Source organism: Canis lupus, chromosome 12, assembly GCF_003254725.2.
Source record: "Canis lupus dingo isolate Sandy chromosome 12, ASM325472v2, whole genome shotgun sequence".
In the NCBI taxonomy this organism is placed as follows: domain Eukaryota; kingdom Metazoa; phylum Chordata; class Mammalia; order Carnivora; family Canidae; genus Canis; species Canis lupus.
In genome coordinates this window covers 51,715,273-51,787,361 of record NC_064254.1, presented here as the reverse complement: position 1 = coordinate 51,787,361, position 72,089 = coordinate 51,715,273, and the positions used below count along the sequence as shown (strand labels likewise).

At 34.4% G+C, this 72,089-nt stretch overlaps 1 long non-coding RNA gene across 1 annotated transcript; it reads left to right on the top strand.

Moving 5' to 3' along the window:
- The first annotated feature begins 33,231 nt into the window (after nt 1-33,231).
- LOC112658633 (uncharacterized) lies at nt 33,232-46,604 on the top strand. Its single transcript, XR_003135838.2, has 3 exons — nt 33,232-33,432; nt 38,351-38,439; nt 44,483-46,604. It is a non-coding gene; the product is annotated as an uncharacterized LOC112658633 (long non-coding RNA).
- Nucleotides 46,605-72,089: the final 25,485 nt, after the last annotated feature.

Genomic DNA, 72,089 nt, shown 5'->3' with positions numbered 1-72,089 from the left:
TTTGGAGAAATGTCTGTTAATGTCTTCTGCCCGTTTCTTGACTAAATTGTTTGTTTCTTGGGTGTTGAGGAAAAACCAGACTCTTAACTATAGAGAGCAACCAGAAGGGATGTGGGAGCTGATAAGTGAAATAAGTGAGGGAGATTAAGAGTACACTTATCATAATGATCACTGAGTAGTGTATAGAATTGTTGAATCATATATGGTACACCTAAAACTAATATCACACTGTATGTTAACTATACTGGGGTTAAAAAATTATCTTTTGTTGACTACATGTGTGTTAAGTAAAACAGAATAAAAGAACTGATACAAACCAAAAATATTCCTTTTGATCTTGCTTATAGTTTACCTTACATAACAAAAAATCATTACTTCTGGGTTGACAAGATTCTAAAACTAAATTCCACAAGTTTTTCAACTAAGGAAAATACTAAAAATAATGTTATTTAAAAAGAGAAGACTAAAATGTAAATAATTAGCTTCTTTGTAGTCTTGTTTTAGCCAAAATACATTTCAATTATTTTTAAAATTAATTTAAATCAATAATCAAATTTGTGAGAATAATATTAATTTTGTTCATTCTAAAAAGAGTCAAATTTAGTAATTCTGTCTTTTTCTAACTAGAAAGTTATCTCAGTATAAAACTCTCCAATTTTAACCTTTCACTTCTTTTCCATATATATATACAGTCAGTTGAACCTACTTTGATATTTGCATATTAGTACATACGGAGAAAAAAATAGCATTCTCATCATTCTCATTTAAGATTGTTTTTTTATATATATAGTAACTAATGCACAAATCGCTAGATGTGCTTTTTTCGCTATCAAATTTCAGGAACTTCATGGAAAGGCACAAAGAGAAGGTGTTTTCAAATTACAGAAAAACTACCATATTGATGATAATAGCAGCAAGAATTTGTTTAGATTTCCTATATCATAGAACCTCTTCTATTTGCTATGTACATATATTACAGCATTTGACACTCCAGGAAACCATATAGGGTATTGTCATTTTCTGCATCTTGTTCATGGTCACATAACTACTAAATAGTGCATCCTAGATTTGCATGCATGTTTACCTGATTTCAAAGTATATGCCTTTTCTCATCCATGTCATTCCTTAATTCTAAGTTGTCCATTCACATTAGCATTTTCTAGAAAACTGATGGTGATGATGTCAGGTATATAAGAGAAAATCATATATTCCATCAGAGATTTGGGTTGAGAGGAATTGGTGAATAGTGCTGATTATGGCAATAAATTTTTATCATTCTTAGTCCTTCTACAGATGGCAATAAGTGTCTAGACTTCAGATTGCTATCTTTCGGAAAGGGGGAATCGAGTTTCGAATTAGAGGAATCACTACACTCATTATTCTCCAAAAAGATACTTTTTTAGATTAGCTCAATAGAACCATAGAGAATCAGAATACAACTCTAAAGCTACTACCTAAGGTGATTTGCTAGGGACTGTGGTCAGGGCAACCTGCATCCACTTCGCCACCAATAGAACTGACTTGTGTCATGTTGCTTTAAACTACCAAACAATGACAACATTTCAAAATATTTTTATTGTAATCTTCTTGCTATGAAAGTGAGAGGTTATCCCTATGATATTATTCCATGATACCATCAATATATACATTTATGTTATACTCATAAGGTCCAAAGAAAAATGCTCCTTAAATATGAACAATGTGATACTTCTCAAATTGATATTCTATTAATCAAAATGATATGTCCCAGTACCTGAAAAATCTGAACTGAAACACGGGTCGTGTATGTATGCACATCAAGACTTAGACAAAACAATGAATAAAAAAATCCAGCATCCAAAACAGCAAACGATGTTTCATGAAAAATCAGGACAGCAGAAAACTAGCAGTTAAACATCTAAATAGAAGGTAAAATTTAATAGCCAATAGTAAATAAAGAATGGCATATCTAGTTGTGCAATACTATTTACAGATAGACCTCTAAACACAAGGTTCCAAATTTGTATAAATTGATTCTAATAATGCATTTTAAGTGAGTAACTAGAGATGAAAATATTAATTCCGTTTTAGACTTACATTGCCATTTGTTTTAAAGTATAGATATTTAAGAAAATACTACATACCCTTTAGTGAAAAACAGTAAAATTAAGACAAATAAAAACTGCAAATGTTGATTATGATATAACATATTTACATAATCAGAAAAGACAATAAAGAGATTTTATCTAAGTATACTTGCAAGGAGGAAAGTTAGTCACATGTTGTACTATCAGTAATGCTGCTGAATATAAATACCCAAACCATTATTTAGTTTTGGAAACTGTTAGAATCTCCATACTGTTTTACAAAATCAAATCATTTAAAGAAGAAAAATTACCACTAGCTGAGCACCCTTAAATGCTATCAGTTTATGAAATAGTCTCTGAAGTCACTGACAATGACAAATCTTATTTATGTACTTTCACAACATAGTTCAGTTCCTTTCTGAATGTAGGATCTTCATAATGGATTTCAATATTGATTAAACACACAATTAATAAATCAATTTAATTCTAAGGCATTGATATTTTTGTTTGTTTTTTTTCAGTGAGATATCTTTTCTCAATTGAGAAATGTGAATATAAGAGTGCCTGTCATTTTTTCTTAGAAAAATTGGTAAGTGATTTGTAGCTTGTTGTTAAAATTTGAGTTTTCTTTCTAACAGATGGATTCCTTTCCCTTCATTGAAAATATATCTGTTTTAAAATTATATGTACATTACATACATTATATATAACATGTGAATTATCTATGTGTAATATATATAGGCATATAGGTACCTACATACACAAATAGTTTTTTTTAAAAGATTTCATTTTTTAGAGCATTCTTAGTTTTACACCAAAATGGAGAGAGGAGTACAGAGACTCCCCCATTATCTCCTGCCTCAACACATACATAGCCTCCCTCATTATAAACATCACTCACCAAAGTGGTCCATTTGTGCAATTGATGGAACTACACTGACACATCATAATCACTTAAAGTCCATAGTTTACCTTAGGTTTCATTTTTGGTGTTGGACATTCTATGAGTTTGGACAAATATATAATGACACCCATCCATCATTATACTAACATACAGAGTATTTTCACAGCCCTAACAATCCTGCCTATTCATCTCCCCACTCCCATCCTTATTCCTGGCAATCACTGATCTTTTTGTTATCGACAGTATTGCCTTTACTGGAATGTCATACAATTAGATTCATACAAAATGTAGCCTTTTCACATTGACCTCTCTCATTTAGTAATACGCACTAAGGTTTCTCCTTGTCTTTTCACAGCTTGTCTGCTCTTCCCGTTTTTCTTTTTCTCTTTCTCCTCCTTCCCCTTCCCTCCCTCTTCCCCACTACTCTTCTCCTCCTCTTCTCTCTCTCCCACCCCTCTTTCTTTGAGCACTGAATAATAATCCATTGCCTGGGTGAATCACAATTTATTTATATATCCGTTCACCTACTGAAGGACATCTTCATTGCTTCCATGTTTTGGCGAATATGAATAAAGCTGCCACAAACATCTGTGTGCAGATTTTTGTATGGACATAAGTTTTCAAATCCTTTGGATAAATACCAAAGTGTACAATTGCTGGGTTGTATGATAAGAGTACATTTAGTTTGGCAAAAAAGTACCAATCTCTCTCCCAAAGTGGCTTCAATATTATGCATTCTCACCAGGAATGAATGAGAGTTCCTGTTGCTCCACAGCTTCACCAGCATTTGGTGTTGTCAGTATTTCAATTTCGGTAATTTGAATAGATGCGTAATGGTATCCTGTTGTTGTAATTTGTATTTCCCTGATGATATATGATGTGGATTATCTTTCCATATGCTTATTAGTCATCTGTATATGTTCTTTGTGAAGTGTCTGTTAAGCTCTTTGGAGCATTTTTTAAGTTGAGTTCTTTTGTTTTCTTATTACTGAGTTTTAAGAGTTCTTTGTATATCTTAGATAACAGTCCTTTATTGGATGTGACTTTTGCAAATATTTTCTCCCAATCTTGGGCTCATCTTCTAATTGTCTTGGCATTGTCTTTTAGTTTTGATTGATAAGTATAGCTTATTAATTCTTTCATGTCTTTCATGGGTCATATCTGTGGTGTTGTGTCTAAAAGGAATCACCACACCTATGATTTTCTCCTATGTTACCTTTTAAGAGTTTTAGTTTTGCGTTGTACATTTAGAACTATAGTCCATTTTGAGTTAATTTTTGTGAAAAGTGTAAGGTCTGTGTCTAGTCTTTTCTTTTCTTTTTCTTCTTCTTCTTTCTTTTTTTCTTTTTGGTGCATAGATATCCAGGTTTTCTAGCACTGTTTCTTGAAGAGACTGTCATTGATCTATCACACATACTTTTTTTTTATAAAGTAATTTATTTCAGCCTTACCAAGTAAGAGTGTCCATAAAGACATCTAAAAATACCTTTATCTATTATAATAACAATGTTCAGGAAGACTACTTGATTTTAGTGTTCAGCCTTCTTATTTTTCTCCATCAATAGTAGATAATCAATTCGAACCGATTTTCTTCTTTTCTAATGCATTTATTTTCCAGTGATTTATGTGCTCATTCCAAACAATTGGACCAAAGAAACCTCCACCCCTGAGCATTAAAGATTTGATCAATATAAGAGTTTCATTGTAGAAAGTACTGTTAAAAGTTTATTCATTCAGTGCACTCTTTAGAGATGATTAACTGTCTTTATTATATTAAAGCAAACCCAAAGCCATCTGCCAAAGGCGATTGTGTCCAAGCACTGAAACCATTTCATGTGAAAACTCATTTTCAGGCTCCTAATTATTTTTCATTATAGTGGCAGTGTGGAATAGATTGGAATTGGACAGTAATTGCCAGGTCTGAGCAGTGTGGACCATTGCAATGTATCAGTTTAGATGAAGTGTGACAAGGATACATCTAGCTACTATATAACTTCCATTAACCAACTTCCCTGTCCCTGATCATGTAACACTTCATAGAATGTGGTCAGCACAAGGTCATAATAATGGCTTTCTGACTGACTTCAAGTATTTTGTATAAGTGCGAGCTGTTAACCCCCTGTGTTAGCATTGTTCCAGGAATGTCCAGTTATTACAGTTGTCAAAAATAGCTATTTCCTCAAGAGGGACAAGTAAACTTTTTTAAGTACAAATTTCAAACTCAAGTTTGACTTCTTTCATATGTAATGTCCCTAAAGGGAAAGCATGACTAAAATTGCAATAATTTCAAATAATGTAATTTTAAGTGATCAATATTTTCAGTCAGTCCAGTATACTGATCATAAAAATTTTACCCAAGCAGAAAACGGTCTCAAATTATTTCTAAATATGCAACCAAGTATATCATTTTTAAGCAAACTGACTAGTAAAGTAAAACAACCATACCTACAGATAAACCCTTTCCATAAACAACTTTTCTCTATGGCAGTAACACTAATGGAGTAGATGAGTGACTTTCAACCAGTCACTCTCAACCAGGTGATCTTGCCTCCTCCCCACCACCAGACATTTTTTTGCTCATTGCAGCTGGGGGCAGGAGTCCTACTGGCATCTATTGGATTGAGTCTAGGCATGTAATTAAACAGCCTACAATGCACAGGATAGCCTTCCCACAACACAGACAACGAAGAATTATCTGGCCTAAAATGTCAATAGTGTCAAAATGGAAAACCCTAGAATATATGTGTTAATGTCCTATTTGTTTCCCTCTTCCCCAAAATATAAAAATTATTTTTTGTTTAATGATTGACTTTTCCCTCCATAGAACATCAAGTTATTAATATCATTTAGTAATAAATTTTCCCTCTATCTTATATTTTATTTTATTTAATGCAAGTTCACACAAACTACAGATTGGGATTTTTAAGCCATAGTCCTTTTTTGCCCTCAGTTTTATTTCAAGATAATTAACCTGATTCACTGCGTAAGTTTAAGGCATACTATTTCACATATATTGTGAAACGTTTACCAGGATAGATTTAGCTAACATGTGTCTTCTTATATGGATACAATGAAAAAAAGGAAAACAAAATTTCTTTGTGATGAGATCTCTTAGGATTTACTCTCTTAGCAACTTTCCTATATATCGCACAACAATTTTAGCTAGAGTCATCAAATTGTACATCATATTATTATTTCATCTTGTAGCTGGAAGTTTGTACTTCTTGACTACTTTTACCCTCACCCATTCTTTGCCTCTGGTGGCCTGAAGTCTGATATCTTTCTATATGAGGTTGGGTTTTTTGTTTTGTTTTTTAGATTCCACATTTAAGTGAAATCAAACAGTATTTGTGTTTCTCTGATTTATTTTGCTTCGCATAATGCCTTCAATGTCCATCCATGTCATTACAAAAGGTAGGATTTCATTTTTATGGCTGAATAATATTTCATTATGTATATACACCATAACTTTTGGATCCATTCATCCATAGATGGACACTTAATTTATTTCTATGTCTTGGCTATTGTAAATAATGCCACCATAAACATGAAAGTGCAAATACCTTTTCAAGTTATTATTTTCACTTCCTTTAGATTCCAGAAGTGGAATTGCTGGATCATATGGTAGTTCTAGTTTTCCTTTGTGAGGTCACTACATACAGATCTCCTTTTTTGGCCGTAATAATTTACTATCCCATGAACAGTGTACCAACCGACAGGATTTCTGTTTTTCCATATCCCCACCAGCACGTGTTATCTCTTTTTGATAATGGCCATTTTGACAGGTGTGAGGTGATATCTCGTGGTTTTTCATTTGCATCTTCCTAATGACTAGTGATGTTAAGCATCTTTTCATGTCCTTGTTGATCTACTGTGTATCTTCTTTAGAGAGTTTTAATTTTAATTGAATTGAATCTTTTAATTGAATCTTTTTTCTTTTTCTTTTCTTTTCTCTCTCTCTCTCTCTTTTTTTTTTTTTTTTGCTATCAAGTTGTATGAGTTCTTTGAGTTCTTTATATATCTTGGTTATTAATTCCTTATCAGAAACATGGATTGCCAATATTTTTTCCCATTTCATAGTTTTTCTTTTCACTTTATTGTTATTTATTTATTTATTATTATTTATTTATTTATTGAAGCTTTTTAGTTTGAGGTATTTCCACTTGTTTATATTTGATTTTGTTGCTTATGCTTTGTCATATCCAAAAATCATTACTGATACTTTTATGTTTTCTTCTAAAATCTTTATGGTTTTATGTCTTACATTTAAGTCTTTAATCCATATTGAGCTAATTTTTGTAGGTGGTGTAAGATATCGGTCCAATTTCATTCCTGTACATGTGAAAATCCAATTATCCCAGCACCATCTGTTGAAGTGTCTTTTCTCTATTGAGTATTCTTGGCTCTCTTGTCAAATATTAGTTGATCATATATGGTTGAGTTTATTTCTGAGTTTTTGATCCTGTTCTGTTGGCTTATTTGTCTGTTTTCATGCCAGCATCATACTCTTTTGATGACTATCAATTTATGGTATAGATTGAAATTTGAAAAACAATGCCTCCTGCTTTGTTTTTCTTTCCCTGAATTTCTTTCACTGTTCGGGATCTTTTGGGATTCCGTATAAATATTAAGAGCATTTTTAGTTTACTACTGTATAAAATACCACTGGAATCTTGATAGACATTGCATTGGATCTGTAGATAGCTTTTGGTTATATTGACACTTACTTGTGTCTTCTTCAGTTCTTTCATCAATGTCTTATAGTTTTCAGTGTACACGTCTTTCATCTCCTTGGTTAAACTTATTCCTAGCCATTTAACCTTTCTGATGCCATTGAAATGAGATTTTTCTTGATTTCTTTTTCTGATAGTTTATTATTGGTGGATAGAAATGCATGAGATTTTTGTATATTAATTTTGTATCTTATTGCTTTACTGAATTCATTTATTCATTCTAACAGTTTTTTGATGGAGCCTTTAGGATTTTCTCTTATAGGGATGCCTGGGTGGCCCAGCAGTTTAGCACCTGCCTTCAGGCCCAGGGCATGATCCTGGAGTCCTGGGATGGAGTCCTGCATTGGGCTCTCTCCATGGAGCCTGCTTCTCCCTCTGCCTTGAGACTACTTCCCCCTCTGCCTATGTCTCTGCCTCTCTCTTTGTGGGTCTTGTGAATAAATAAATAAAAACTTAAAAAAAAACACACACAACAAGATTTCTCTTATAGTATCAAGTCATCTGCATACAATGACAATTTCACTTCTTCCTTTTAAATTAGTTTTTTTTTTTTTTTTTTTTGGTCTAATTGCTATGCCAAGGATTTCCAATACTATGATGAATAAAAGGGACAAGAGTGGGCATTATTTTCTTAGGGTAGTTGATAAAAGCTGCCAGTGAAGCTGTCTGGTATTGAGCTTTCCTTTATTGGGAGATTATTGATTCTTGATTCAATCGCCTTCCTCGTAATTGACCTATTCAGATTTTCTATTTCTTCTTGATTCAGTCTTAGTAAGTTGTATTTTTCTAAGAATTTTCCATTTCATCTGGGTTGTCAAGTTTGTTGGTATATAGTTGTTCAAATAGGTCCTTATGATTTTATGAATTTCTGTCATACCTGTAGTAATGTCTACTTTTCATATACAATTTTGTTGATGTAGGTCCTTTCTGTTTTCCTTAGTCTTTGATGATTTGTCAATTTTATCTTTTTTCTAGAACCAACACTTAGTTTTTCCTATTGTTTTTCTATTCTGTACTTCATTTATTTCTGCTCTAATTTTTATTGACTTTCTTCTGCTAACTTTGACCCAGTCTGTTCCTTTTTTTTTTTTTTCTTTTTCTTTACTTATTTAAGGCTTAGTTAGGTTATTTGAGATTTTTTGTTGTTGTTGTTTCTTAATACAGATATTTATTGCTATAAGCTTCTCTCTTAGAACTACTTTTTTTTTCCTGTGTCCCTGAAGATCTGGTGTTTCCAATTTTGTTTGTCTCATGAAACTTTTTAATTTCCCTTCAATTACTTCTTTGATAACTTGATTGTTTAGGAGACTGCTGTTTAATTGCCATGTATTCATGAATTTTCCTTGTGTTACTGATTTCTATTTTCATGCCATTGTGGTCAGTGAAGATACTAGGTATGATTGCAATTTTCTTGAATTTTAAGGCTTGCTTTGAGATCTAACATGTGGTTTTAGAAAATGTTCCATGTGCTTGAAAAGAAAGTGCACACTGTTGTTGATTAGAATGTTCTGTATATGTCTGATAGGTCCACTAGGTTTCTACTGTTGTGTAACTGTGCTGTTGCCTTAGTAATTCTCTGTCTGAATGGTCTTTCCATTGCTAAGACTATCTGATGGTAATGAACTTCCTCAGCTGTTGTTTGTTCAGGAAAGTCTTTCCCCCTTGCTCATTTCTAGCTTCACAGTATTCAGAATTCTTAGTCAATAGTTTATTATGTTTCAGTATTTTGAATATGTTATCACATTCTCTCCTGGCCCAAAAACTTTCTGTTGAAAATCCACTGATAGTCTTCTGGAGGTTCCCTTATATATAATTTCTCTCTTTCCTCTTGCTGTTCTTAGAATTCTTTCTTTGTCCTTGGACTATTTATAATGTGTCTCAGTGTAGTCCTAAATAGGTTCAATCTTTTTGGAATCCTTTGGGCATCATAGATCTAGATGCCTATTTCTTTCTCCAGGTTTGAAAAGTCCTCAGCCATTATTGTTTTAAATATAGTTTCTATCCCTTCCACTTTCTCTCTCTCTTCTGGAATTCCCAAAATGTGGATATTGTTTTTTTTTTTTTTTTCCCATTGTTACCCATGATTTGCATAGGCTTTTTTTTAAATATTTTTTTTAATTTTTTTTATTTATTTATGATAGTCACAGAGAGAGAGAGAGGCAGAGACACAGGCAGAGGGAGAAGCAGGCTCCATGCACCGGGAGCCTGATGTGGGATTCAATCCCGGGTCTCCAGGATCGCGCCCTGGGCCAAAGGTAGGCGCCAAACCGCTGCGCCACCCAGGGATCCCTGCATAGGCTTTCTTTACTCTTTTTCTTTCTTTCTTTTTTTTTTTTTTTTTAATCTTTTTGCTCTGCTGACTGGGTAATTTCCAAAGTATTATCTTCCAGGTCACTGATTATTTCTTTTGCATGTCTGAGTCAACTTTTGAAACTCTATTGAATTACTCAGTTCAGTTATTAAAGTATTCAACTTTGGGACTTCTGTTTTTCCAAGGACAGGACCTGGGACCTATATAGCTTATTGTATGGAGACTCAAATCAGGTCAGTGAGTGCACTGAATTCTCTGGTCAGGTGCAGCCAGGTTTTGCTCTAAAGATATGAAAAGCCACAGGCTCCACTTTCAGTTCAAGTACAACTGTAGGTACTGCTGATTGGGCTCCGCAGCTTCCTGTGGGTACTGGTTAGGTTCTCTACTCAGACAGGCTGCAGGCTGTACTCATTGATGAACAAGGCTACAAATTAGATTCCCTCCCAGGCACAGCAGGAAAAGCAGCTCTAAAGCTAGTAAAGTTCTTTCTTAACTCCAGCTGACTCACATCCCAAGTTCCTAACTGAACAGGGCCACTGGCTTTGCTCTGCCATCTATTAATTCTGCCTCCCATCTCTCAGCTGAAGAACCACTGGGCTGCATTTTTTTCCAAGTGTTGTGGCCAGCCCTTCTGGTCAGATGGGGGCAGAAAGAGACTCTCTGCAGCACAGAGAGCTCTGCCATCACCTCCTTGTCTTGGGAGAATGGGCAGGGGCCACTTCAAGCTACTCTCAATTTTCCAAATAGGCTTTCTAGTTGGAAGTGCCTTGAAGCTGCCCTTAGCTTTGTTCTGAATTAACTTTCCCACCTATGTGTAATATGGGAAGGATCCACACCCAGTACTGGATTTTATCTGAGAGAGGGCATTTGGTTCTGCCACCTGTCTCTTAGCCTGAGTGCTGCTGGGCTACACTGCTTCCAGGACTTGTCACCAGCCCTTTGTGATCAAATGGTGCTGGAAGACACCTTCCATGGTGGGTGAGGCTATGCTTCAGCATCTTCCATGGGCATGGGCAAATTGAGCTCTAGGGCCAGGAAAGCTCTTTGAGGATTCGAATCAGGCAGATCTGCAACCCCTCAAGTTTCATGGTGACAGTGCAACACTGAGTTGATTCTGTGTGTGAGTAGAGACACTGGGTGGGGTTAATATTTAGGCAATTTGGCCTGCCAATATCTCTGTGCTGGTTGTTGCCAGTCCCTCCCCATTTCTCTGTCACAGTCAGATTCCCAGGGGTTGAGCCCTGCAGGTATCTCTGCAATCTCCACGGTGTGAAATCTCAATAGGGATTGCCACAACGAAGTCCACAATTATGAGGGGAATCCTGGTTGTCCCACTCAGGTTCTCTTTCTCTACTGGAGGAACTGCAGGCTTGGTGAGACTTCTCTGCATGGTACTGTGCTGGCCTGGGACAAGAGCAATACAGTTAATGTGTAGCCTCTTCTTTTTTTCTCTTCCCCTACTCATGCAAATTGTCTTGGTCTCTGTGGCACAAGGTGGGAGGATTCAGCCTCACTCTTGTGTTCTAGGATTCTCTCAACCGTGTCCTATTATTTTTTAATATTTTATTTATTTATTCATGAGAGACAGAGAGAGAGAGAGACAGAGAGAGGCAGAGACACAGGCAGAGGGAGAAGCAGGCTCCATGCAGGGGGCCCGACGTGGGACTCAATTCCCCGGTCTCCAATATCAGGCCCTGGGCTCAAGGTAGGACTAAACCACTGAGCTACCTGGGCTGTCCCATGTCCTATTCTTAAATAGTTGTTTGTGGTTCTTGTGTGGGAGAACAAAGTCAGGAACAGCTTATGTCAATGTCTTGGTGACATAACTTTCATCATGGTCCTTTAATTCCCTTTCTGGGCTAATCATTTTACATGATACTGTATGTGTACCAGCAAGAGACTCCTAATGAAAGGCTTTCTTTTCCAAACAGAGTTGAATTATACCCATCTGAGAAAAGCAGCCTTTCTAATTTCATGTGTGTCTTTAAGATGCTTTATAAGTAGTGGAGTGGAATAATCTACATTTAGGTTCTGGATGTGGCCATGGAAACAATCTTGTAACTTAGGTATTTTTTAAACAATTTTTCTTTGTATGTATTTCTGTAATAGTCAAATAGCCAAACACAGTTATCCAGCATTATAAATATTTCTTTTATGTGCTTGGTGTCTTAGAATAGTTATTTTTTAAGCAGAAAAAAATATCTTGTCAGTTATTCTGTACCTTTTAGAATGACCAACATCTTTGTAAGTATTTCACAGGGTGTTTACATTTATAGTCTCCTCCATCATGCTTCAAATTATTTTAAAATGTTCAAGGCATCTAGATATAATTATCTTAAAATCTATTTAAAAGCTAGCTTGTCCCATATAGGTTTAAAACTTAAAACATGCTAAACTTTGAGAAATGTCTTCACAAATTTATAAATGAAACATTTTTTTTCCTTTGCAAATAAGCTTAACAAAATGCTGGAATTTACGTAATTGCAACTATTTGAATAACTCAGTGAGAAATGAACTATTTGAACCACTAATTGAGGAGACTAGTTTTGATGAATAGAACTGCCCAAGTTTGAGACCCATAAATCCCCACTTTCATTTAGTATTTCCAACTCTCTTCTTGACCTTATGCTCTGTTCTGGGCAGTCTATTATGAGTTTAATCATAGGTTATAAATATATGTCACAACTGAGCTTATTAACACGTAGATCTACCAATGTATAGCAGAAAGGAACATGACCACATGACCTAGCTGGAGTGCTGTAGTCTACAAAATGCACATTATAGACCCTGTACACTATTCAGTCACTTTTAATTCAATTTTATTCAAATAAATCTAGTCATGTTTCTTACTTGATGTAAATTATATTTGTCTTATTAATGTATAGCTTATGGATTCATCATCATTTTCATACAGACACGTGTACCTACACACACACACATCAAGTAACTATTTGTACTTGGTAGTATGCTAAGCAGTTTAAAAAGACATAATTTCTAACCTCTAAAATTCCCAATCTATAAGATAGAAGCAATGTTTTTAAGAAGGATATGCCTAAATACAATAAAAAAGGGAGTAAAGGGTATAACTTAAGACAATAAAGGAGTTAATATATTTAATCAACTTATTTACTCTAACATATAAACAGAAAAGACAAATGGTAAATAGAAAAATTGGTGTGTAAGATGAACAATGATTTTTAAGTCAAATAGATAGACATGACAAATAGAAACATGAAAGTAATTCATATCATACTAGTAACCAGTAAATTGCAAATTATAATTAAGAAATCATCATTTTTATTCATTAGAGTGAGATTATTGAAAAGATAAATACTAACTAAAAAAACTAAAAAAAAAATAAATACTAACTAGTGTTTGATAGACTATAGGGGTATAAACTAGTAAAACAGTAGAAGTAAAGTAACTTGACAATGTATCTATCAAGCTTGAGATACATATAATATTTGATGTAGATAATGTAGTCTAATAGTATATTTTCAAGAATATTTACCCATTTTCAGAGAGATTCTTATCAAATGATATTTAATGCAGCATTATCTTAGTAGCAAAATAACAACATAAAAACTGGAAACAACCCAACATGTCTTTCAGTTAGATAAAGTCAAATAAATTACAGTATATTTATTTAATGGAATGCTGTATAGAAATTTTTAAATAAGTATATGTTTCAGCAAAACTGTTAGTGTTTTTTATGGCAAGGAGAAAAATATAGTGAGAAAATAATGATAGAAAAGAATGTTCACTTTTTTATTAGCTCTCATTTTTAGTTTCTTTTTTTTTCACAATGAATTTGTTTCATCTAAAATGATAGATGAAAAGGGAAGAATGATGTGATTCTTATACTTGCAAATGTGACTTTAATGATCATATCCAAGTAAAAAGACAAGAGTCACTTGTTCCCTGGCAGGTCTTTTGGCTTCCTTTAAGCCTTTAGAGAACAGGGCCTTGATGGAAGAGTAATTCACCTGCCTGCTTCCTATAGCAGACATTTCTTACTGGCAGAGAGGTCAGCCTGTATTTTTATCCTAATATTTCTTTGTTTTATCAGTTCAACATAACTCTTCACATGTAAAACCACAAAGTAATATTGAAAGACGATATATATCCAGATATACAACTCATCCCCCCCCCCCACTTTAACTATTATTAACAAAGTTAAAATTCATCCTGGTTTTATCTAGACTTGAGTAGAATGCTTCTTTGTAATTTATCCCAACACTTAATTTAAGATTAAAAACTGTCTGGATTTACAGCTTCACTTATGCATAAAGCAGCCTTTGACCATGGTATTAAATCAGAACACAATGTCCCCTTGGCAATAGTACTTTGATGGCAGTGTTATGGTACACTTTGGCTTTTTTTTAAGGAATCATTTTCTTTTTGGTAAAAAACACTAAAAAAACACCCTAAAAGGAGAGAAGAAGTGACTAAAAAGGAATGCATTATTATAAGGAATATCTCTTAACTCTCAATGTTTCAGAAATAGAAAATACATGGAATTGCAGGGAATGGTTTGGTACTGAGTTGAGCTGCTGAGGAGGATGTCATAAACATGGTGCACGTATGTAAGTAATTCTCCAATGCCTGAAAACGGAGTTTTAAGTTCAGTGAGTTCCTGTGTCAGAACCTTGGTTCACAGATTGCCCCTTTCTGGGATGATTGGTTGATCTTGACCAAGAAAGTGTCTAAGACTCACTTCATCAATTGTCATAAGTAGGTAATGCCAGTGGGTGCTTCTGGGAGTATTACATTTAGGGAATTGTGAGAAAAATTGAATAAACATTTTTACCATTACAATGATTACTCGAAAAAAGTTTAAAGCAGAGTAAATACATTTTCAAATGCAAATCTCCCTTAAAGCAATGGGGGGAAAGTCTGGAAAAATATATTCTGCTTTCAGGGTACTATCCTAGAAATAAATGGTTTTTCACCATAAAATAAGTCATATGAGAGAACTACAAATGTTTTGCCAATTTTTCAGTTTCTGTAGTTACTTTAGCTACTTGACAAAAGTTATATTTTAGAATAAATAAAACTCATGATGAAATGTCCATTTTTCTAATATTTACAAACTTCCTAGAAAGCTTTGCAATCACTGGATTAAAAATAATCTTGGGCAGCCGGGATGGCTCAGTGGTTTAGCACCACCTTCAGCCCAGGGCCTGACCCTGGAGACCCAGGATCGAGTTCCACGTTGGGTTCCCTGCTTGGAGTCTGCCTCTCCCTCTGCCTGTGTCTCTGCCTCTTTCTCTCTCTGTGTCTCTCATGAATAAATAAATAAAATCTTTAAAAAAATAATCTCAAAATTGAGTTATACTGCATTTTTGGGGATCACAACAATAACAACAAACTACTATCACCAACAATAATAGCAGCAAATCTTAGGCCCTACCAGTACTCATTTCCTCAGTGTGGACTTGAAACATGTAATAGTATTTGATGCCAATGTAATTATAAACAGGTGTTAGTGTACTTCTGAATTCACGTAACTACTTAATCAGAAGGCAGCTCTCCTGATGTTAGCCATGTATATTAGGTTTTTAGATATTTAAGAAATGGACTATACATTTTAAAGTTTCTTACAGCTTATCAATTGTTCTTGGAAATACTAGTCTTCAGCAGAGCTGCAATGGGTTATCACACCAAAGTCTGTCTCCGTATAGTTTTTTATAAAAGTTATTCTCCTCCTAATAGGAATATTACATATGCTGTCTGTAAATAATCCTACAGACCCAAGCCATCTCTTTAGTGACATGGTTAAGGAGGGGAGCCAGAGTAGAGCCTGAAAGTAATGCTCAGTATCTAGAAGACCTTTTTCAGGGTAGAAATGGATCTCTGAGAGGAGGGGAAAAAGAGAAAAGGAAATGTTTGAAGGTAGAATGGGGGCAGTGAGAGAACAGAGCTAAAAAAGGACTGTCAGAAGCTCTTTCTAGATTTATATGCATTAAAAGGTGATTTGTGGAATCAGTGAAGAAATAATTTGGATCATTTTCTGGATTTCTTGTTTGCTCATGACTGTCTTTCTAGAAATAGATTTTTAACTGTAGGGTCTTTAAGACATTGAGGCATAATAAAGAGATTAGGTAGTTTAAGTGAGCCAGTAGAATATTTGTTAACTAAAACATCCTAGAATTTTAGTCCTGAGAGGACCCAATTATTGAATAACTCTTTTTCTTAAAAACAAAAACAAAAACAAAACAAAATAAAAAAAAACATCAACAACAAAAAACAATAAACTTTACTCTTTTTGGAATTATGCAAATCAATAGATTGGGTAGATTAATTTAAATAAGTAAGTTTTACAGAGAGAAGCTATTTTCACAGAAATTAAAAAAAAAAAAAGAAGGTATACTACACTATTAGTATGATCCCCTCTGTTGTGTAGCACATAATACAACAAAAGCAACTGGTGATAAAGAGAGCAGACTACTGGATATTTGGACCTAGTTTATTCCATTCTCTAAATCTTAGTTCCCTGTCCATAAAACAAGATGAAGATACAATTTATAGGCTTGTTACAAAGAAAGAGAAAAAATACTGTGTATGTGTACCTATATATATGTGTATATACATAAACTCATGTACCTATAACTATATATAACTATATATATATATATATATATATATATATATATATAATTTTTGATATACAGTATGCTGCTGAGCCACCTGGCAGATAAAATAACTTCAGTAAACTTTATTCCTAATTCCTCTTCTACAACAATGATCAATTTGTTCTTAACTACCTGACATTACATAGTATTCTCCTTTGGAAATGATCTCTATGAGCATCAAAATGTGCAGTCTTATCTTGTCCTTATTTGAAGAAAGAATACTTTTAAAAAGAATTTTCCTTTAATTCTGTTATAATAAGAGTTGAAAAAACATAGATTTGAAATTCAATTGCCAATATATACATTTTCTTTAATGTTGAAGAATGCAAAAACTGATCCCAAAATGCAGTTAATGAAATAATCAGTCATCAATGATCCTGCAAATTGGAAATATTCACAGATATGCAAGATAGCTTGTGAATTCATTAAGATATTTTAAATCTATGGTCAGTCAATTTTCTCAATAGTTTAACCACAGTAGCATTTTCAGAAAGACTTTTCTAAATAGATAATTTCATTAGTAAGCATTTACAAAAAAAAAGTTATCTAAATGAATCAGAACACAATTATAGTGTAGTTATTACCAAATCATTTCTGAAAAGTAGTATTTTCTAACTTATCCAATATGAGAATCTGAGAAATATCATTTTAACCTGTTTAAAGCTTATTAATGATTACATTATTCACTAGAAGAATATAGTTTAGTATATCCTGTATCCTCAATATGATAATTAATGCAACATCATTCTTGAAAAATGCATTTCTTTTGCAGAGATGTCTGCTGCAAAAATTAAAACTTAGACAACAATTAATATAGGAAGAAGTAATATTTTTCTATTCCTCATAATAAATCCACATTTACAAAACTGACCAAAAAATGTTTCCAAAGTTTCTAAGAAGTTACTGATTTAGCCACTAATATTTTCCATAAAATTCCAAACCCATTATATAATTTTAGGGTTCCAATTAATTCAAACATAAATATAGAGAAGAAAAATATGTTCTATGGTGACCTTTATGCTCAAGGGGCTTATTCAGCCCCCAAATAACCTAGACTTAGAATATTGTTATTCTTTAATACACTCACACCTAACTAAATGAATGCAATGGTATAGAATGCAATCTTGTAATAATTACAGTTCCAGAGTGCTGAATAATGGTAATAGTTGTCACCACCACCACCTTTGCCTGAGAAAGTCAACCACTGAGGGCATTCCATCTCTGTTTTTAACCTTGGAAGAAAAAATATTATTTTGGGTCAGCATTTAGACTTTTTATTCCTGACTAGCTTCTCTTAGAAGTTATTCTGTATTTTTTCATCAAAACTATTGGTATAGCAAAGGTCAGTGCAAAATTTATACAGAGAGAAATAGTAATTTTTATCATTTTATTCTACCCAAAGTATTATCAGCTGACTCTTTCATTTTCCTGTGACCTAATTGTTCTATAACCTTGAAAATTCCCGTATGTTCTTGGCTATATTAAAATTGATTATATGTGCACATCAACAAGGTATCAAGGTTTACATGCAAAATAAAATCCAGTTTCTTCCTTTTAAAATTGGCTTTAAGAAAAATTAAGTTAAAATATGTGTATGTATATATATGTATATATCATTTATCATTATGTGTGTGTATACATATATACACATATATATGTATATATCATTTATCAAAGTCAATAAATCTGGTCTCCATAGAGATTTGCTAGTCATAATCCAGACAGCTGTATATACAATGTATATGTTGAAATTTCTATTAATTGTTATTCTCAGCATGTATTGAGAGCTAAATGTTTTTCCTACAGCAGTTCTTCAAAGTCCTGCAAATTTTCCAAATGAAAAATGAAGACCACATATTTGAGTTGATTGAATTCTATATCTGTATAAACAGGGCAAGCCAAAACAAATATTGATCTTCCAAAACCAAAAACTTAACTTCTTGATAATGAAAATGATCATTTTCATAAAAGACTGACTTTAAATGGAAACATAACATCAAAAGTCACAATAAAACATTAAGAGAAAAGTTTATGAAAATGGGAAGGAAAATATAATTACATTTTATTTTATTTTTTTTTAAAGATTTTATTTGTTCATGAGAGACAGAGAGAGAAGTAGGCTTCCCCCAGGGAGCCCCATGTGGGACTAGATCCCCAGACTGGGATCACACCCTGAGCCAAAGGTAGACGCTCAACCGTTGAGCAACCCAGGAGTCCCAAAGGCTATAATTGCATTTGAAAATAATTTCCTAGGCATCCCTGGGTGGGTCAGCGATTTAGTGCCTGCCTTCAGCCCAGGGCGTGATCCTGGAGTCCTGGGGTCGAGTCCCGCATCAGGGTCCCTGCATGGAGGCTGCTTTTCCCTCTGCCAGTGTCTCTGCCTCTTTCTCTCTGTGTCTGTCATGAATAAATAAATAAAATCTAAAGAAAAAAAAAAAAGAAGAAAAGAATTTCCTATGTAAGAAAATCATTTCATTTTTAAAACTTACCATTTTCCATAAAAATCTTTCTGAAGCAAAAGTAGTGCTGCTGATTAGAACTTAACATAAAATTTTAATTTTTGTTTCATAAGCACATGCATGTCAAATTTATTTGAAAACCTCAAATTCATGAAATCTCTAGTGTTTTTAATTATTAAATATAAAATACAGCATATTTTAGTAACAAATTTCTATTTGTTTACACTTACCTTTAAAATGATTGGAAAAGTACTAGATATGTTTGTTTTAAACTGAGCCCTGAGTTTCATTATTGGAATGTATTGTAATATCTTTTCAATTTATCTATTTTAGTGAATCTTCGTGGCTATAATGACCACCACTTCTACACTTATTTCAAATGATCTCCCAATTGACACTGTATTCCTATGATCTGCATTAATTTTTTGCATTATTTTTTTAACATGGTTTGAACTACTCCAACTGAACACCTTGCCTCCACCTCCAAGTCAGCAGTCTGTCACCATTCTTACCAAATTCCTCTTAAAACTAGTTACTAACTTCTTTATTTTTGTGATTGCACTGCTTCTCTAAATCACAAAGTTTTAATTACTTAATTAATATGTAAGTAAATACATGAATAAATAAGTTCTAGTTCATTTTAATATGACCTTGTCAAGCAGTCCATTGGAATTCAAGAGTAGATCTCTATTTATATTATTTTTGAGTATGTTACATCTTAATGTGTTGGAAGCATAAGTATGCACAACATACGTAGTGTCTGCTAGGTCTTCATATAGTGTCAATTTAATCTGGATCCGAATACTAGGGAGACAGACTTAAACTGTTTAACCAACCAGAAACGTCTCCAGCAAGCCTAGAATTATCTTCCCTGAATGGTGCTCAGTTAAAGTTGGTTGCAAGAAATATTTGCACAGGATTTGGAAAATGGAACTACAGTAGACAACATATTTATGCTGAGAAGGTCTTTGTCAGCTCAGGCATTGTTGCAGTTCACCCACACGGTGATGAATGTGCTGATTCACTCAACCAGCAGGCACCAGTCACGTCTGCAGGTCCTACAGCTCCAGTCAATTTATCTCCTTCGGCCCCACTGGATCACAGTTCCAGAGCAGTTAGAGCTCTGTAAGGAATATATTAGCCTATTTGCAGCCATCTGCATCACCCAAGATGGAGGCTTCGAAGATGGGGCAGGTGGTTATAGGCATCAATGTGTCCTCCTGAGTTCCAGTTTGTCCTTAGAGGTTCTGATGTGTCCACACTGTCCTCCACTTCATATTTAGGTACATGGGGCAAATGATTTCAATAAATGGTCTAACCAGCTCCCAGGATCTTCAAAATGAATCCCAATGAAAAATCTTTTGTATCATGTATGATACACTTGCTTCTCTGATTGGATTATAACTGATGCAATTGCTCAAAAAAGTTAGTAATGAATGTAGACAATTGGATTTTAAAACCATTCTTCTATGTAATTTTGTAGTCTATTCCTTCCCAGTCATTCCCATGAGCAACCACCTTAGAGTCTGATCATCTTTTCACCTGGATGACTGTGGCAGTTTCTTAACAGATATTTCTGCTTTCACTTCTGAAAATTAGGGATAAATAAACAGAATCTCATTAGATATTCTTGGAGGATTAGAGGTCACATATGGGCTTAAAGCCACAATATTTGGATGATCACAATGGACTAACCATGAGTGAGTGGGTAATGAGACTTATCTGTTGAAAAATTAACCATCTTTTTGTTTTCTACCATGCTTTAGCAAAAGAAGCAGGAAGACTGATGTTTTAGTAGTAATACAAACGTGCTGCTTGAGGCCAAGAACAAATCAGATGTTTTATCCTCTCAGGATATCATCAAGAGCTTTGTGTATTTGCCTAACCATTTCATACCTATATTGTGTGATGGCCATGCTTTCCTCTTTCTGGTTAAGTGCTCAATAAACTGTTCTTCCATTGCCAAATATCCATAAATATCCATGTTCTTTTCTATCACCTATCCTCAGACTAATCTAAAAACTTTTGTTAGAGGGGAGAGGGGTGGAGGGATGGATGAAGTAGGTGAAACGGATTAAAAGGTATAAACTCTGAGTTATAAAATAAATTAGTCACAGGGATGTATAGTATGTGAAATATAGTCGGTACTATTTTAATAATTTTGTAGGTGGCAAATGGTAACAATATCATGGCGATAATTTTGTAATATATATAAATGTTGAATCACTATGTGGTACACATGAAACTAATAGGTCAGGTATACTTCAATTTAAAAAAATGTAAGGGCAGCCTGGGTGGCTCAGTGGTTTAGCACTGTCTTTGGCCCAGGGCGTGATCTTGGAGTCCCGGGTTAGAGTCCCATGTCAGGCTCCCTGCATGAAGTCTGCTTCTGCCTCTGCTTCTGCCTCTGCCTCTGCCTCTGCCTGTGTCTCTGCCTCTCTGTCTCTCTCTGTCATAAATAAATAAATAAATAAATAAATAAATAAATAAATAAATAAAATATTAAAAATATATATATAAAGCAAAACAAATATTATTTTCCTCTATTTTTAAAATATTTTAACACCAACAAACCTCTTTACCAAGGTAGATTAATGTGTTTGCTTTCTTTCCATTCACTTGCATAGGCCATGTCCTCTGCTCTTTCCCTGCCAAAACATAGCTCAAAACCTTCATCATAAATCATTGGTGATTGACCCAAATGTGAGCAATATCTGACACAAATCAATGGGCACATGAGTTTATGTTGGAGAATATGAAGAGAGGTGAGAAAATAGAGGAATTAGTTATGTTATGTCCTACTTCTTTAGTCTTTATTTCATCTAAGTTTATAATCTTTGTGATGTGCATTTAAGTGAAAAATTACACAGATTTTAAATTAAGGAACTAGCACTAGGAAATAAATTTTAATAAAAATAATTTTAAAAATATGCAGAGATGAAAATCATAGAAAATGTGTACTAAAGAAGTAATTTCTTGGGAAAATATTAATGTTCAGATGTACATTTATTTTTTTCTGTATAACTCCCTCTCCCAGGATGGATTGTGACAAAAGATATATGTTCAATAAACACAGGCCGACTGAATGACTGAATGGGTAAATCATGTAGAGCTAAGTATAAATTAATCTTGTAACTGAAATTAATGATATAACAATTACTTAAATTTGGGCTGCAAATAAAAACATCAAGAATTCCTTTGTATGATGACTTTTCCACTGCCTGTAAAATAAATCCAATGCCTTACCCTGGCATCCAAAGCCTCTCATACCATGGATCTAATTTTATGCAAAGCTTGCATTACTATCGTGGCTAGTATTATGGGCAATTTCCTTGCACTTGGTCATGTCTTGTGTTATTCAGCCTTCAAGCATGCACTGCTTTACTTTCATCCTCCTACGACTCCTACTCATTAAATTATATATGTGTGTATGTGCATGTGTGTACACACACAAATGTGTAGTTATATGTTGATGTATATATAGGCTTGATTGTATTTACATGGTATATTTAAGGAAATCAATAGTCAGAAGACAATTGAGTACATATGGGAGAAAGAGAAGGAAACAACTAGTGAATAGTTTTTGAGGATTTAGGAGAAAATGAGCTCAAAAGTATAAGAGGGATAATTAGCTTTGAAGGGTGGAAGTATTCCATTCAACTGAGACTAATAGGCAATGATGGGGATTGGGGAAGATATGAAGATCATTAGCTTGAGAATAGGACTTTCACTATATTAACTCTGAGAAAATGAGTTTGTGTTTTCTCTATGAGTTATGGGGAATGTCCTCTTTAGAGTGAGGGAAGCATAGATGGGCTTAGATATTATGTTGTCATTGAGAAATATCTGGAAAATATTAATGTCCTAAAGGCACTAGGAACTACATATATTAGAAATGAATTAGAAATTTCCCCTAAAATTTTTATATTCTGATTAATAACCCCAGTTTCCATTCAATCAAGTGAGAAAATTATCACAGCCCATTTCTTTTTTCTTATCTCCATATTGAAAAAAAAATAGCATCTATTTTCATGGATTTGTAGATTGGCTTAAGGGGGCTGAACTAGGCAGGACATGCATGGGTAGTTTTGCTGATCTTAGCTATGATCACTCATGTGTTTGCAACATGATAGCCCTGGCTGGTGGATTTGTTTCATGTATTTTTCATCCTCCACTAAACCAGCAAGTCATTCTCATGGTGCTGACAGAGGTGCGTGAGGATAAGCATAGCCATGCGAGTGTTTTCAAGTTCATGCCTATTAATATTGCATTTGCCAATGCAAGTTCTATGGCTAAGACCAGAGTTGAGATAGGGAGCCCTAAAAAGTTACATGGCAAAAGGCATACATGCAAGAAACAGTAAAGAATTGGGAGCTGCATGACAAAGGACAAAGACTTTGTCAAAAACAAGGCAAAGACAAGAAGCAATAAAGAATTGGGAGTATTAATACAATTTATCACTAAGAAATAGATCATACTTTCATTCAACATGTGTACCACGGTACATAAAGCTGAAAAGATCAATGCTTTTGGAATTTAAACAAACCTGGTTTCATATCTTGGCTCTTCTCTTTATCTGCTCACTTTTGATAACTATAAAATGAGGATAAGTAATAATACCTACCCTGTTATTCTCCTACAACTTTATTGAGATATAATTGACATGTACAATTGTATAAGTTTAAGGTGTACTACTTGTTCATTTAATACACTTATATGTTGGAAAATCATTGACATCATAGCTCTAGCTAACACTTCCATCATGTCACAGAATTATCATATTTTTAAAAAAAATATTTATTTATTAGAGAGAGAGAGAGAAAGCATGAGCAGGAGTGGGGGCACAGACAGAGGAAGAGGGAGAAGCAGACTTCCTGCTGAACAGGGAGGCCAACACGGGGCTCAATTCCAGGACCCCGAGATCATGACTTAAGCTGAAGGCAGATGCTTATCTGACTAAGCCACTCAGGCACCCTTTTTTATGAGAACATTTATCTACTTTCAAGACTATAATACAATATTATTAGCTAAAATTACCATACTAAAGCTTCAATCCCCAGGACTGGAAGTTTGTACTCTTTGACCAGTAGTATCTCCCCATCTTCCCCACCCCTTAACCCCTGATAACTACCACTCTTCTTCCTGTTGCTATGAGATCAGCTTTACAGATTTCACATATAAGTATCATACAGTATTTTTCACTCTCTGTCTCATTTATTTCACTTAGCATATTGTCCTCGAGATTCATTCAAGTTGTCACAAATGATAGGATTCCCTCCTTTCTTATGACTAAATGAAACCCTTTGCCTCATACCATAAAGCTCAATACATACATCTCAACCTCTTTATTTATTCATTTATTGATAGACTTGAATGTTGTTTCCATATCTTGGGTATTCTGAATAAAGCTGCAATAAATATGGGAATGTAGATTAAAACTGTAATAAATGTGGGAATATCTCTTTGAGATACTATTTTCATTTCCTTTGAATAAATACCCAGAAGTAGAATTGCCAGATCATATAGTAGCTCTATTTTTAATTTTTGGAGGAACCTCTATACTATTTTCTATGGTGGCAATACCAATTTATATTCCCACCAATAATGCACAAGTGCTCCCTTTCTCCACATTCTCTCCATCACTTGTTTATCTCTTGACTTTTTGATGATATCTATTTATCAAGTGTGAGATTATCTTTCTTTGTGGATTTTATTTGTGCTTCTCTGATGATTAGTGACATTGAGAATCTTTTCATGTACCTGTTGGCCATTTATATGTCTTCTCTAAAAAAAAAATCAGTTCTTCTGCCCACTTTTAACTATTTGTTTGTGTGGTTTTTGCTACTGAGTTGTGTGAGGTATTTATATATTCTGAATTAACTCCTTATCAGATATATGGTTTGCAAATACTTTTCTTTTTGTTGATCATTTCTTTTGCTATGTAGAAGCATTTGGTTTGATGTAGCTCCACTTATTTATTTTTTTCTTTTATTGCTTGTGCTTTTCATGTAATATCCAAAATAATCATTGACAATGCCAATGTCAAGGAGATTTTTGTCTATGTTTTCTTCTAGGAATTATATAGATTCAGATCTTAGGTTTAAATCTTTAAACCATTTTGAGTTATCTTTTGTAAATGGTGTAAAAAAAGTGTTGAATTTCATCTTTCTACATCTGGTTATTCAGTTTTCCTACTTATTGAAGAGACTATCCTTTCACACTGTATATTCTTGGTTTCTTTGTTATAAATTAATTGAGTATATATGCATGGGTTGATTTTTCTTTCTCTATTCTGTTCTCTTGGCCTATATGTCTATTTTTAAACCAGTAGCAGGCAATTTTGATTACAATAGCTTGTAATATAGTTCAAAATCAAGAAGTATGATGCTTTCAGCTTTGTTCTTTCTCAGAGTTTCTTTGGCCGTTAAGGGTCTTTTGTGGCTCCATATAAATGTTAGAATTGTTTTTCTATTTCTGTGAAAAATGACAACTGAATTGTATTGAATCTATAGATGGCTTTGGGTAGTGTGGACGTTTTAACAATATTCCTTCCTCCAATTCCTGAACATATCTTTCTATTTGTGTTTTCTTCAATTTCTCTCATCAAAGTCTTGGTCTTAAAGTTTTCATTGTGCAGATCTTTCACCTCTTGGTTAGATTTATTCCTCAGTATTTTACTGTTCTTGATGCTATTGTGAATGAGATTGTTTCCTTTGTTTTTCTATTATTTTGCTGTTAGTGTATAGAAATGCAAATGACTTATGCTTGCTGATTTTGTATTCTGCAGCTTCACTGAATTTGGCAATTAGCACTAATAATTTTTTAGTGGAGTCTTTAGGATTTCCTATATATAAGATCATGTCATCTAAAGGGCACAAGAGTGGCTTAGTCAGTTAAGTGTCTGCCTTTGGCTCATGTCATGATCTTGGGCTCCTGAGATGGAGCCCCGAATTGGACTTCCTGCTTAGTGGGGAGTCTGCTTCTTCCTCTCCCTCTGCCCTCCCCCTGCTATCTATCTATCTATCTATCTATCTATCTATCTATCTATCTATCTATCATCTCTCTCAAATAAAAAATAAAATCTTAAAAAAAGATTGTGTCATTTACAAATAAAAAGTTTTCCTTCTTCCTTTTCAATTTTGGTGTCTTCTATTTCTTTGTCTTCCTGATTGCTCTAACTAAGACTTCCAGTGCTGCGTTGAATAGGACTGGTGGAGTGGTCACCCTTATCTTGTTCCTGATCCTAGAGGAAAACTTCCAACCTTTCAGTATTGAGCATAAGATTGTCTGTGGCCTTGTCATATAAGACTTTTATCATATAGTCTAACTCAATTTGTTGAGCATTTTTTATCATTAAAGGATGCTATATTGTGTCGGATTTTTGTGCATCTATTGAGATAATTGTATGTTTTTTAAAAGTTTTATTTTATGAATATGGCATATCATACATATTGATTGTCATATGTTGAACCATTCTTGCATTCTGGGGGTAAGTTACACTGAATCGTGGTGTATAACTTTTTTAATACACTGTTGAATTTGGTTTGCTAACACGTTGTTGGGAATTTTTGCATCTATATTCACTTAAGATATTCATCTGTGATTTTGTTTTCTTGTAGTATCCTTATCTGGCTTTGGTATCAGGATAATGCTGGCCTCAGGAAATTTTATCTCCACGACTAGACTAATTCATATTTGGATATTCTTAAGTCTTTGCTAACTTGGCCTATTCCTACTATCTATCTGCTCACTGCTTTCTGTGCTCTCAAACAGGCTTGCATGGATACATAATTCCTGCCTAGAGTATTGCTGCTAGTCCCTATTTCATCATTGTCTCATTTTCTATCCCAGACTCCTTATCTGGGGTAGAACTGAATATTCTTTCCAAGAGGAATTCTGCTAACAATGGTTGAGATAAGACATTTTTGACCTTCGATACATTTGTCTATGTGCCTATCACCTCCATTTGAGCTTGTCTTCCTTAAGAGGTGTTTTTCATGTCATATATTTAGCATCAAGTACATGGTAGATAGTAAAAAAAAAATGTTAAATAAACAAAAATATGCATTTTTCAGGTCTCGTATTTCAGGTCTAATTATGTTGCAGAAATATATTACAAGACTACAGCTAAAGTAAAAAAAAAAAAAACTGACCTCATGCTGGTGAAGTATAAGCAAGAAGCTACTTTCTTTTAATATCTTTTCTGGATTGAAATACCTTATCTTGCTGAATAGTGGACTCTATTAATGATCGAGTCCCATAATTTTTAAGTCTTATCAAGTCTATTTTAAAACTTTAATTTCTACCTCCAGGATAGGCTAGACCTTTAAAAGAGAAGTGGAGAGACGGCTTTTATTGTTCTCCAAACACTGTCTTCTTCTTTTTGCCTATGCCTCTCCAAAGATGTTTCCTTTTGTTATTGCCCTTGGCAAGTAAGCTGTTCATTTCTTTTTAATTATTCCTCACTTTAACTCACTTATTTTAAAAATCCCAAATGAGCAACTGTGAAGCTGCTGGGCCCTTTTTGTGTGTTATCACTGTCTATTTAGATGAGTAAGCATCAGACATAAGAGAGTCAATTCTGAACAGCTTCTTTGGGCATCTGTAGTCTCCACAAAGATTCGTTGGGACTTAGCTACCTTCTAGCTGACAGCATCAATCCTCCTTTTCCTAATATCCAAATAGATTCCCTCCATTCTTCAGTGATGTCCACTAATCCTGTATCCTTATTTTCATTGACTTTTTGGGAACTAAAAATCCAAGACAGTGATCCTTACTCTCTTTCCCTGGACTCACCACTATTTCCTCAGAAATCTTAAAACATAAGAAAGCCCAAAATTAAATTGTCTAACAAAATGAAGAGAGAAATTATAGCTACTTTGAGATATTTTCCAAATGAAATTCTCTTATGGTCAATATAATGAACAATAATATATCAGTTATGTATTAAATAAGACAGCATGTCACATATTTAATATTGCTAAGATTTATTCTTTTAGGGTTTAAGGCTATGCAGACAGATGTCAAAGGAAAAAAGCTTGACTTTGTGAACCTCTCCTTTTTAATGTTTAATTCCATCCCTATTTTAAAGGAAATTTAATTTAAGAGAATTATATCCATATGATTCAAGTTCATTTGTATTTAACTGATCAATGTGTTGTTTTACAAGGCCTGTTTGATGTCAAGAAAGCAAAGTGAGTCCCTCTTCCCCCTAGGCTTTGAAATGCATTTTTTCCCCTTAGAAGTATTTGGCAGTTTATAAATCCCAACTACCAAAGACTGAACTTGGGTTTAAAATTCAGAGCATTAAAACATGGAACAACATCCAAAAGGGCAGTAAATTTCAATTGAGAAAATAGTCTTTAACTTAATGATTTTTCATGTCTTTCTGCTTATTTTAATTTTTAATTACAAAACTAATTTCTTAAGCAAAAAAAATTCTTAGTGAAAGCATTAGAGAAAAGAGAGCTCTATCATATTAGAAAAAGAAGAGTAATAAATAATTCATTAGATAAGAGAACTTTGAAAAGTTGGTGTCTTTCCCTGTTTTAATTATCTCCTTCTATGAAGAGGAAACATGTTATATTGAGAAAAACATGGACTTTGAAGTGGGACAGTTTATGTTCCTCTGACTTAAAAGACACAGGACTTCAGAAGAGTTTCAACCTTAGTTTCATCATTTAAAAAATGTGATAATATCACTAATATCTGAATATATTCAATATGAATTCATGACTTTCCTTATTCCTAAATTTTCCTTTACTTACGTGTTTTTGTTATGTACTATAAAGACTATCAGTCTTAAAGCTGATTGTGTGTTCTTCATTGATTTTAGTGCAGGGATGTTCAAAAGTATACTTCAAAACAATTTTTAACAACTCTAAAGGAACACATCATTTTATTTTTATGTACTGATTTTAACTTTTTCTAGTCTTGATTTTCTTTGATTCCTGTAACAATTTATCATTGTTTTGAATCAGAAATATTTTTTAAGGTTTTTTGATTAGTCAGGTTGAAAACATATGGACAGATGCACACATACATACATAAACAGTTCTGAAGCTATACCTATACTGTGCAGAGGAGCTACAACTTACCTTGAGAATTCAGACTATATAATGGAGCAAGGACAGAATATCTGAACAAAAGTGATCGAGGCCATGTTCATATTTAAAGATAATATTAATCTCTCCCATCCATGATTTACCAAAACATTTTTAAACTTACCTTAAAAATTCTTTTTCTTTCTAATATATATCCATGTTGCCACAGTTTTACATGGTAACTGACTAACCCCCAAATTCACATAGTTCAAGTTATATAAGCAATCAGTGAGTACTATATAAGACGTTTTTGCAGGCTTATAGGGAAACAAATATCTCAGATACCATGTTTGTAACAATTCTACTTGGGTTGGGACAAGAAGAGAGAAGCAGCTGTCTCTCTTCAAGATTTCTTTTTTCTTATATTTTTCTCCTTGGCCTCAATTTATTATGGTTATCATATTGCCAAGTCAGCAAGAGGAAGAGAATCAACATTGATCAAATAAAAAGAAATGGTTACCAATGAGAGTATTCCTACTGTCAATATGGCTAGAGTTTCAAGAATCTAGGCCCCAGGAAAATAAAAACATTTGACTCATTGGTCAATATTCTAGTCCAGAAAACCATGAAGTTTAATGTAGGAGGAGATACAGGTTAAAATTAGATCAAATTTAGGAATTCTGGAAGCAGAAGATCCATTTCCTAAACCACTTTTTATGTTCTAGCAGATTTTTCTTCTCTTCAATTACCTTTCTTTGTCTTATTCCCTCATGGAATAAGCCCTTCTGACCTTTCAGTGACTATATTGCTAGTGCTGATGTGTTTGAAGTAAGGAAATAGGATATTTAGGAGCTGTAATTATGTTATTTACAGCTGTCACTGTATACTACGACATATCCTAGAATGTGTAAATACAGTAGGATCTCTTATCCCAATTCCGTTTAAACAACCTGCCAGATTAATCAGTGCTCTCATTTCCTAACTTAAAACATAGTAACCAAGACCAATAATCCAGTTAGCAGGCAACTTGTTAGTATAGCTACACATTTCTCTTAGCCATTAAGTTGTACTTAAAAAAAGACAGTGCCGATACCAGATATAGTTAGTATTATAATTAGCTAAATAGTTAATGAATGAATGAATGAATGAATAAATAAACAAACAATGTAAATAAACCAATGGGATATAAGTATGACAAGAAAGGCTATTTCAATTAATTGGAATGATTTGGAAATATCTCAAAGGTGAGTCACTAAAACAAAACAAAATAAAACAAATAGCATTGAATTAGATGTGGGTGAGAGAACTAGAAAAATACATTAAGATTGCATCATCTTTCTTTGTAAAAATCCCCTGTGTTAACTAACTTGTTTGCTTAACTGACCAACCAGTGGTCCCAACTGTGCTGTTTAAGATACGTACTCTAAGTATTTGGTGATGGAATGAAAATAATTGATTCAATTCATTCATCCAAACCAATGGAACAGACGCTCAGTAAGCAGTTGATTGTATCAGGGCACATTTGCTCTCTTTCCAGTCTTAGACAGTGTCTGATTAGGCACAGCTCAACTGTACCCAGCCATGCATTTCTGAAGCCATAAAAATGAGCATTATGCATAAATATTACTCTTTTCAAGAGATATTTTTAAATAGAAGATTTTTGAAATTTAGCTCAGATTTTGGAGTGTTTTCTTTTTAGTCTCAAAGCAAGTAACGGTTTTATATTCCTTCACTCTCATATAGTGACCCCTTTTGATTTCCTTCTTGCTGTCAAAGGCATCCCAGTAATACACACTGGATATCTAGAGATCCTTGGAACCCTCCTTCCATTGCACACATAACACTTGTGCATAGTTGGATTCTCTGGGTTTAGACTCCTTATCTGATACCACTCACATCTTTCTGTTTCTTTCTATTCTTAAATCTTGTTAGGCTCTTGATTTTCTATGGAAGACACAAAAATATCAATTGGTTTATATGTGTAAATAGGCATAGAGATGGTAGAAATATGTCCAGAAATAATCCAACAAGGAAAACATGTATGAGAAAACACTATCTAATTTCAGCCCTGTTATATTTGAGCATGTTCTTTTTTTTCTGTTCGCCTAACCAAGTCAATCCTCCCAATAGCATGTTTCCTACCCAAGGCCTTGCACATGGCTCCTTGTGATGGGGCCAAGGGAAGCTTTATTCCAACGTCTCATAACATCTTTTCAGCTCTAGCTCACCACTGAATCACTTAAGTTCCCATTCTGCTTAAAGCTCCATAGCCATAAGCTAGCTTGCCCAATTTCCCTTCCCTAAGTTTATCTTCTAAAATCCTGATGAGTATGGTTCTCTTCATCCAGCTTTCCTAAGGTAAGTAATAAGAACAAGCTTTCTGAAGGAAATGGTATCCAAAGTAAATTTAACAAGTAAAAGTCAAACACGATCTTTAAGGAAAAAGGAAAGATAGATATCTCTGTCAACTCAGTCGTATTGACAGACTTTCATGTGAACACGGTGCTTCTGTTAACATTAAAATTCTCTTCTTTCTCTCCAGTTTGGCTCTGTGAGATCACATTTATTTCATAGCATTAAATACCATCTATAGGATGAACACTCTCCTTTGAGTATATAACTTTATTCTAAATTCCTCTTTAAGATTTTCATTTGGATGTCTCACGGATCTCACACTTAATACATCCCATACTGAACCCTTAATTTCCCTGAAAGTTTATGTTTCACTGATAACTTTCCTTTCTCAGTAAATGACATGACCATCCACACTATAGGCACGATCCGATCCCAAATCTAGGAGTCATCTTTGATTATTATCATCCAAACCAATATGCCAACAAATACCAAAATTAGGTCTCCAGGGTAGATCTCAAATCTATCCACTTCCTTCTATTTTTTTAAAAGATTTTATTTATTTATTCATGACAAACACAGAGAGAGAGAGAGAGAGAGAGAGAGGCAGAGACACAGGCAGAGGGAGAAGGAGGCCACACAGAGAGCCTGACGTGGGACTCGATCCCGGGTCTCCAGGATCACACCTTGGGCCTATGGTGGCGCTAAACTGCTGAGCCACCGGGGCCGCCCTATCCACTTCTTTCTAATCCACTGTCACATTTTATATTCTTCATAGGAATTATTCTTATGAGAATTATTATCATCATCATTATTATTATTTTGCTTTATTGTCCATTTGCCCCAACTAGAATGCAAACTCCTAGAGAGCAAGGCTTCAATCTGTACTGTCCATTTGCAAATTGTAAGGGCTTTAAAAAAATGGCATACAATAGATGTTCATTAATAACTATCGACTGATTGGGTATTGCTATCCAAGGCAAAGTTGCCATCATCCTCCCCTGGATTTCTGCATTGGCCATTCCATATTCTTACTCTTATACTTTCAAAGCCATTCTCCACACAGCGAACAAAATGAACTTTCTATGGTAACAGAATGTTTAACAGGAACATTTACTGTTACCTTAGAAAAAGCATAATGGCCTTGGGCCAGAGGCCACAAACTAAATAATAAACAAAAAGCAGGCACCAAAATCCAAAAAGAGTACCCCTAAACCGAGTCTGACTAATTAGGTGCTTATGGTGAACTACCAGGACCGTCCTGACCAACATTAGTTCCTTCATCAGCCTCCTGCTACCAGATATTTCGAGCCAAGAGTTGTTGGCCTAATAGGAATTACAGTGACTTTGGTGTGGAAAGAGAAAAAGTATGTTCCCAGCATCATAGAGCCAAGTTGGTCTGTATCCTACCCAAAGATGCTTGTTCAGCTTAAGGGAATACAACTGTAAGTGGGAGTTTAGGAGTCTGAGGGGCAGGATGAAAGTGGATTCCTCATGTGTCTGGACATAGCCATGGACAAACTCCTCTAGAGCCCTTTGAAGGGTTCACAATACCTCTGAAAATGCCAGCACTGGAAGTTCTGCCCTGAAGAGGGCATCGAGGCCCAGTTCCTGGTGACCAGTGAAGCAGCAAAAACTACTGATAGGCGAAGCAAAATAGACCGTGGAAAGAAAGGTCTGGAGTTTGTCCCACAACCACTGAACCACTCCCCTCGCCCCCAACTGACTCTGTGCCTTCAGGGAGCTGGTTCCAGCCCACTCTCAAATCAAGGGAGAAGATGCAGGCTACAAATCTGAGAACAAAGATTTAAACTGGCCTAGACTTTAGAATCTGAAAGTGAGGGGTTTGATCAGGGTTTTTGTTTGTTTTCAAAGGAACACAAAAGAAGGAGGTACCAGACTATGATCAAAGAATAGACCAAACTCAAGGTAAAGTTATATGATCAATCAATAAATTAGAAAATAAAATCAGGTTATTCCATGCTTTTGCTCAAAACTCTAAGGCTTTCTATTACTTTTAGAAAAAGTCAATTTCCTGGTCTGGCAGTGCTGGGTCATCTGGACCCTGGCAATTTGTACATTTAGCCTAAACTCTGTTTTCTAGCCAGACTGGCATTCTGGCTTCCAGTTCCTACCACCTTCTTTTTCATCTCAGTGGGCTTTTGTCATACTTTTCCACTAACTGCATTGTCCTCCTCTGAAGCTTTTTAAGACCTACTCCACTAGGATTTAAAAGGATCTTTTCAACTGCTTTATGTGACATCTTTCACCCCTGCTTGCACCACCACCGATCTTCCCATTCCCCAAATACATCCTCATTTCCTAACATAGTACCCAACACGAAGTACACAGTGCAATGAATAGGCAATAAATAAAAGACTTCTATACTTACCACCGTGAACAAAAAATGACCAGAAACTTCATGTCTCCTATAACTTTTTAATAGAATCTACTTTTCAAACCTCTTTCTTGGAAGAGATTGGCATTTCTGATAAAATATTTTATTTTCTGATGGAGCTAAATGACATTATGACCAAATAAGAAGTTAACAACTCACCCATCCAGCTGACTCTCAGCTGACCATGACCTTTTACCTTATTTGTTTTTCCTTATCTTTCACCTAACTATTATTATCTAACTATTCCCTTGTCCCCAAAAGAACATCTTTTTGGAGAAGAAATTTTGAAACAGACCTGCATGATGCTCTCATTTTGCAGCAGGCTGGAAATAAACATTGAAATGTACAAATAATAATTTGTCAAAAAATATTTTTGAATTATTGGAAGTATTTCACAAATGTTTGCTTGCCTCATGGGGACCCATTCAAGTAAAGCTAGTGCCATGACTGAATTGAAGTTTTAAAAAGACCCAACAAATTTGATGTTACGATGATTTGTGTCTCTCCAATTTTCTTTTTTTTTTTTTTTTTTTTTTTTTGATGCTGTGATCAATTAGTGAAGTTTTGCTGCTACTCAGCAAACGGAGCTCATTTTCAGAGTCCTTGTTTATTAAAGTTTTGTAGCTTTCTTAAGGATGTTTGTTCTGTTGAATTTGGGATCAGTCCAAACTCAGGATTTGAATTATGGTTTTGGTCAGGAGGTAAACAAACTTCAGAGTGAGAGTCTACAGAAGTGGTTTGATATTGGGGGGGGGGGGGTCTCCATGGGGAGCCAGGGCTTTACAAACGGTTTCTTGTCAGTGCTTTATGTCTGAAGAATTCCTGGATCTTTGAAGAATCACATGACTAATTATAGTTGACCACTGTTTTATATTTGAGAAATCTCATGATTGTTTTTGAAGAATCCCATGGCGGGGATTATATTGTGAGTGAAAAATGACCAACTCTTTAGAAAGGCTGGGATGGTTGTGTAATTAATTCAGAAATGTTTTAGCTGTGGGAAGTTATTTTGTGTTTTGCCTGCAGGGCTTTTGTTTGTGTATGTGTTTATGTCTGTTTTTGCAATTATCTTTAGCTAATTGTATAATTGCTTCAGCAGTTTTTTGTATATTTGCCTGTCTCTGAAAGTAGTTATTTAGAGCCCTTTATTTTGATGGTCAATGAGATTCTTTGGGCAGTCTTATACTTAGAAGTTAGATCCTCACCTAACAAATTGCATAGAGAACTAGAATAAGGAATTCTAAGGGTTTTTAGACTTTCCTTTTTTTCATATACACTTTAACAATGATTAGCTAACCATTCTCTTCTATGGAAAAATGTCCCTACTAAAGAACATTTTGATTTGGCCTCTTTAGCCTTTTCTTCTTGTCGCATTCTTGAAATGAAGCATTTATATATCCACTGGTTTCTCTATGTAGCTAAAATGTATTGTTGTTTGACATTTATTTTGTTCTGTTTCATTCTCATTTGTATGTCCACTTACTGAAATGAGTTTTGCAACTCTATTTTCTCAATAGAGTATAAACTCCTTAATGTCAGAGACTTTATTCATCATTTACCTCTGACACATAGTAGATACTCAGTAAATATTTATCATATAATTTAGGTCTACCTTTTTCACATTGTATCCAATGTTCAGCGCAAAGCTTACAATACGGAGAATAACTCGTTTTTGAATGAAAGATCTAAAATGAATTCTTGTAATCTACATAAATCTCATCTAGTGCCTACATAAATTTGTCTACCTACATAAATGTCTTTGCTGATACATTAACATGAACTGGAAACAATTTTCTACATCACCTTTCTTCACTTTCTTTTCTGACTACAGTCAACCACTCATCAACAAACTATCTGGAGTCCTAATGTTTACTCTAGTTTTAATATCAGCTTCTGGTCCCTTTAGTTTGCAGAATTCTTGAATTATCCTCTTTCCTTTTTGGACTTGGCTCTAGCTCAGCTCTTGGTTCTGTTTACCTGTCTGGCTTTGCTGCCTTAGGTGTTTTCTCCTCCAAACCATAATCTAAGCCTTGAATCTGTGGGAATCCACAGCCTAACATACTGATACTATTTCCAGAAATTAGGTACTAGGGAATAAAAAAAGTAGACTTGGTTGTCAACTGATGACACAAAATCCCAAAAAATTTTCCATGTAATGACAGGACATAAATCCTACACTTTTTAATGAAAATGACCTTCTATAAAAATTCATAGCTTTAAAATTTCAAAAAGTTTTAGTACCTTACAAAAAATAAGTCTTAATTTACCTTCAAGATAAACTAATTTTCTTACTCCACAATTACCCAGAAACAAAATAAATAAGTCTTTATTTATAAAAATATGATGCAAATATTTTTTAGAATAAGGACAAAAACAACTTTTATTTTAAAGTATGATATTCAAAATAACTAAAATGTGTGTTTATCAATTGATAAGCCTTAGAACGTGCATTGTCCTATGTATCATTGTCCTATTTGTTACTTTATTGAAAATCCAGGAATTTTTCTTAATGTTTCAAGTCTTTATTTAAATCCTAGTTGGTTAACGTCCAGTATAAGATAGATGAAGGTAAGGGACTTTGGGCCTATGATTTCAAGGACAAATTGTACTATATAGTAATATAAAAAAAGTTTTTTCATTAAGGACAGACTTGCAACCCTGAAAAACAAATTGTCCTTAGTAAAACATTTATTTTATAAATTTGTCTATGGAGTTGACAGTCTTTAAAATTATTTTGTTTATAAGAAAAAATATAAATATATATTTGCGATTATTTCTTTGCCTCACATTGTAGCCACAGTACTTGTTGCATCTCTCATCCTCTCATTTTTTCTTAGAATATTTCTGCTACTCCATCAAAACTGCTCTTGTCAAAGTCAACAGTGACCTCTGTGCCTCTAAACCTGATACTAATTTGTCATTACACAAATTATTTGACTTCTCAACAGCATTGGCACAGTTTATCATTCCCTAGTCCCTGATAAACTTTCTTCTCTTAACTTGAGGATATCATTCTCTTTTCTGATTTTATTCCTATATCCCTTGTCTCTCCTCAGTCACCTATTTCTTTCAAATCTCTTTTTCATCTACTTTCTTGTCCCTCTTATCCCTTGATGGTCTTGTCCAGCATTATGAAATTTAGTGTCCAGATATGTCTCTCCAGACCTCTTTTCCAAGCTTCAACTTCATTTCTCCATCCAACTTTCTGGGCTCTTACCCTATTGTAAAATAGATATTTCACATTTTTCATGTCCCAAACTAAACTCCATTCAACTTCACTGTCTCCAGCTTTTCCCACCTCTATTGATGATAATCATGCTTCCTGGTTGCTCTTTCTCACTCTCACTCTGGCTCACCATGGATTCTTTCTCTCATAACTCACATGTAATTTGTCCTAGCCTTGGAAATAGTCATTCACTGCTGCTATTCTGGCCCCGGGTTTTGTAATTTCTGGCTCAGATTACTGCAATGTCTTCCTAGCTCCTCCGGATGCCTCTACCCTTCTTCTGCTAGAGTGTAATCTCAAAAACAATCAGAGTTATTCATGAAAAATGTATGCCAGGTTATGCCAACCCTCTTCACAAAATTCAACTATTTCACTCAGAATAGAAATCTAAGTTCTTAAAATAGCTTATGAACCCCATATAGGTGTTTTCCATTACATCATTGAATTTATTTCCTTGTGCACTCCCTCTTGTTTGTCGTTAGAGTTAATTTCAACTCCTTTTTATTTTCCAGACACATCAGGCATGCTCTCACTTTAGGGTGTTTGCATTGCCTGAACAGTAGTTTTCCTTTATCTGAGGTTTCAGTTACCTGGGGTCAACTGCGGTTCAGGCAGATGGTCCTCCTCTGACTTATTGTCAGAAGATCAATAGTAGCCTAACGCTATGAAACAATGCCTATGTCATTCACCTCATTTCATCTCATTACAAGGCATTTTATCACCTTACAGCATCACAAGAAGAAGGATGAGTAGAATATAGTAAGATATTTTGAGAAAGATATAACTTTTATTACAGAATATTGTTATAACTTCTATTTTATTAGTAGTTATTGTTGTTAATCTCTTACTGTGACTAGTTTATAAGTTAAACTTTATCATAGCATGTATAGGAAAAAACAGTATACATGAGGCTCAGTACTATCGTGGCTTCAGTCATTCACTGAGTTCTTGGAACATGTCCTTTATGGATAAGGGGGACTGCTGTATCTATGTTTTACAGTGCTCTGTCTCCAAGTATTCACTATGTTAACTCCCTCAGCTCTTTCAAATCCTCTTCAAAAACTACTTTCTCAAATAGAGCCTGACGATCTTCTTTAACATGTATCTTTTTCAAATGCTCCTTAGTGCCTTACTTGGCTCCATTCCCTCCACCTTCTTCCCCATATCACTTAATACCTTCTGAAAAGCTAAAAAATTATGTATGTTTATTGTCTGCCTCCTAGCATCAGAATATGAACTCCACAGGAAGTTGTTATCTTCATTGATTGTGTTGCTGTTACATTTCAAGAGCTAGCAAACGTTCTCACAACAAGTAAGTACTTCATAAATATTTTTTACATGACTGCATGAATGATGTATTCAAACACTTTTTCACAAGAGCCATATCCCCAGCAGGCAGCCAAAACTTTATCTTTGAGTGGGAGGAGAAACTGTTAAAAAAATGGAAACATACTGATCTTTGATGTCCTATGTGTAGTGGTATTTGAGACTGAATCCCTTAGATCTTTGTGGAGGACAGTGATATATTGGCTTTCTCTTATTTATTGTATTGACTGATTGAAGCAAAGTAACACCTCAGGGTAATGGCTGGAGTTTCCTCAGGAAAAAGCAGATACTTGTATGAAGAGGTATATCTTGAGAGACATAAGTAATAAGGCTCTGGCCCTACTTACTGGTTCTGACAGAGATAAGAACTTAGATGGTAACTAGATTCTGAGTAGAAGCATGCTGAAAATTGCTTCCATTTTCAGGTAAACAAGTCACTTCCAAGAGCAGGTTCATGAGCTTAAAGTATAGTCATAAAATGAGAGCAGGTAGAGAACTGATCTGATCAGAGGTAGGCACGCTAGGAGCTGGACATAGAAGCACCTATTAGTGGAGCCCTATAAAGGGCTTGCACTTTCAGAATAGAAAAGTAGCACTTTTAGTGCTTAATTATAAATGTATTTATAGTGTCATTAAATTTTTAAAATCTTTCAGCTTTCAGGTAGGTTTTGTTAACTCTTGTGTAGCCTAGATTTTGTTTTCACTATGTAAATTGGAGAAAATAATTTTTTGCCTACATATAAGCCAAAGAAATATAGGGGAGGCAACTACAGCCTGAGTAAATCCAAATTAAGATGGTGGAGATATCACACTGTAAAAAAGGATAAGCAGAACGTAAGTCTACAACCAGATAGGAGGCTGTGAATGCAAATATGAGCCAGGACAGGTTAGTGGAACATGTTAACACTACCTTGGGATTTCCAGGAAGATTTTTGGAGAAGACTGATGATCCATTAAGCTTTTTATAGAACAATGATAAGGAAGTTCAGGTTTTTATGCTTAGGCAATGAAAAGAAATATGGATGACGAGCTGATTTTTTGAGAAATTAGTATTATATTTAGAATGAAAAACCTTAAATATATGTGTAGGCAGAGTATAAGCATCAAGTTAGAAGTGACAAAATTGATGACCTGAGAGAAAATGTCATTGTACGATGGGTAAAAAATAAACAAACAAACGAAACTTAATCAAAGAAAATAATAGAAACAAAGCAAATCTACTTTTGAAACTGTTCAAAGAAAAACAAAAGCTACTATAAGTATGAATGTTAGAATGTAGAGAGATGAGATTTAAGGTAAATCCGAGCCTGGTAACCTCCATTCTCTCAAAAAAGGAGGTAACATTAGCAGAATAAAGAAAGGGAGACAAGATAATTCGTGGAAAATTAGATGAGCTGCTAAAATAAAAAAAATAAAAAGAAAAAATATAATCGGATTGAGGAAGAAAAAAATATAATCAGATTGAGGATTTAAACTTGAAAAAAAAAAAAACTTCTCAAGATACTGTAGTGAGGAATAACTTCCTTATCTAATATCCCCAAATGCTTTGCCATCTATCTATGTATAAAGATATATGTAAAACCACAGGTAATAACAATAGTGTATATAAGCAGTTACGGAGACTAATATTCTATTATACCAACAATTTTATAATGTGGCAAATGCTTACAAATATTTTTACACAAAAATATATAAAATTTGGCAAGATATAACTACTCTCCCAGTTTTTTATAACTTGTTCCCTTTATTATAAAACTGTATAAATGAGTCAGAGGCACCTTAATGTTGATACCAATACCTTTGTAAAGACAATGGAAGAAATCAAAGTAAATATGCTACAAGCACTCCTTACTTAGGGTTCTGCATAATCCCTGGGTGAGGGGAGGTAAGAATGATTCACAGTTTACTGGTGGTGGATGTTGAAGTGAATATTTCTGGATCCCTGTGAGCCATTCTGTCTTTTTTATTGGACTTGCTTACATAAGATATTGTTTCAAAGGCTGTCTTAAGGAAGGATGATAACCATGCTATAAAAATAGAGCAATACAAATTCATAGAAAGTCTGAATATATTTGGCATCTATTAAGACATTAATGATGCATTAATGCAACTTTTTAATTTAAAAATATACATGTTGGGCAGCCCAGGTGGCTTAGCGGTTTAGTGCCACCTTCATCCCAGGGAGTGATCCTGGAGACCCAGGATCGAGTCCCACATTGGGTTCCCTGTATGGAGGCTGCTTCTCCTTCTGCCTGTGTCTCTGCCTCTCTCTCTGTGTGTCTCTAATAAATAAATTTAAAAAAATATTTTAAATAAATAAATAATATACATGTTAATTTTACATTAAATTTTTTATCAGGGATCCCTGGGTGGCGCAGCGGTTTGGCGCCTGCCTTTGGCCCAGGGCGCGATCCTGGAGACCCGGGATCGAATCCCATATCAGGCTCCCGATGCATGGAGCCTGCTTCTCCCTCTGCCTGTGTCTCTGTGCCTCTCTCTCTCTCTCTCTGTGACTATCATAAGTAAATAAATAAAAGTTAAAAAAAAAAAAAAAAGAAAAAAAAAATAAATTTTTTATCAGCCATTTCTATATGGATTTAAGTCACTTCTAAACTTCCTTCTTTTTCTTCCAAAATTAGTGATTAAGCTCATATGTTTGGACTGGCAACTAACTTAATTATCCCTCAAATGACTTCAGGTAGATTTAGCTGAGTAGACTCAGGAACAGAACTTAAACAATTATTTTGAACTCTAGGTAGTCATATCCATACAAAGTACTTGCTTTTCCCATTTAATGGTAAATAATTTCTTGCTGGGATCCCTGGGTGGCGCAGCGGTTTGGCGCCTGCCTTTGGCCCAGGGCGCGATCCTGGAGACCCGGGATCGAATCCCACATCGGGCTCCCGGTGCATGGAGCCTGCTTCTCCCTCTGCCTATGTCTCTGCCTCTCTCTCTCTCTCTGTGACTATCATAAATTAAAAAAAAAAAAAAAAAAAAAAAAAAAAAAAATTTCTTGCTAAAATTTTATAATTGAATTTAACATGTAAACATATAAATTATTTGGATATGACATTTGTAAAATGATTTTAAAAGTCAACAAGCATCAAGTGAGTAGTCCACAAATGTTAGCTCATTATTTTTAATTCATTATTAGGATTTTTGAAATTCAGACTTGGTACAATTCATTTATTATTTTCAAATTCACATGAATTTCTTCTCTCATTGAGTTTATCATTTTTATGAAGGACTACTTCTAATTTTCACTTTCACTGAATCAATTTCATTTAAATATCAATAAAGATTGCATTGTAATATTTTAACATTTATATGAATAAATACATTTTATAATCATATGCACTCATTTAAAGGACCACAGGAAATGTTTTTCCATCGTGCCTTCTGCATTATGCTTAATGTAATGTGTGCCCTGCAGAAAGACTTCTTGGGAGCCTGTAGGTCACTGATCTGAGAAACAAATGAGACAGAGGTTGAAAGCAATAAAAATGATGTGCATTATTTATTATTTATTTTATATTTATTTTTAATATTTGCAAATATGCACTGATGGGAGAATCTCTGAGTTTATTTGCAAAAATTAAATGAGAATAATATCAAACACAGATGCTATATAGCTACGATAAATAGAATAATAGTTTTTTATAATTCCCTCAAATGGAAAGAGATCAACAGATACTAAGAAGCAATTAGAAATACTCTCAAATTCTTAGAAGTCAAAAAAACAATTCATAATAAGTTCTTCTACATTTTCTTCCTTCAAAGTAAGAGGATACTTTATATGTACTTTATGTAAGGTAGAACACATTTGCATATATGTTGTCTATTTTATTTTTGTTTTTCTCAATGCTCTATGTGAGAGCTTGCTCTTTGTTGTAATCATGTTATTTTTATGGAGCTCAGGTTGTGTTAAGGAGTTTACCAGACTTTAATGCATATCAGAAATGGTATGAGAACTAAGAATTAGGATCTTGAAACTGCATTTAAAAGATGTTCCACGTTAGGCATAATTTTTTATATATTCTGGTTTTGGGAGAGATCAAGACTACTGTTAAACTGGGAATACAATTAATTAGAAGGCATCAGTGAGTGACTTCTAACAGTTGAGCTGTTTTGATATGATCCACCTCCTGTGATCAGCCTTCCCATAGTCCTCATGCTCTTTTTTTTTTTTTTAAGGATTTTATTTATTTATGCATGAGAGATACAGAGAGAGGCAGAGACATAGGCAGAGGGAGAAGCAGGTTCCTCACATGGAGCCCGATATGGGACTTGATCCTGGGCCCTGCGATCACGACCTGAGCCAAAGGCAGATGCTCAACTGCTGAGCCACCCAGGCGTCCCCCTCACGCTCCTTTTTGCTTCTCCTAAGCCTGTTTTCCAACACTATAATTCTGATCAACGTGTGTCCAGGTCTCTCCCTGTTAGCATCTTTTTTTTTTTTTTTTTTATGATAGTCACACAGAGAGAGAGAGAGAGAGAGGCAGAGACATAGACGGAGGGAGAAGCAGGGTCCATGCACCGGGAGCCTGACGTAGGATTCAATCCCGGGTCTCCAGGATCCGCCCTGGGCCAAAGGCAGGCACTAAACCGCTGTGCCACCCAGGGATCCCTCCCTGTTACCATCTTTGAGGAATCAAAAACCCTTGTTCAGTTAGAATGGTTTTGGCTATAAGAAATAGAATGCCCAGCTAAAAGTGGCCTAAACAATGAGAATGTTTCATTAAACTCATACTGCAATAAGCTAGAAGGTAGACAGTTCCAGAGGTGGGCAGTGGCTCTCAGCCTTATGGTGTGTCCTGACCTTTCCTTCAATGGCTGCTGTCTGAGAGTGCCCACCTAGTAGGGGACAACCCGTCATGAGGAGCTACCTCGATGGCTCCAGCTACCAACATGCTGTTACCCATGGTGGAGAGGATTCGAGTGGATATAGCTAGACCACTGGCATTTCACAAACTACCCATTTAGTCCTTTAGTTAATTTGAATAAAACTTTTTCACTTTAACCCTAGATTTATTTTTTTTAATTTGTATTTATTTAAATAATCTCTAGACCTCATGTGGGGCTCAAACTCATTACCTTGCGATCAAGAGCTGCCCACTCCCCTGATTGAGACAGCCTGGCACCCCCTTACCCTTAACTTCTTAAGAGCAAAGGAGAATAGGATTGTCAAACCCTGGTGACCATATTTCTTGAGCAAAAGTTCCCCTTAATACCTAAGTATATATAGAACAGAAAGATAGCTATCACGTTAACTAAAACTGGATGGCATAGATCAAAGGGCTGCCAATGGTGGACAATACTAAATGTCAGTGGTATTTACTCCTAAATTTGCATTGGCTAATGAAAAGCCACATGCATGGTGAATTGAAATACTGCCCCATATGATAAGATTGTCACAGAAATTTCAACATTATGCAAAGCTAAGTTTTCTCAGGGTCATCATGCCAGGTTATCATTTCTCTACCTGTGCTTGAGGGATTATTTTAATAAGTAAAGTCTCCCTAGCCTATCGACACAGTAATTCAAGACCATATCCATTCTCTGGATGTTTCTGAGAGGCCAGATAATCATGGGAGTTTGTTTGTTTATTTTTACAAAGTTTTCATTAGTTGTAAGCCATCATTCAGTGAAACAATTCTGCATTATTAGTGATTGCTCTAAACATTTCTCTCCAAGGCAATTTGACAAAAAATTGGGAAAGCTTCTTTAGAGTAGATTTCTTGGCTGTAGACCAGACTTCAAACATCCTTTTGGCTGTAAGAGCTCCTCAGCACTTACTGTGGATAACTCATTCTAATAATGACTGTACCTGATGTAATCAGGTCAATTGGAAAATTGGAAATAACTCACGGAGTTTAGAACTGTGGAAAAATATGATTTTGAGTGCCCTAATTAATGAGGAGTACAAATTAGGTTGGATCCTGTAAAGGGAGGAGTGCTGATTGGTTTTATTTATGTATTTGTTTATCTATGTATGTATTCATGTGTTTACTTTTATGTGCTTTGAGCAGAAAAACCTTCACTGTGTTCATCGGGGAGTAAAGATGCTGCATATCTCAAAACTGCAACTGAACTGGCTTTTAATATTGAAATGGATTTATTGGCTCAAGTGACTGAAGAACCCAAGGTTATTTGACTTCAGCTGACTTGATCCAGGGCTTAACTGATGTCACAAGGAACTCGTTTCTCTCTCTCCCTCTCTTCCACTTACTCCATTTGAGTATTCTTTTTAGGTCTTAAGCAGTCGCAAAATGAGCTGTGTAGCTCTTGTTGCTATTGTTCTTTTAGGTTGAAATTTAATGAACAGAGAGTGAAGTTCTCCTTTCTAGAACCTCCAGAAAAAGTCTCATTTAATTTCATTGGTTAAAGAAGCACATGAGTAATCTGCCTACCCCTATCAAATCAGTATATGAAATGCTTTGATCGTTTATGCCCGAGTAACCAAGGATAAGGTCAACTCCCTTGGGAACACATGAGATAAGAATGGGGATAGACTTGACCCTAGAAGAGAAACCTACTAAAGAACAAAAAAGAGAAGACTGAATGGTATTTGACACAAACAGAAGTTATTTGTAGCTTCCATATTTTTATTGTTTCTCTCATACATACAAATGTACATGCACACACATTCTTATGTACGTATCTGTAGAAACACACACACACACACACGTCCCATAAATATGCCAAAACTGTTCACATCTCTAAAAAGCATTTGCTGACTCCTTAACCAAGACAAAAGTCTTACTCCATTCCTGTGTACAACTCCAAATGCCAGAGATTTCAACATCATGCCACATAGTGTCTGCAGGCATCCCATCCCATCCAACATACATGGTAGAAAGATAATAATTAAATATGATAAAATCAACTCCATATGAAATAGGGGAGCATAGGAAATGACACAGTAGTCATCAGGGCACAGCACATATTTTGTCATGCTGGACAGATAGTAAATGATTTAGGCTTTTCTGGCCACATAAAGTCTCTATTGCTTATTCTCCTTAGTTTTACTTTACATTTGAAAAATATAAATGCCACCATAAGCTGTGGGCAGTACACCGACAGACTTATGTGGATACAATTATTAGGCTCATCTCTTTATCCCAAGGTTGCAAAAGTTTCATTGTATTTAAGTACCTCTGATTGGGTCCTCTTTCTATCCCTATTCAAATCACTTTGGCCATAGGAATGGGATGTTCTTCCTTATTAGGTCTAAGTAACTTTCCTGGAAAAAGGGAAAGAACATCGTCCTTACCACATATGGACTGAAGGTGGAAAGGGAAAGTTATGCCTAAATGGAAAAATGGAGTATTGTTATCAGAATAACAATAAGAATAATAACAAACATTTATATATTGCTTGTTATGGGTCAGGCACTTGTAAAAGCTCTTCATAAGCTTTGACATATTTAATTCTCACACTAAATTTAAGAAATATTACTATTACTTTAATCATTTTACAGCTGAGAAAACTGAAGGTAAAGAGGTTAAGTAAATGGCCTAAGGCCTCACAGCTGGATAATGCCAGAGTTATAATGAACCCAGGGTGGCTGGTCGTAAAGTCTATCCTTTTATCTAGGGTACTTGCCCATCCAGAAATCCAGAAATCACAATATACCTAAAAGGACTTTAAAACACAAGACTTGATGAAATTACAAAATGATATATTGAGGATGATTAACCCTATATTTTATTTTAAAAGGGATACAATCCACATTAATATCAAATTTAATAAGAATAGGCCCAGTTCCAATATAAGTCTGTAGTTACCACATTAACACAATATAACAAAAGGAATATTTCTATATGATCGCAATTTGTTTATTCATTATTAAGTTGTTGACAGAATTTGGATTGTTTCCAAACACCATCTGTGTTTCTGATCTCTTGGATAAACACCTAAGAGTAGAAAGGCTGGATCATATAGTAGATGGATATTTAACTTTTTAAGGAAACTGCCAAACTGTTTTTCAAGGTGGTTGTACCACTTTTACATTCTTACTAGTATTGAATGAGAGTTCCAGTTCTTTCACATCCTCATCCAAAGTTAGTATGGTCAGTCTTTCTTATTTTATTCCTAATGGTATATCATTATGGTTTTAATTTAATTTACTTAATGAAATGATTAATTATATCGAGTATCTTTTTATGTTTATTGATCATTCATGTATCTTCTTGATAAACTTTCTGTTCCAATATTTGTATGTTTATTGTTGTTTCCTTAAAAATTATTTTGAGTCAGTTATATATTCTAGATACAAGACTTTTTATTACATCCATACTTTGCAAATATTTTCCCCAATTCTATAGCATATCTTTTCATTCTATTTGTGTTTTAAAGAGAAGTATTTAATTTTGATGAAGTCGACTTAATTATTTTATTTTATGGATTGTTATTTTGGTGCTATATCAAAAAAACTTAGCCTGACTCAGGATCAAAAAATGTTTCTTCTATATTCCACTAGTTTTATGTTTTATATTAAGGTAAGTTATCCCATTTTGGTGTTGTGCATGGCATGAGATTGTATATTTAAGTTCATACTTTTGCACTGGACATCTAAATATTTCAGCAGCATTTGTTGAAAAGACATGTATGCAGCTCTGTTTCTGGATTCTTTATTCTTTTTCATTTATCTATTTCTCTACCCTCAAATTAATACAACACTCTCTTGACTCCTGCAGTTTTATAATAAGCCTTGAAGTTAGGCGATGTTAATCTACTAGCTTTGTTCTCTTTCAAAATTAGTTTGCTTATTCTAGGACTTTTATTTATCCATATGAATTTTAGAATCAGATAGTCAATTTTCATAAAAAATATGTGTTGGAATTTTGATTGAAATTATCTTAAGTCTATAGATCATTTGGAAACAATTTACAACTTAATAATCCTGAGGTTTCTGACTAAGAAAAAACTTTTTTCAGTATTTCATACTCTTTGAAGCTACTGAAAATTTCAGTTCTTTAACCTTGTTTAATTCATATATTTATCTTCATTTTTTGCTGATTTCTTTCCTTATTTTTGTTTGCAGATTTCTTTAGATTTATAATTAGACTTTGTGTCATCTGCAAATTAAGACAGATTTAATTCTTCCTTTCCACTATTGATGTCCTTTATTTTATTTTATTTTTTGCCAAATTATGTCAATTAAAGCCGCCAGTATAATGTTGAATAGAAGTGGTAAAAGGAGACACCCTTAGTTTTTTCCTGATTTTAGAAGGAAATCATTCAGTGATTTACCAGTAAGTATAATGTAAGTAAGTTTTTTGTAGATGGCTTACATCAGGTCAAGACACTCTCTTTGATTCCTAGTTTATTGAGACTTTTTGAACAGTAATACATATTGGAATTGGAAATGGAGATTTTTTTACAGTAAAATTTATAGAACATAAACTATGTATTTTTCTATAATGCCAGTGGGATCAACTTGGTTGAGAGTCTTGCTAAATCTTCTATATTAGATACTCTAATTCTACCAATAATTAAAAGTTATTTTCAATTATTAAGAGATGGAAGTATGAAATCTCTAACAACAATGTGGATTTATTAGTTTCTCCTTGCAGTTTGGCCTGTCTTTGCTTTATGTATTCTAGAGCTCTGATACAAGGAATGAAATGCTTCCAATTGTTATATTTTCTTGCGGAATTGTTGCCTTTATCATTATGAAAAGAGCATCTTTATTCCTAGTAACTTTCTCTGCCCTAAAAGTAACATATTTCCTGACTAACATTAACATAGCCATTCTAGGGCAGCCCAGGTGGCTCACCGGTTTACTGCCACCTTCAGCCCAGGGCCTGATCCTGGAGACCAGGGATCAAGTCCCATGTCTGGCTCCCTGCATGGAGCCTGCTTCTCCCTCTGCCTGTGTCTCTGCCTCTCTCTCTGTGTCTCTCATGAATAAATAAATAAAATCTTAAAAAAAAAAAAAACAATAGCCATTCTAGCTTTCTTTTAATAAGACTAACATGGTGTAAGCTTTATATCGTCTTCTTACTTTCTTTGTATTTTCATATTTGAAATGTACTTCTTGTGGTTAACACATTGCCTTGTCTTGCTTTTTTATAGACAAATTTTGTTTTTTAATTGGGATATTTAGACTATTTATATTTAATGTTATTGTTGAATATTTAAGTTTATATTAATCCTTTTTCTATAAATTTATTTGTCTTATCTGATTCTTATTCCCTTTTTTTCTCAGACTTCTTTTTAAATTAATTGAGTTTTGATGAATCAATTTTGTTCACTTTTTTGGCTTATTATCTGAGTTATTTTATTATTTTATTGGTTGCAACGGGATTTATGACACACATATTTAACTTAATACAGTTATCTTCAAAGGATTATACCACCTGACCTATACTATAAGAACCTTAAGATAATATGCTTCCATTTCTTCTCCAAAAGGCTTTCTAAACCTTTTGCTTTTACACATTATAAATTCTACACTAAATTTTTTTTATTGTTTAGCTATTGATTATTTTTAAAAGAGATATAAACAGTAAGCTAAAACCTCACAGATATTTACCCACATAGTTAAAATCCTCAATTCTTGATATTCCTTTGTATAGATCCATATTTCTCTCTGCTATAATTGTCTTTTTGCCTTAAGGACTACCATAAGCTTTTTTTTTTTAATAGTATGAATCTATAGGTGATGAATTCTTCCAGTTGTTTTATGTCTGAACAAGTCTTTATTTTATCTTCATTATTGAAAGATATTTTTAATGGGTATAAAGTTCTTGGGAAATAGAATTTTTTCTTCTGGTATTTTAAATGTAGTTTTACTTGTTGTCTTAATTATATAATTTTCTGTAAGAAATTTGTCAACTCCATTTCCCTATATGTAATATGACCCTTTCCCTCTGGCTACTTCTAAGATTTTTCTCCTTATGACTCTGTTAAGCGATTCAATTGTGATATGACTTTGTGACATTTAATTTTATTTATTTGTATTTTTAGTGGCTGCATCTTAGATATTTTATTTAAACACTTTCTAAGCTTTGGGCGAAAAAATTTCTAAGCATCTTTTAAATGTTTCAAAATTTCTAAAGAAATCTGATAATAATCATTATTTTTAACTCTCAGAATTCACAACTTATGGCAATCTAAAACTATGAGTCAACATGGAGTTGGTAATGGAGATTTTTTATACAGTAAAATGTGTAGAATGTAAACTGTATTTTTATAGCAGTATAATTAACATTCAGTGTCATACTAGTTTCAGGTGTATGGTATAATAATTCACCAATATTTTAAAATATTTACTATTGAAGTATAGTTGACATACAATGTTATATTAGTTTCAGATGTGCAATATAGCAATTTGACAATCTCATACATTACTCAGTGCTTACCGTGCTAAGTGTGGTCACCATCTGTCCCCATAGAACATTATTATGATATTATTTACTATACTTCCTATGCTATGCTTTTCATTTCCATGACTTATTTATTTTACAACTAGAAATTTAATTCCCTTCACCTATTTCACCATTCTTCCACTCTGGCAGCCATTAGTTCTCTGTATTTGTAAGTCTGTTTCTGTTTTTGTTTGTTTTGTTTTTCTGGTTCCACATAGGTTCTCTGTCTGATTTATTTCATTTAGCATAATACCCTCTAGGTCCACCCATGTTGTCACAAACGTCAAGATCTCATTTTTTATGGTTGTGTAATATTCCATTGTGTATATATACTGTATTTTCTTTATCCATTCATCTATCAATGGACACTTGGATTGATTCAATATATTGGCTATTATAAATAATGCTGCAATATACTTTGGGGTGCAGATATCTTTTTGAAATAATACTTTTGTTTTCTTTGGGTGATTACCCAGTAGTGGAAATACTGGATCATATGTATTTCTAATTTTAACTTTTTGAGAAACCTTCATGGTTTTTTCCATAGTAATTGCACTAATTTATATTCCTATCAACAGTACGAGGGTTCCCTTTTCTCCACATCCTTGCCAACACTGATTTCTTTCTTTTTGTTATTAACCATTCTAACATGTATAAGGTGATATTTTGTGGTTTTAATTGGCATTACCCTGATGATGAGTGATGTTGAGCATCTTTTTAGTGTCTTGGCCATCTGTATGTTTTCTTTATAAAAATTCCTATTAGGGACGTCTGTCCATTTTTAATTAGATTATTTGTTTTCTTGGTGTTGAGCTGTACAAGTTCTGCATATATTTTGGGTATTAACCCCTTATCAGATATATCATTTTCAAATATCTTCTCCCACTAAGTTGGTTACCTTTTTGCTTTGTTAATGGTTTCCTTTGTTGGGCAAAAGCTTTTTATTTTAGTTTAGGTTCAATACTTTATTTTTGCTTTTGTTTTCTCTTGCCTAAGGAGACATATACATAAATACGTTGCTAAGGCCATTGTCTGAGAGATTACTGATTGTGTTCTCTTCTAGAATTCCTGTGGTTTCAGATTTCACATTTATATTTTTAATCCATTTTGAGTTTATTTTTGTGTATTGGGTAGAAAGTGATCCAGTTTCATTATTTTGTGTGCACCTTTGCAGTTTTCCCAATACTATTATTAAAAAGACTGTATTTTTCCCTATTGTACATGCTTGCCTCCTTTGTTATAACTGTAAATGTGGGCTTATTTCTGGGTTCTCTCTTCTGTTCCACTGATATATATGTCTATTTTTGTTCAAGTACCATACCATACCATACCATACCATACCATACCATACCATACCATACTATACCATATTTTTCTTTAGGCTCTGTGTTAGCTGAATACCTTAGACATGTTTGTTTATAGTTTTCATTAAATATGAATATTTTCATGTCATTATTTCTTTATATATTATCTTCTATTCCTTTATTTCTTGTCCTTCAGTTATCACAGTTACACATATACTAGATTGTTTACAGTTGTGTCATAATTTACTGATGATCTGCTCTTTTTTTTAAGATTTATTTGTTCATTATTTATGATAGACAGAGAGAGAGAGAGAGGCAGAGACACAGGAGGAGGGAGAAGCAGGCTCCATGCAGGGAGCCCAATGCAGGACTCGATCCCGGGAACCCAGGATCGCGCCCTGGGCCAAAGGCAGGCACCAAACCACTGAACCACCCAGGGATCCCCTCATCTGCTCTTTTTAAAATCAATTCCTTTCCCTCTGTATTTTATTTTTAGTTTCTATTGTTTTGTCTTCAATTCTTTTCTTCTATAATATCTAGTTAGCTGTTAACCCTGTCTAGTATATTTTTATCTGATATGTTATAGTTTTATCTTTGAGTATTCAATTTGGAGATTTTATTACCCAATTGTCTACTTAAATTGGAATACACAGAACAGTTAAAATGTCATTTTAATGCCCTTTATCTACTACTTCCAATAGGAGCGTAAGTTCTGCATTAGTGTTGATTAATTGGTTAATTTTCCCATTATCATATACATTTCCTCCTTCTCTACATGTCTGTCAAATTTTGATTGTATGACAGACATTGTAAATTTTAACTGTTTAATGCTGGATACCTTTGTATTCAGTAAGAATCCAGTTTGATCCTTTGCTTTTAAGATTTGATCTTGCTTTTAAGATTTGCTGTGAAAGACCAGAGGTATTCTCAGTTATGGGTTAATTATTCTCCACTACTAAGGCAAGACGGTTCTGTTTTTGTACCCAATGCCCTGTGAATCTGAACTTTTGCCATGTGGTTGATGAGAACAGGCACATTTTCTAGTTCTGTGTGAATTCTAGGCACTGTTTCTTCTCATCATTTTTTTGTTCCTTCCCTGGCCCCAGGTCACATAAGTTCTGATCAGTACTTAAATACTCTAAGAAAATCCTTTGAAGACCTTAAGAGTTGTCTTGCTGTATAGTTCTTTCCTACCTGGTATTTTATTCTATGAACTCTTAGCCACCTTAGTCTCCCTAGACTCTGAATTCTAACTCCTCACTCAGAGAATCCACTGGGTTTTGCCTGAATTCCCTTTTCCTATGCCAGAGACTAAAAGCCTCTTAATACCATATGCTAAGTCAATCATAAGGCTATCATATTTGTTCCCCATCTGTCAGAAATCACTAGCCTTTGTTGCCTTATGTTTGGTGATTCCTATAGTGGTGTCCCTGTTTTTTATTGTCGTTGTCATTGTTTCAAATGGGAAATTCATATTACTCTAAATGGCCCTCATTTGTTGTTGTTGTTGTTTTATAATAATTCAAATGTGACAGTTGAATGTCTAGGGATTTGCTTTATCACACATAAAGATACACTATAAAGTTACAACAGATAAAATTTCTTGGTTGGTCTGGTCTGGTGCTTCCTATAACACTGGTTGCTGAGTAGAATGGGTCTCCCTTAATAAAATGTTCCTATTCCTTCAGACCCACACTTGGCTGTACAGCATATACAAATTTCTTTAAATACTAACTGTGACATTGTTTCATAAATGAGAGGAATAGTTAAGTTGTATATCACAATGAGGTTTTTCAGAGTTCAAAAAGAAAACACTTAAATAGAATAAGAATTATCTTTGCAGGCTTAAATTCATTACTAAGCTTAATGATCCTGCAGCACACCTTGCTTCTTCAATTGCTCCTTGCAGATTGTACTCCCCTGCAAGAAACCTCAGTATAACAAAGAAGTAATTGCTTGATTTCCTCTGTACTGCATTAGCATATTCCTAAGGTTTGATTCCTCTGGATAGCACATAGGAAACTTTACCAGGACAATCTATGCCTATTGATATCCAAACTTCTAAGAGTGAAGGATGAGAAGGAGGTTTTATAGTTTTAGGTCTCTTGGGTGAGTCCACTTACTTAGGTCTATCTTTCACTGTGTCTTAACCAATATTACTTAGTTTGCTTTTTTTTTCAGTAATTCTAAATGCATTACAATTGTATAACCATAAACTTGTCACCCAAAGCACATTATTTGTGAGAGTGAAACAGCACTTGTAAACCATTATTTGCCTTGGGGAAAAGAAACATAAGATTGCCTTATTTAGAATTTTGTTTACCAAAATTCCATAAACTCTTTAATTATATCAAGACAAAATAGTATCTGTATTCCTGTTTCTAATTATAAGCACTGCATCGGTGTGCTTATAATTAGGTGGCGTTCCTGTGGCTCCTCTTTTATTCCTGAAAACCTATAACTCCCTTCAAATGCAGGAAAAGAGCTAAGCAAAATCCTATATATAGTCATGATATACTGCAACCATGGAAGAGGGACATGTGTTACATATTAAGAGATAGCAAGGAAATATCTTTCCTTACTATTTGTTGTTTAGGAGCATTAGTTATAAAGACTTTCTGTTCTGGGAAATGGAAGAGTTAAACTAAAATAGAATAACTTGGGACGCCTGGGTGGCTCAGCAGTTGAGCACCTGCCTTCGGCCCAGGGCGTGATCCTGGAGTCCTGGGATTGAGTCCCACATCCAGTTCCCTGCATGGAGCCTACTTCTCTCTCTGCCTATGTCTCTGCCTCTCTCTTTTTATGTCTATCATGAGTAAATAAATAAAATCTTTTTTTTAAAAAAATAGAATAATTACATAAGATAGTTGCATCAAATATGGCACAAGAACAGATAATTGTAATATGATCCACACATTAAAAAAATGCTAACATTTACAGTCAAAAGGCATGAACAAATAAGGAACAGAAAAAATAAATCTAAAAGTCCTATGCACAGCTGAATAAATGTTCTCTGACTTTTGAAAATTAAAACAAAACAAATTATTTTTTCAGTCAAATTGGGGGTAGGGGAACATTCACTTTCATAGATTGATGATAAGAGTATTAATTAATCAACTTAATCTTTCCAAAAAGCAAATTGCCATAATCTGTTAGGGGCATTAAAAACTACCCAGAGTTTAACTCTAGAAATTAACGTGAAGGATTGAGATAATTTTTCTTTTTTCTACTTTTCTATATTTTCCCAATGCTATGTCTTTATACTCCAAAGGGAACAGTAAATATTACATTGAAACCCTACAGCAAATATCACCATCTAGTTTAGCTGATACCCTTCAGAAAAATTAAGAAATAGATCTAATAAAGTGAATTTTCCTTTCTGTTATTGCCATTATACCATATGTTAATAGGAAGATATACCTCGACATACAAATGCAGGTAATTATAGACACATACTCAAAGTAAAACCTTATCTATTTAGAACTGTTGGGAACTGAGTCAGCTCTTCCAGACAGGTGAGATTTAGCTGAGCTTCTGATTGATGAAGAACAATGCTTTTGAATTGTTGTTTATAAAATTACCCTCCTACATACATATTTTGAAGAATAAGAAAGTAGAAAAATGATGTTTGGACAAAACTGATGACAATGCTCAGACACTAATAGTTAAAACTATTTATTCATAGAAGACATATTTTAAAATACATAGTATATGTCTTAGAAGTGGCAATAATAATAATAGCTACTATTTATTAAAATTTGTCATATGCTAGGAACTTTGTATATACTAAATCTATTTACAAAAAATGGTAAAGGCAGACATTAAAATGACCTTTTATTAAATAAAAGGAAACTGAATCAAGGCAATTTTTAAGAAGATTGACCTAAATTATGTAATCATTAAATGATTAAACCAAAATTTTAGAACAGGTCTCTTTTTTTCTGAAGACAAGGTTTTGTTTTGTTTTGTTTTGTTTTTTTCCCAGTTATTTTCTGTAGGTTCCTAGAGTCTTCAGTGTCAATAAGAGACTTCTTGGTGGTTCTCAGAGACCCAGTCCCAGGACACTCCAATCCCACCCAAACTTCCCCATGCACACTTCAATAGGAGTAGCTCCATTTTATCTGCCTTACCATGGAGTTCTTGGCAACAGTAAGGTTGAAAACAATAAAAGGAATCAATAAAAAACAACGCATTAGACCAAACTGCTCCTCTTTATTCTTCTCCCTCTCTCCCTCCCTCCCCCACCATCCCACTCTCTTCCTTCCCTGCTGCTCCTCCTCTTCACGATTTTTATCCCCCACATAAGGATCCCTGAAGTCAAACAAATAATTACATACACATATAAACATGTAATCAGTACACATTTATTATGTAGGGGGAATGGGGAAAATACTTATTACTGAATCTATTTGTTTCTAAAACCTGGAATTCAGCTAAATTGTCTATCTCAATAGTAGCTTTGCAACAGCTTTTCTATAAGAAGTTATTTATCTGGTCTAGGAGCAATGGTCGAAAATTGTAGCTTTATTAAATGTCATTGAGGTCAATGCAAGATTTGTGTGCTGATGGCAAATACGTGTCCCCAGTGTCTTGCCAAAATGACAGTTCTGAGTGCAATTAGAGAAGTATATGGGAACTGCAACTGGATTTAGGGCTCTAATTCATATATTAAAATAGATGTACTTAAATCGTCTGTGACATAGAACCCAGATTCTCAGCCCTGGGGGTTCAGAATTATCTGTGACACTTTGAAAAACAAATAAGCATGAGATTCCTTTATACTCACTGAATCAGTATCTTCATGAATTACCTTTGTATCTCTAATTTTTATTTATTTCTTTTAAGATGTATTTATTTATTTTAGAGAGAGAGTGCAGGAGCTGGGAAAGGGACAGAGGGAGAGAGAGGGGAAGAAGCCTTACTGCTGAGCCAGGAGCTCTACCATAGGGGTTTGATCTCATGACCCTTAGATCATGACCTGAGCTGAAACCAAGTGTCTGACACTTGACCAACTAAGCCAGCCAGGTGCCACTGTATTTCTAATTTTTGAAAACTCTAAGGTATTAAGATACATAAGCTCGAGAGCAATTTAAATAGAAGATCATTGAAAGTGGCATACATTGTACAAGTGAGTGTAGATGTGCATCCATACACACATGTAATCAATGTTTACATTCAAGTTCTACAGTTAGTATATTAATTCCTAGGTCTCCCAGTTAGGGACGCTCTACCTTTCACTTTGCTTTTACTTTGTTCTTAATAGCTTAGATTTAATTTTGACCCAAGCCAAAATTTAAAATTGACAAGGTCAGTGATAATTATAATGAGACAGATCCTCACTGAGATGTTAATGTGTTGAATTGAACTCCCTTTAATATTAATGGGAGCTCAATAGGGAGATGACAGTGATAAGTATGTAATAAGAGTTTTCTTCCTAAAATAAAAACCAGTTTTAAATGTGAAACCCTTCTATTTGTTTGCAACATAAAAGGAAAGTCTACTTATCATTTCAATCATTATTTTGAATAATTAACTAAAATTTTGCAAAGGTAAACAATTACTTTGTATGTTTAACACTTCCTTTACTCTATCCCCTTACAAGTAACATGAAGGCACAAAGTGCTTCAGATAAAAACTAAAGAGGTGTTGGACGACTACATATATCTTCATGAACCAGCATAATGGGAATCTAGAAGGAGGGCAGAAGTTCTATTAATTTAATAATTAAATTTACTCTGGTGCAAAATGAAAACCTATTTTCTAAAACCTAAAAATTAGGACTCTATTTTTAGTAATTTAATTTACCATGAAGGTTGCAGATAATTTTTAGATATCCAGTTACTAATTATTCACAGAATATGTGGATCTAGGCTTTTCATCTTCTATCATATAATATTTCATTACATCACCACATGATTGATAACATAAATTCCATTTGTGTAACGTAATTCAGGAAATGGGTTTCTTTTTTGTTGCAACATTTAGTTCCTATGAAAGTTCTGTAAAGTCGGTAGACGAATATCATTAACCCAATTTTGTAGATTAAGAAATTGACTACACTTAGGATAAAGGCCAAAGCTTCCAGTTTAGAAGAGCTAATGTCAAGGTCAAAACAAAAGTTTTCTGATTCCAAGTCCATAAAATTAAAGGCAAAGATTACAAGAAGAAATAAATTAAGTGCTGTTTTTTTATCAATTAGAAAAAGTTTTAAAGGGATATGATTGAATCGTAACATAAATGAATTGTGGAATTATCTTTGAATTTTATTGACCTAAGTGCTTTTTTCTGTTTTCCTAAATAAACTTAGTTGGCTAGCAGCAAGCTGACTAATAATATGAAAGTTTACACAAGTAATCTAACTTCATAAGGATATATTTATCAACTTGTTCTTAGCCTCTTCTTATGGCTAGTATTCCTACACAAAATATTGAGAATTCAGCACAGTGTCTACTATAGAGAAAGCACTCAAAAGTTTGAAATATAATTTAATTATAGAAATATTATTGGTTATTTGAGTTATACATAGCCTATCATTAACTATATCTATGGGTGTAAATCATCTACCAATCTCCTAAAGGAAAATTTATCACATTTAGTTGACATGCTAATATAGCACACAATAGTAGAGTTTAGTATTATGTGTCATATGTGAGTAAGTAGGATATAAGTATATATTTGACAATATTTGAACACAAGCAAGTTCAAGGAAGTCACTTTAATTCTACTCCAAAATTTATATTTAGTGGAAATGTGAAGACTTCTTCCTCTCTAATCTCACCCAATCTACCCAAGTATTATTCTCCCTTTCCCATGATGTTTGTCATACCCCCTTAGAAGTTTCAATAACTTGTTAATGAAGTATTAAAACTAATTTCCCTTATCCTTTAATAATTTTAGTCAATAGCAAAATGGCTTGCCTACAATGCCCCATCATAAATAAGTAAACAGTAAACAAATGAATAATACTTTCTAAAATTAAAATTAATGTGTTTTATAAAAATTCTACTCTTAGAAAATAACACATGCTGATGATTAGTATTTGGTTGAGGTAGGAGTTGGGATAGTAAATGAGAAAGGGGTCATTTTGAGGCTGAACTCTACATAAGAAGAGAGAAAAAGGTAAGGCTAAATAGATAATGCTTAAGATTATTTATATAAAGTGCATCCTACTTGAACATAGGCTTTGATGTAGTTTTGTAAAAAAATGTAGCATGCATTTGTTTATAACATAAAGAATTTTAATATACTGCTAAAACTGGAATATATAATCTTGAAAGCCATGATTTAGATTTTCTATGGAATATATTCAATTATAAAGTTCATTATGGGGGATCCCTGGGTGGCTCAGTGGTTTAGTGCCTGCCTTCGGCCCAGGGCATGATCCTGGAGTCCCGGGATGGAGTCCCAAGCTAGGCTCCCTGCATGGAGCCTGCTTCTCCCTCTACCTGTGTCTCTGCCTCTTACTCTCTCTGTGTCTGTCATGAATAAATAAATAAAATCTTTTTTAAAAAATTTAAAGTTCATTATGCCTTTGGGCATAAAATGGGAGACTAAAATATCCGTATAAGAAAGTACTCCCAGAGGGTAGGAATGACCACAAAGCCACTTATCACAAGAGAACATAAGTACAAGACTGAACAACACTTCTCAGTGTGCAGTTTAAGAAAACAGGGTTAGAATTGAGATATTTAGTATTAGCTGGAAGAAAATCACATTATTTCATTTACATATGTGCACTTCATACATAATACCAGCTTATAGGAATAAATCAGATGCTAAATAAAAGGAGAAAAATAAAAGAAAAATTGAAATTCACTCATCAGTTCTTTAGTTTTTGAAGCAGTTAACATCTTAGTTATTAGTTCCAATGAAGAAAGTATGTTCTGAATTATGGTAATTACATTCACGAAGGATTAAATTATTATGGTGAGCCAGTCCATTTCATAATTAACAGTCATTCATTTAAGATATAATTTCAAATATTTAAAATGTGTTAATGTAATAATTATATGATTGCCACTTTTTCAAAGAAACAGACTTATGATTGAAGCTAATGATGGATCTTAGCTACCAAAAATATTATCTTTTCTTCTGAAGAAATTGTGCAAATTAGTATTATAGGTAAATCGTCTGATTATTATTGATTCAGTGAAATTGTTTTTTAAAAAAAGTTGCCTCTAATGAAACAATGTATCATGTAACTGATATTTTGCCATTTTTTCTTCTTGTATAATTATTAAAAATAAACTGGCATAAGTGTTGTAAGTACAAACAAAATTACAGTAAGTCTTTTGTGTCCAAGACACAATTAATGCTCATGAATAGTGAATTCTTTCTCTTAGGATCCTGGCATACCTTTGATTATGCTTAACAAGTGCTAGTTCAGTTTGTACATAAGTCTGTTTATTCTTATTTTAATTACATTGTTTAATTATATAAAACAAAAAACAAAAAAATGGACATAAAAAGAGACATTTCTGACTCTGAAAATTATGTTAAATTACTTCAGAAAACTTTAAAAAGACAAGACACTACTTTAAAAATTCTGCTAAAATATACATGGATGATACATTCAAAAAAGAAGATGAGTTGTAATCTAGAAAGATCTGCTCTTCAGATTTGCTTCACAAGTCTCCCTTCACAGTAAAGAAAACAACACTGTAATTTGTTGAGATGAAATTATGAGTTTTATGGAAAAATAACAATCCAGAATCAAGAGTATCAGATCCACTTAAAAAGCCAGGAAAACTCTGGTAAACAAATTTTCATTTAGCAGCTTTTCAGCTTTCGTGAAAAGTTATGCTAAGTATCTAAGTCTATATTCACCCAAACTAATCAACATTACTTATATTCAACAAAGAACGAGTCTTAACCACTGGAAGAAAGGAATTCAGCTATAGTCTTAAAAAAAAAAACAAAAACACCAACTGAAACATGAGTTTACCAAGACCAATAAAAAGTTATTGGGAGGATAGTGATAAAGAATGTAACATGTGAACAAAGTTTCTTTCATGATTATGGTTAAGTGGGGGGAAAAAAAGTTATTTAGAATGGTCTAGTGTGTATGATCCAATGGGATATTGTCCACAGAGATAGGATGCTCAGGCACTAAACACTTAAGCAGCACATTGGAATCCGCAGCTACTGCCAAGTTAACCAATGCAATGCTGCCCAGCTTGCCTGCTCTCCTATCCTTTCAACACATCTAAAGTGTTGTTGGCTTTTTTCTGTTAGTGATCTTTGGTGCCATGCACATTAATTACAATCCATTGGCTGTAGTGCTACACAATAAAAAGTATGAGGATTTATCTTGAGAAAAAAATAGCTATCATTTATAATTTTATCACCTTCTTTCCTTTTTTCTCTTCCATCTTTTTTTAACCTAGTTACAGAAGTTTATAATCGTATACATAGCATATAATCATTTATCCAAATAATGGCTCACTGTTGAGAATGCGTGTGTGTTTTTTATTACCATTTGTTTTTCTCTCCTAATGCAGCCAGTGGCTATCTTACACCTTTATTATATTTCCTTTTATGTATTAAATGTGTTTGTTGCATGTGTATTAATGAGATTAAGCTAAATTTCTATAACAACAGCAACAACAAACAAAACTAGATGCCTCAAACCAGTAGAGGTTTATTTTTTTCTCTCATGTTGCAGTCCAAGTGGTTGTTCTAGATCTGAGTTCCCAGGTTTCAAATAGATAATTAGTGATCTGGGTTTTTTCCATCTTGTATCTGTGCCATCCTCTTCAGAGATTTCCTTTTAAACTTTAAGGGGGAGTAAGGGATTAGAGCTGATATGAAAGAGAAGAGAAAATGGAGAAGTTAGTCTACTGCTCATGGGCCCCAGTCCAGAGATGGTATATGTGAAGTCATTCACAATCCATTGGCAAGAATGCATTGGGAAAGTTCACAATCCACTGTATTTTTATCTTATGGTCTATGATGTTAAAGTTTTAGTTGAGAAATCTTACCTCTCATACTTCTTTTCTCCTAACTTTGTCTTTAGCATTTGTGTCTTTTAGTGCCCTTGGAGTCCTTTCCAGGAGTATTACTAGGAATTCATGTTTATGTTTTCCCTAAAATGGATCAGTTTTCAAACAACATATACTAAGAAATTTTTATTTTTCCAGTTGATTTTTGGAGCCATCTTTATCAAAATATCAAGTTTTTTATATTCATGAAGAAGCTCAAAGAAGTTTGAGCTATTCATTTAATTATAACAATGGCTTTGTAATCTGTCTTAAAATTTTCTGAAAAAAAATTGAGATATCTTTTCCTCAGGGTCACAGCTACATGTAGATAAATTTCATGTAAATTTTAGAGTAAATTTATTAAATTTCTCAAAACACCAAAATATTATGGAATATTTTTATAATATGTTACTATGTTTTCTAGCTGCTTATTGTTAATGTAAGTAAATACTATTAATTCCTATTAACTTACCATGTATCAATAAAATTATTGAACTCTCATTTCCTTAAATTATTTATTGATTTTTTTTCTAGGAAATTATAGCAGTGGCAATAAATACAACTTACTTCTTCCCTTCCAAATTATGCCTGTGCTTGTTATTTATTTTTCTTTTCTTATGGTATTAGCCAGGATGTCAAATATTATGCAAATTGTGATGAACTTAGGCATTTTATATCTTTCCCATCCATAAAAATAATATATTTATTATTTATCTCTATGATATTTTCCTATAGGTTTTAGTGTTTAGTTTTTACCTCTACTCTTAATTTCTATGCATAAATTAATAAAGCTTTTATTGTATATTAAATAGGCACATAAATAAATGTACTGGGGCACCTGAGTAGTTCACTGGTTAAACATCTGCCTTTGGCTCAGGCCATGATCCCAGGGTCCTGTGATTGAGCCTCATCAGACTCCTTGCTCAGCAGGGAGCCTGCTTCTCCCACCCCCTCTACTTACCACTCGCCCCTGCTTTTGCTCTCTCTGTCAAATAAATGGATAAAGTATTTAAAAAAATAAACAAGTGTACTTAAAAGATTATCTACATCATTATTTTCCTTTTTAATGCATTAAAGTGGGACCATCTTTGTATTCTGACAATAAGCCAAATCTAATCATGATGCACGCGTATTAATTACATATTGGATTTATCACCCATTGTTTTATTCAGTTTTGCTTCTACACTGATGAGTCTATAATTAACTTTTCTTATATTATTGTTACAGAGTTTTGAATTCAATATTCTATTACCTTTGTAAAAGAGTAAGGGATAGGTAAAGAGACAATGAAAGAATTAAAGTGGAAAACCAATTCATTTTATTATACATTGACTCAAAAAGATTAAAGACTTGAGTGTAAGAACTGAGACCATAAAAAAGTTTCTTGACATTGGCCTTGGGAAAGGTTTTTTTGAATTTGAAAGCAAAAGCAAAGGCAATAAAAACAAAAATAAACCAGTGAAAGTGCATCAAACTAAAAAATTGCTAAGCAGAGAAAGAAATCATCAAAAACTGGAAAGACAACCTATGAGATGGGAGGAAATATTTGCAAAGCAGATATTTGATAAGAGATTAATATCCAAAATAAGTAAAAAACTCATAACTCATTAGCAAAAAACCCAGAAATATCTCAATTAAAAAAAGGAAAAAGACCTGAATAACCATTTTTCCAAATAAGATATTCAAATGGTCAATAGAGATGTGAAAAGATGTTTCTAATCATGAAGAAAATGCAAATCCAAACCAGAATGAGTTGTCACCTCACACATGTTAAGACTTCTATTATCAAAAAGACAAGAGATAAATGTTGACGATCTAGAGAAAAGGGAAGCCTTGTACATGGTTGGTGAGAACGAAACTGCTACAGCTACTGTGGAAAACAATATGGAGGCCCCTGAAAAACTTAAAAATAGAACTACAACCTTGTTTCTTCAAGTTGACATAGGATGTGCTCTGTGGTTACAGATGGTCTCAGGCAGACTCCCTGGTGGTATGAGACTGGTGGCTTTGCTCAGCAATTGGGTCAGACTGCAGTCTTTGTTTCCTGTCTGGGCAGGGCTATAGAATGGCCTCCAAGGCCTGGAAGACGATTTGGCTGGAAACCCAAGCCAGGAAGAACTGTTGAATGAGCTCCCTTGCCAGTTGGGGCCACCATCCTGGTTCTGCAAGTGGACAGATGTGCTGACTATGATCTCTTCTTGAGCACTGCTGCCTGCAAGAATACAGTTTGCTGAGATCCTAAATGCTGGTCCTCTACCGATCCCCAGTGGTCTGGCCTTCAGATTCCCCCAGTGTTTCCTGTGAGGCAAGACCCAAGTGGGCCCTGTGAAAAGTGTCCTGTAATGCTGGGAAAGCTAAATGTCTACCTCCAACTCTGTTTTTCCACTAGAGAAACTGTAGGCCTAGAAGAGCCCTCTTGGTGTGGTGCCCTACTGGCCTGAGAGTGGAAGACATGCAATCAAAGTGAAAGTGTTCCTCTTTTCTCTGTGGTCCTTCTTTGTCTCTGTGGTAGTGGTGGGGTTGGAGGGCTTCAGCTCCACCCTCAGGTTCTGGGATCTGCACAATGATATCTTGCCTAGGGATAATTGCTAGAAAGTCTTTTTGTGAGGGGGGCTGAGGTTGGGAATGTAATATTTTGCTACCTTGATGACATCACCACTCAATTTCTTTTTTAACAGTTTATTGAGGTGTAATTCACATATCATATAATTCATTTGTTAAAATTGTAAAATTTGATGGGTCTTACTACAGTTATAGAGTTGTATAGTTATCACAATTAATTTTGGAATTTTTTAGTACCTCAAAAAAAAAAAAAAAGAAAAGAAAAGAAACCCACACAAAACGCACACACTTTAACACACCCCATCAATTTTCCCTGTCTTCATCTGTGCCAACTCCAGGTAACCACTTATCTCCTTTCTGTCTCTATAGATGTCTTATTGTGGGCATTTAGTATAAATAAAATCATACGATATGTGGTGTTTAGTGACTGACTTCCTTAGCTTAGCATGTTTTTAAGTTTCATCCATACTAGGTATCATACTTCATTCATTTTTATGACTAACTAATGTTCCATCTTATGAACATACAACATTTTTCATCCATTCATCACTTGTTTGTCATTTGGATTGTTTCTACTTTTTGGCTAATATGAATAATGCTGCTATAAATATTCATGTACATTTTTTTGTGTGGGCACATAAAACCCCAAGAGTCTGAGGTCCCTAGGGGACACAGTCAGTTAAATGACTAACTCGATTTCAGCTCAGCTTATGATCCTAGGGTTGTGAGATTGAGCCCTGCATCAGGCTCTGTGCTGGGGGTTTAACCTGCTTAAGTCTCTTTATCCCCCTTCTCCTTCTGCCCCTCTCCTCACGCTCTCTCTCCCTCTCTAAACACAAAACCAAAAACCAAACAAATAACCCCCCCCCAAAAAAAAAACCCACAAAAAAACACCTAGGATCAAATTGGTGTGTTATATAGTAACTATGTTTAACCTTTTGAGGAACTGTACAACTGTTTTCCAAGGTGGTTGTACAATTTTATATTCCCACTAAAAGTGTATGATTACTGATTTTTTCCTATAGTGGTCAATATTATTATCTGACTATATAATTATAATTGTATTAATACATGTGAAGTGCTATTCATTGTGGTTTAATTTATATTTCCCTAATGGCTAATGATGTTAGATATCTTTTCATATGCTTATTGGACATTTATATGTCTTCTCTGAAGAAATATCTATTCAAATCCTTATCCACTTTTTGATTGGATATTTTGTTTTGAAATTAGCTTCTTATATAAGTAGGTAATTTTGATAATATTAATCATCTTTGCCTCCTTGGGATATATTCTACTCAGTCATGGTGGGTAGCACTTCTCATATAATATTTAACTTTCTTTACTAATATTTTATATAAAAAATAAAAATTCAGTAGTGAGACTATATTTTTAAGCTATAAATGTCACATTTTAATATTAGGGTTTTGCTAGCATCATAAAGTGAATTTGATAGATTCCTATCTTTTTCAATGCATGGTATTATTGAGAGCTTTTGCTTGAATAAACTCTATAATAAAACAGTCTCTGCACAGAATTTTCTTTAGAAAAAATTGGAGTATTTAGGAAACTTGGGAATGTTGAGGTGAATCTGAGGCAGTCAGGAAGGCTACTGGACTCTGAGAAAATTGAGAAGCATTTGAGTTGCACTTACCTTTTAACTTCAACCTTTGGAGCCAGCTGGGAAAGCAGCTCTAAGAAAGGAGACATCACTTTGGAGATTTGTGGAAGCAAATGATGTGCGTCAAGAACCCCACCAACTCCTCCAAATCCACAAGGGTGCATAATAAGGATGACAGCATCCTAAGAAGAGAAGCATGAGAAAGGGATACGGTGTGTGTGAAGCACCTTGAAAGGCTGAGCATTTTTAGCCAAGGGAAATTAGAAAATCCTTTAATGGACTTACTAAAAACTGCTCCAACTCCTGGTGGACAGTCATTTTTTTTTTCTTTTCCTCAACTTGTCAAATAGCAGTTGTTCTAGAAAGTAGATCAGAAATGGACAAAGAAGTTGCATTTCTCTGAGTTGTAGTGTGATGTAAAATTTGTAGTCCCACTAAAACTATGCTCTCCAAACTTCGAAGAGTGGATGTCAGTGCCAAGTAATTATGACTGTCATTATCCTCATGGATATTCCCCTCATTTTAATTTAACTGTAGGCCTTTAGTTTTCAGTGGCCAAGAAGAAATGAGAAACAATTAACTTTACATTAAAGATAATATTTTTTTTACAGTAGCATTTTAATGTAAAAGCTGTAATGGGCAAACAAATCAGGTTAGTTTCTCCGTAAAATGTCGATTATGCTTCTGGGCCCGAGAACATGCATTTTAACAAGTTTCCAGTCTTTGCTGATTCTGCTCGTCTATTGAGCACACTACGAGTACTGAGGCTTTAGAGCAGGTGATTCTCACTAAATTACCCTAACCAAATCACCTGAATACTATTTTTAAAAGCCAACATCTAATCCCATTTTCTTGCCATTCCTCACTTCTCCAAATAGAGCTGAGGGCGGCTCATCAATGATGTCAGAGATGACGACCTGGCCATACGAATTTAGAATAGAATAAAAATAGGGGGGAAAAAGCCCAAATAGTTCTAACAACGTATCTTCACTGGTGCTTTAGAATAATTCCTTGGTAATTGTAAGAGTAAATCTTCAAAATCTAGAGGTGAATCTATAATTAATTAAGTTCAAAATAGCTTTACTAAATTTGGGATGAATATAGAGTAATTCTGATTTTGATGCAATGACAAATTGGAGATAGGCTCCTTGGAAAATAAAGAAAAGCGCCAAATCATGAAGCCAAATGCCATATTGCATTAAACACAAGAAATGCATGAGTTTTGCTAATATGCCATGGCTTATGTGATTCTAATTGTAACCACTGTGGGTGCATTAATGAGTTTAGCCTCATATACATTACAATGACATTCAAAGACAAATTAGATTATTCACTCATGACTTTATTTAGGAAGAAACTTATTCCCATTAGGAGCAACTTCTCATTTTTTCTCCATGGAGTAGCAGTGCAGTTCCTAGGAGAAATCACTTGGTCAATGCCAGCAGTCTGGTTCAATTTCCTACTATCCAGGGATCCTGAGATTCAAACATCTGTGAAATTTCCAATGGCTTCTTCATGCCAGTGGAAAGTAAAAAATTTCTTGCTTTGATGGTGTTTCCAGATGTTCTTAATGCCGCACATATGGCAAGGGCCATTCTTTCCTAATAAGCTGAGGTTTTCAAAGAATCACACTAGGCAACTGAAATGCAACAGACCCTGAAATCTATCCATAGATTGGCTTTATCTGAAAAGCATTTATATTCTTGACAACCAATATAATGATCCCAAAACCTATATGTAAGGTCTTCCACAGTCATAATGATGAAACAATTTGTAAAATACCCTTGGTTTCTGGCAAAGAGAAGCAGCTTAATTACTGAAAAACAAAAAAACAAAAAACAAAAAAAAACTAGTTTGCTAGAATTTCCTTTCAAAATTGTATGTTTTTCTATTGCTACAGTCTTTGAGGATTAGCTATTGGGAGATATTTCTGGGGCATAAACCTGGAAAAGTGAAACTGCCTTTGGTTTGTCACTCTCCTTTTAATGTAAACTTATCCAGGTCCTCAACTAGTCTACTCAGTTAATTCTTTTTAGTTACATTTTAATAAAAACAAGTTAAATTGTTTGGATGGAAAACAGTGTAAACTTTTCCAATGCCATAACAAATTGTCCAATTGAGGAAGCAGATACGTTAACCTAAACTATTGAAAGAGTCTCTTAAACTCAATAGACCAGTGTGTTTTAGACGAGATTGGGCACGTCCAGGGTGATATGACTGTAGACAGATCAGTGTTTTTTAAAATGCAGTCCCCAACCAGCAGTGGAAACATCACATGGAAACTTGTTAAAAATGCAAATTCTCTGGTGCTACCGCAGATCTACTGAGCTAGAAACTCAGGTGGCACTCAGCATGCTGTAGTTTAACAACTACTTCCAGGTGATTCTGAGCAAGGTAAAGTTTGAAAACCATTGCCTAACTCTGGGAAACGAACTAGGGGTGGTGGAAGGGGAGGAGGGCGGGGTGTGGGGGTGAATGGGTGACGGGCACGGAGGGGGGCACTTGACGGGATGAGCACTGGGTGTTATTCTGTATGTTGGCAAATTGAACACCAATAAAAAATAAATTTATTATTAAAAAAATGAAAACCATTGGCTTAGACTCTATCAGTGCTAGAAGAAATTGGAAAGATTGTGGTGGGACACTTAGGGAGAAGTTAGCTACAATGAAGAAGATCAAGGATGCCTTCATAGTGAATGTGGAATTTAAACAACTTAAAAAGCACCTTTTACAAGTTCAGAAAGATTTTACAGAAGTAAAATGTATCAAAATTGAAAAGAACATTAGGTTCTCACAGAACACATGATCTCTCTGGGGGACATGGAGAAAATCTGAGTAGTTAATTAACAGGGCTACTTACGGGAAGCAATGACAGGACAGGATGGAGAGAGTTGTCTGGCTCACCTTGTGAAAAGTTGTTTATGGATTTTGTTCTCAGCAAAAAGTAACCACCAGAGGTTTCAGAACACAAGAGTAACATCATCACATTTGCTTTTTAGGAATATGACGTTTGGCAGTAAGGTGGTAAACTGAGCTAGAGAGTTGAAAGGTACCAAATAATCAGTCATTTTGATATCAAAATGAGAATTAATGAGGTTTGAAAAGATAATTAGGGAAACCAGGGACTAGTTTTAACAGTTTTTCAAGGTAGCATTGTGGTCAGGTAAAATAGTAGAAGATCCCTTCTATCTAATGTGTAGAAGGTAGCAAAAGACCATTACTCCATCCAAACTCTCTTTGGATCTGGGAATTATTTCATCTCTGATGATAACATCCACGTGTCTGTTCACTTGATATTTTTGCGTGTGTTATATAGATATGCATAACAATATGAGTTACCTTTCTCCTAAATACAGTAATTTGGATTTTGGATTCCTGTATAATGATGGGAAAGGGTGGTAAGGATACAAAGAAACACAAAATAAAAAAACAAATAAAATAAAATAAGCACAAAATGGATTTAAAAAAAAAAAACAGCAAATCTGAGAAGTGTAATAAAATTGGATTCCCGGGTGGTTTAGCTCTGTAAGGCACAAATAGTATGGTGTTCTGGGAAAAAAACACTGGTTTCCATTTCAAATTCTGTCACTCTTAACTGTGTATTGGAAAAGGTCATCAAAAAGACTTGATCACCAGGCCTAGGCACTCAGAGACTCCTTGGAGAAGGGTTCTGCTTATCTTTTCTGCTTCCAGCTGCCGCTCCAAGAAACAGCCTTGAGATAGTGATGTGGTGGTTGTTTGTTTGTTTTAAGATTTTATTTATTTATTCATGAGAGGCACAGAGGCAGAGACATAGAGGGAGAAGCAGGCTCCCTGTGGGAAACCGGATGCAGAACTCAATCCCAGGACCCCAGGAACACACCCTGACCTGAAGGCAGATGCTCAACCACTGAGCCACCCAGGTGCCCTCTGGGATGTGATGATGAGGACACCTGCACAGAATATGTGATGGAGCCCAGTCAAGACCTCTATATAAACTGAGGATTTGGCAGTTGGGTGTAGGGATCTACTTGTCTTGCTGCTCCTGGAGATAAGCAAGTATGTAAGTTCTCTTGTGTATTGAAACTTCCACCTACCAACCTGGAGTGGCTTGTCTGTTTCTTCATCTCTCCCTACCCTGGGTCCGGGGGCCAGTTTCAGATTATACCTGGGAAGCTCCCAAGGAGCTCACAAACCAACACTGTGAGACCATGGTCAAATCACTTTCTTTTCTGGGTGAAATTTATTCACAAGTTAAAGGAAATGGAGTGGATTAGATGTTAAAAACTTAGATGTGTGACTAAGAGGAGAGTTATCTGATTTATTTTGGCTATTCTAAAATTCACAAATGTTTTTCGGAAAGGACGTTGGAAAAAAGTCAATAGAGTTGAGAAAGGAAAATACTTATGGAGAACTATTTGTTATCTTCCGTCAAAAAATCTAGAGTAATGTGTCTGGGATCAAAAACTGGACAGACTTTGATTGGATCGGATGATTATAGCTTGGTTCGGTCTGAAGGCAGGTGACATTTCTCTCATTTGTGTTCATATGCTTATTTTATCTTAGCCTTTGAAGGCTATCTTGTAACTGTCTACTGTTCTGCAAACCCAGGTGTTTGTCTGATTTACTATGTATTCCCGGTATTATCACATGCCTGAAGAAAGTTATATTTGATAAATTAATGAATTATTAGCTAAGAAAAACAACCTCTTTGTTAGCCTTGGACATATTTACTTACTTGAAACAGGCAATTTCTCACACAAAACAATATGATAGTATGTCTTTATTTTCATAACCTTTCTCATATTTATCACAGTATTAGAAGATACATGAAAAATTAATCTTAAGTTTTCACCATGTCAGATATATTGCATGGCATATACTAAGGTTCTCTTTTAACCTACATCACAATCCTGGAAGTATTAACCCTCTCATTTCTAAATAAGAAAAATTACACCCAAAATTTCAATTAACTGGCTCAAGAGGTTATGTTTTCAGACCTACCACATTATCCTGATTCTTCTTTTGCCATAATTAAAACTAAAATACACTTCATCATTTCTGTGGATTGTTGATCTTGGCCTTTCTGATTATATTCTTTATAGTCCACACACAACGTTACATTAGTTTCAGGTGTACAACATAATGATTCAACAAGTTCTACATTATCCTATATTTGCAAGTGTAGCTACCATCTGTTCACATACATCACTAATGTAGTAACATTGACTATATTCTTTATGTCGTCCCTTTCATTCCCATGACTTATTCATTCCATAACTGGAAGCCTATGTCTCCCACTCCCTTTCACCCATTTTGTTCAACCACCACTCCCGTCCCCTATGGCAACCATTAGTTTGTTTTCTGTATTTATAGGTCTGATTCTGCTTTATGTTTGTTGATTAATTTGATTTTTTTTTGGGGGGGGGGATTACACATTGAGTGGAATCAGATGGTACTGGACTTTCTCAGTCTGACTTATTTCACTTACATAATACTCTCTAGGACCATCCATGTTATTGCAAGTGGCAAATCCCATCTTTTTATGACTGAATAATATTCCATTGTATATCTATAAACCACATCTTCCTTATCCATTCATATATCCATGGACACTTAAGTCACTTCCATACATGGGCAATCTATAAATTGAATGCAACCTCTATCAAAATATCAAAAGAATTTTTACAAAACTAGAACAAACAATGCTAAAATTTGCATAAGACCTCAAAATCCGGGGCAGCCTAGGTGGCTCAGCGGTTTAGCACTGCTTTCAGCCCAGGGCCTGATCCTGAAGCCCCGGGATCGAGTCCCATGTGGGGCTCCCTGCATGGAGCCTGCTTCTCCCTCTGCCTGTGTCTCTGCTGCGCTCTCTCTCTCTCTCTCTCTCTCGTTAACAAATAAATAAAATCTTAAAAAAAAAACCCTCAAAATCCTGAATAGCTAAAGAAATCTTGAGAAAGAAAAACAAAGCTGGAGATATCACAATTCCAGATTTCAAGGTATATTACAAAGCTGTAGTAATCTGTTGTTTATTGCTAATGAACCTACCCTAAACCTTGAATTATGCCTTCTCTTATGCTACTCTGGCCTTCTTCAGTCAAACCTTACCCCTCGGTGTGTGGTTAGACCATGTTCTCAAGTTAAGGCAGCAAAGAACATGCCTATAGATCTTGTCCATTGAGCTGATAAAGTAGTCTGTATAGCTGCTATGTATTTAGAACTGTTCAATCTGTCTTTTCAAATTTCCTTCTGTACAATAATAGGAACACTGCTACTAAGAGTAAGTTTAGACTTTATTTCTCTTTATCTTTTTTAACTTTGGGAATAGCACAGTAATTCACAGGATAGAGAAGACCATTTTAGCATTGACTCCATCAATTTGTGGTATGACCTTATAAACTTAATCAAATATTTTGCTTAATTTTGAGTGTGTATAAATTTATTGGTGAAAATGACATCAATATTTTTAGTGAAATATGTGAAAGCTTGGGAATGCTTGGAGCTGTGAGATAAGAATGTAGATGTCATAAATCATTTTATGTAACTGTCCTGTTGATTTAAATTGATGATCATACACTATCCACAGACTTAGAATATATTTGTTTTTCTCCCATGAGAAGTAGAAAAACCTCGAAATTAGTGCTATACATCTGTATCTATTATAAGTTGTGAACTGAATCTCTTTGATAAATGCAAAATGCTTTTTTTTTTTTTTCCAATGTGCTATCAAATTTTCTTCCAGCCATACCACTGGGACAGTTGCAGAATAAATGAGGATATTTAGCTGGAACACAGAGATGGCTCTCAACTAA